We start from the raw sequence: 72,089 nt of genomic DNA on the forward strand, positions 1-72,089 counted from the left end.
TATTATTGAATGATATAAGAAACACTTAAAATATAATATGTTAAACATCAGTACATATAACCTGTAACAGAACACAGAAACAGCACATAACACATATTTACCTGCTATTCCAATGTTGTAGAAATATTGAATATGTATTTATATATGTGTGTTTAGTATATACATGTATATATTTTGGTACAGTGTTTTATTACTTTTGAATATGAAAGTAGTCCATGATCATGGTAAAATTTGAGAAGTGCAATAGAGGTATGTATTGAAAATTTGCCTGATATAAACATTCAGCAAGGTGTCCTTACCATGCAGCAAAATGATTATATCAATTGAAATGGTTTTGGAGACAAACCACAGAAACCCAACTCAAAGTAGACTATGTAATAAATACAATTATTTTCTCATGTAATGGAATGTCCCAAGTTTGGTCAGGACATGGTTTCATCAAAGCAATCGTGCTTTCTCTCTCTTTTTCTCTTAATTCTTTTCTATTCTATATGATCAGTCTGATTTCTCTTACAATTCACTTTGATAAAGAGGATGAGATTAACGTGAGAAACATTTTAATCAGAACACAGCCAAAGAATGTAGAATGTAGTTTCTCCATAAGGAAGAACAGAATAGGTGTTTTGGAGAACACCATAGTACCTACTGCAGGGTTCTATAGTCTTTTACTATTTTCTTTTACATTCCATTGATTGGTTTAGTAGGATTCCTTCCACTATGGGAAAGAGATAAGATTCATTTGGGAGCATATGAAAACAGGACAGAGATTCTGGAGATTTTAATGGCATTGTTGATATATTATTTAACAACTAGTAGAACAGAATTTCTAAGGAGCCCTCAATTCTTCATTTTTTCCAAGTAAAAGAACACTGGATAGAGGAAAACTTTCTAATATGCTGTCCAAAGAAAGTAAACTAAAAATGAGATACATTTATAAAGCTATTTCCAAACATTTTAGCATTCAAAGCCTTTTACAGTTAAGGCTTGACCTACTTTTCAAATTTCATCGCCAGTACCTCCTTTCAATTCATCTTATTCTTTAGCCATATTGTACTAGTCATCATACCTCTATTGCACTTAGAGCACATGATTCTAAGCATTAAAAGTTTTCCTGAAGCTAATATTTAAATAAAATAAAATAGGAAATCTAGTAGATTCACTGACTTTTCCATTTTCTTGCATGTGGGAGAAGAGGAATGTATCAATGATTTGTTCTGCTTTCATAGAACAATTTTACAAATACTTTCTTTAGGAACACAGAGATATCAATTAAAACATTGTTATAAGGGAAAGAAATTATCAAGTATGACAACCAATCAGAATTACATATTTCTATGTCAAGGAAACTGTTACCAGACAAAATTCAAATGTAGGCATTCTTTCACAATACTTTATTCAAATTATACTTCCAAAGCAGATTTCTATTAAATAAGAACATAAAAAATTGGTAACAGCTATAAATACTAACACAAGGTTGCCATGTTGTGCAGGAAAAATAAATTTGGTATATTTGTAAATTTTCTGAATTTAACATCTGATCAAATAAATGTATTTGAGCTGGTTATGTTGCTACAGAACAATCTCTTTCCCTTAATACTGTAGAAGGAGGAGAGACCCCTTTATTTAGTTTGAAAAGATTTTTTTCTATATATTTTTATTGATTTCAGAGAGGAAGGAAGAGAGAGATTGAAACATCAATGATGAGATAAATTTTCAATGTAAATTATAAAGACTTGTATTTTAAAAACCAGTCTTCAGAATTTAAGTGTTAGCAAACAAAAACAAAAAATAAGAGATCTTCTAAAGCTAAGTGTTACTGGTAGAAATGGAGTTAATAATGAATAGAATTTTACTTAAAAATAAAATTAGAAGCTATATGCTTTATATATTATCTCCAATATGTATACTTGGAATGCAATCCCTTCCACCCCTTTTCTCACCTTGGAAACTTCTACTTTTTGTTGTAATTCCAAGTTAAATATTGTACCCTCTTTGAAGATTTTCAAGAATCCACAATGAATAATTAATTGCTCCTTTCTCTAACCACCCATATATACCTATTTTAATCATACTACTATTTTTCTCTTTAATTTTTTTCTTAAACATTTTATGACCTACAGAAAAGTTACAAAACTGGTAGAACACATTCCCATGTGTTCTTCACCTAGTTTTTCCTAATGTTAATTAACATCTACATAACTATAGCACAATCATTTTAAAACAGTCATTCGACTGTTCAACCAGTCGTTATGATCTCACTGACCACCAGGGGGCAGACGCTCCAACTGATTGCTGCTGGGGTCTGGCCAATCGGGACTGGGCTAGATGGGCCGGACACGCCCTGGAGCCCTCCCACGGTAGCCTCCCCGGCCCTGATCGTGCACTGGTGGGGTTTCTCGGCCTGGCCTGTGCCCTCTCACAATCTGGGACCCCTTGGGGGATGTCAGAGAGCTGGTTTAGGCCTGATCTCCACAGGCCAGGCTGAGGGACCCCACCGGTGCATGGAAGGGCCTCTAGTTTGTAAATAAGGTCTTCGCAGATGCAGTCCAATTAAGATGAGGTCATACTGAATTAGAGTGAGGCCTAAATCAATGACTGGTACTCTTCTATAATAATAAAAGTGCAATATGCTAATTAGATTAGACAGCCAAACAACCTTCTGGATGTCATTCTGGATGTCCTTCCAGATGAAGCTGCCGCAGAGGGGGCTGAGCAGAGGCAGTTAGGGGCAAGCAGGCAGGCAGGCGAGCAATTAGGGGTGATCAGGCAGGCAGGCACAGGTGGTTAGGGGTGATAAGGCAGGAAGGTGAGTGGTTCGGGGCAATCAGGCAGGCAGGCAGGTGAGCAGTTAGGAGCCAGCAGTCCCGGATTGCAAGAGGGATGTCTGACTGACAGGTTTGGCCTGATCCTAGGAGGGTGTAGGCCGGGATGAGGTACACCCCCATGCACAAATTTCATGCACTGGGCCTGTAGTATAAAAATAAGAAGGAAATTTGGACAAAAATACAAGAGACACAGGGGAAAACGTCATGTGGAAACCAAGGCAGAGATTGGAGTGATGCATCTCCAAAGCAAGGAACTCCAAAGATTGCTGGTAACCACCAGATATTTCAAGTATCCACTTGGCACCAGACATAGTTATTACAATATTTTTTACTGTACTTCCTATGCTGTACTTTTAGGTTTTTTTGTTTTAAAGTCTATTTTGTCTGCTATAAGTATTGCTACCCCAGCTGCTTTTTCATTTCCATTTGTAGGAAATCTTTTTTTATCCCTTTACTTTTAGTCTGTGTGTCTTTCAGTCTAAAGTGGGTCCATTGTAGAGAGCATTTATATAGATCTTGTTTTCTTATCCATTCATCTACCCTATGACTTTTGATTGGAACATTTAAACCATTTACATTTACAGTGATTATTGATAGGTATATATTTATTAGCATTTTGTTCTCTATAACTATGTTCGGCTTTTAACTTTTTAAAAAACATTTCTTTTAATACTGGTTAGGTAGTGATGAATTCCTTTAGTTATTTTTTTTCTGGAAAGGTCTTTATTCCTTTTTTAATTTAATTTATTTAAAATTTTTTAAATGATAGCCTTGCTGGGTAGAGTAGTCTTGGTTGTAGGTCCTTGTTTTTCATCACTTTGAATATTTGTGCCAGTCCATGTGGTCTGAAAGGATTCTATTGAAGAAACAGCATACAGTCTCTTTTCTAGGTAACTTTCTTTCTTTTGCTACTTTTACCGTTCTCTATCCTTAACTTTTGCCATTTGAATGATGTTGTGTCTTGGTGTGAGCCTCTTTGGGTTCACCTTTTTGGGAATTCTATGCGATTTCTGGACTTATCTTTGTCCTTCCCCAGTTTAGAGGAGTTTTCATTCATTATGTCTTCAAATTGGTTCTCAATTCCTGGCTCTTTCTCTCTCTCTCTTCTCCTTCTGGTACTTTGATGATGCAGATGTTGTTACACTTGATATTGTCCTTTAATTATCCTCATTTAAAAAAAATTTGTGCTGTTCTGATTGAGTGTTTACTGCCTTGTTTTTCAAATCACTGATTTGATCTTTTATTTTATTCAAGCTGCTATTGATTCCTTCTAGTGTATTCTTCAATTCATTTATTTTAATTTTATTTATTAATTAATAGATATACTTTATTTCTGACTGGTTCTCTTTTATGGTTTCTATGTTCCTTTTTATGATTACTATCTTTTTGTTGTTCTCACTGAGTTCATCCATTCTTCCTATAAGTTTCTTGAGCATCCTTAAGCCATTGTTTTTAACTCTATATTTGGTAGATTTCATTCCTCCATTTCATTTTGTTCTTTTTCTGGAGATTTCTCCTGTTCTTTCATTTGGGGCATGTTTCTTTGTTTCCCAAGTTTCACTCTGTCTCTGTATTTGTTTCTGTATATTAGGTAGATCCGCTATGTTTTCCAGTCTTGGTATGGTGGCCTTTTGTAGCAGGTGTCCTGTGGGACTCGGTGGTGCAGTCTCCATGATCATTTGAGCTAGGTGCTCCAGGAATGTTCCTTGTTTGGGCTATATGGGCTCTCTTTTTTTTAATATATTTTATTGATTTTTTATACAGAGGAAGGGAGAGGGACAGAGAGTTAGAAACGTCGATGAGAGAGAAACATTGATCAGCCACCTCCTGCACACTCCCCACCGGGGATGTGCCCACAACCAAGGTACATGCCCTTGACCGGAATCGAACCTGGGACCCTTGAGTCCACAGGCCGACACTCCATCCACTGAGCCAAACCAGTTAGGGCTATATGGGCTCTCTTGTTGTAGTTGCATCTTGCTTACCATTGGTTCATCGTTGAGTGGGGTTTACCGTCAGGTTGCCCCAACTTTGAATATTGACTCTTAACTTTGTGTACAAGCTGCTGTGTGAGGGGTTAGACCAGTGGTTGGCAAACTCATTAGTCAACAGAGCCAAATATCAACAGTACAATGATTGAAATTTAGAGAGCCAAATTTTTTAAACTTAAACTATATAGGTAAGTACATTGTTATTTAACTTAATTAGGGTCCTCCTAAGGCTTAGGAAGAGCCACACTCAAGGGGCCAAAGAGCCGCATGTGGCTCTCGAGCTGCAGTTTGCTGACCACTGGTAGACCCATGAAGCATAATTTGCCTCAGCAGTTTTTGGTGCCTGCTGAGAGTTTTGCATGTGCCACTTGTGGAGAAAATTGGGTCAATCTCTGATGTGGTCTGAATCCCACTACCATGAGTTTTGTTTGTTTGTTTTTGTTCTGGGGCCTCCTGGGACGGACTCCAGTGCTGGTCAATGTCAGGGGCTGCCTATGACTGGCCCTGAGCTATTTGTTCAAAGCTAAAAAGGCCATCCACAGTTTTCAGCTGCCTCTGCTGAGCCTGAGTTTGTGTGGGAGGAGCCATACTGTGTACCAAGGCTGGCTTTCACTACTATCAAGCCTGTGACGAGTCAACAAAATGCCCAAGTCTCCCTGAGATTTGCCTACTCTTGCCAGCTGCCTGTGAAGCTCAACCACTGAAAAAGCCTCTAGCATTAGGTGAGTTGCATGAGGCAGATTCTCATTGAGTCACCAGGTTGATACAGATTTAAGATCGGTGTCTGTTTGGGTCTGTGGCCACTCAGACAATTTCTCAGTGTACACCAAGGCCATCCAACACCTACCTAGGACCTTTGGATCTTTGTGGTGTGGTGAGGTCTCAGAGAGTTGTCATTCATAGGCCAGTAGAGTTGATCAAGTTAAAACTAATATTTGGCCATGCAGAGTGAGGTCTCGGCACAGGAATGGTGGTACCATTTGGGGCACACGGGGGAAATATGGCCCTTGCCCTAGAGCCACACAACACAGTCTCTCCCTGTGTGTCTCTGACCGGCCCCCCCCCCCGCCCCCGCCAGTTTTCCCAGACCTCCTCAAGAGCCTTCCAAGAAAGACTGCAACCCAGACCCAAGCTGGCCACAGCCAAAAGACTCCTCCACAGGGTGCAAGCTTGGCATGGTGAAGCCACAATGAGTCAGGAGCATTGGGCTAGTGCATCTTCCCAGGCCAATGCTATAGGGTGACAGTGCTGGTCAGGTACATGAGGGAAAAATGGCCCTGGCCCTATAGCCATTCCACTCCGCCCCTTTCTGTGCATCTCTGACACTCCTTGAGTCTGCCTGGAACTTCTCAAGAACCTTCCAAGAAAAGGCTGCAATGCGGGTCCAGGCTGGTCGCAGCTAGCTCATTCCTCCACGGGGCACAAACTCAGCTGGGCAAGGCCACAAGGAGTCGGGAGAGTGGGGCTAGTGCTGATGCTGTAGGAAGAATAGTGCCCAACCCAGGAAAGTTAGCATCTATGTATGGTGCAGGAGAGGCACTTAGCACAGGGGCACTGGCAGCTGTCCCTCTAGGCCTTTCTCTGAAATCATACAACCCAATCTCTCTCTGTATGACTCCAGTTTGCTCTGTGCCATTGTCGTTCTGCCAGAGCCCAGGATCAGTGCACACTAAGATTTTTTACATTGGCCCTTTAAGGGTGCCTGGAAATGATAAAAATTATTTTTTTGTGGAGATGTTTTGAAGACTGAATGATTTAATAATTGTAAAGAATCTAGAATAGTTCTAGCACATAGCAAACACTCTATATGTGCTTATTAGATATTACATAAGTAAAATGGCTTCAATAAAGTAGCAGTCTCCCATCTCACTCTGATGAATAACATCCCTGGCGCTGGTATTCTGGGCTGGGGAACCCAGCATAGGGCTGAGACTCCTTGCTCCTAAAATGGGACCTCTACTGCTGAGATATCTCTCCAGAATCTCAGCTGCTGCACGGGGATGTGGGGCCAGCCGTGTTCATATCTCCACCCTTCTCACCAGTCTTGAAATGGCTGCTTCTTAGTTATAAGACTTCTTCAACCAGTCTTTAGTTGGTTATTCAGGTTGATCGCTCTATAACTTACGTGTAATGCCCATTTGGTCTTAGGAGGTGAGTTTGGCTTCCACATACTCTGCCTAGTGTGTCTGGATTATTTCACTTAGCACAATTTTTTTTTAATATATTTTATTGATTTTTTACAGAGAGGGAGAGAGATAGTTAGAAACATCGATCAGCTGCCTCCTGCACATCTCCCACTGGGGATATGCCCGCAACCCAGGCACATGCCCTTGACCGGAACCGAACCCGGGACCCCTCAGTCCGCAGGCCGACGCTCCATCCACTGAGCCAAACCGGCTTCGGCCACTTAGCACAATTTTTAATGGCTCATGTTGCAACATGTTTCAGAACTTCATTCCATTTTCTGACTAATATTCCATTGTGTGTATATATTATATGTCTTAGTCCATTCAGCTGGTATAAATACCAACCTTATGTGCAGGAGCACCATTTCTCTCCACTAATACTAGCGATGAATATTTTAGCAGCTGATGGCCACGTCATTAGTCTTGTACTGACTTGTTTGGTGTGTGCAACAAGAAATATTTCACTTTTGGAGAATAAGAAAAATAGGTTTATCTGTATTATGCTTATTAATTTGTGCAGTTATTCAATGTCTAGTAAGTTAATGTTCAAGGAAAATATTAATTTTTATTAAAATGTTCTATTATTTTATGTTAACAATGACTCATTTACTTCAGCCCTTTGTATTCAGCATGTCTCTATTGAAATAAACTTATGTTTCTGTGAAAATTGAAGCTTTTTTTTCTTGCGGCCCACATAAACTTAAACCTCATTTATTTGGCCCATGTTAGCCTTTGAGTTTGACATGATTGCTATACACTGTAGGTGATACTTTAAGTCAGAGAAAAACTTGACATTATCTTATGTTTGAAGAAGACATATTACCAGCAATTTCACTCATATTGTTGGAAGGCAATTCTACATATGTCTGATATGTTTCTGTACTCTTGAATGAAAGACACTGATTCTTTCTTTGAAGCTATCTTTCTAAACGTGTTTGAATAGCAAGCAGCTTTGGCAGACAGAGATAGTATCTCTCTCTGATGTAAAGAGCAGGTTTGCTTAGAATCTGTGGAAGATAGAATGATTCACTCTGCAGCAAAGGGAAGGAATGCTTATTCCAATATAATAAAGACTAGAGGCCTGAAATTCGTACATGAAATTCGTGCACAAGGAGAGTCCCCTCAGCCCAGCCTGCACCCTCTCCAATCCGGGACCCCTCAGGATCAGGCCTAAACCAGCAGTTGGACATCCCTCTCACAATCCAGGACCGCTGGCTCCTAACTGCTCACCTGCCTGCCGACCTGATCGCCCCTAACTGCCCCCCCTGCCAGCCTGGTCACCCCCAACTGCCCCCCCCACCAACCTGGTTGCCCCCAACTGCCCCCCCACCGGCCTGTTGCCCCTAACTGCCCCTCCTGCCAGCATTGTTGCCCCTTACTGCCCCCCTGCCGGCCTGGTCACCTCTCACTGCCCCCCTCTGTCAGCCTGGTCGCCCCTAACTGCCCCCTCTGCTGACCTGGTCGCTCCCAACTCCCCTCTCTCCTGCTGGCCTGGTCACCCCTGCTGGCCTGGTCACCCCCAACTGCCCCCCTGCTGGCTTGATCGCCCCTCACGGCCCCCCCTGCTGATCTGGTCGCCCTCAACTGCCTCATGTGCTGGCCTGGTCGCCCCTCACTGCCCCCCGTCGGCCTGGTCACCCCACACAGCCTGCTGCTCAGTCACTGAGTCTCGCTCATTAACCCCCTGCCGGCCTGGTCGCCCCATGCAGCCTGCTGTTCAGTCACTGGGTCATCCCTCACTAACCCCCCTGCTGGCTTGGGCGCCCTATGCAGCCTGCCTTTCAGTCATTGGGTCGTCCCTCACTAAACCCCTGCTGGCCTGGTCACCCCACACAGCCTGGTGTTCAGTCATTTGGTCATCCCTCACTAACCCCCCTGCCGGCCTTGTCGCCCCACTCAGCCTGTTTGGTAGTCTGTTTGGTTGTTTTGGATGTGACGGCTCCTGGCTCTTTATATATAGAGGTATAGATAATGTCTCCTTCAAGAGCAAAGGGAAGGGGCACTTACTACCCATCATAAAAGTTTGAGCTTCCCAAACTGAGATTCCCTTTCTCGTAATGCAACCTACATTATATGTAGTTGTCATATGATCATTTTACATTAGGGGACTTAGGCTTCCTGGGCATAAAAACCGATATTCGGGCTATTGCTTTATTGTGAATAATAAACTATCCTTTGTCTCTGTCCTGTCTTCAGCTGGCATCCAATAAACTGTACAAGGCTACCTTGTTAACTCACAAGTAGGGTAAAATTTCATAATCCTCACAGTTCTTGATACTTGTAACAATGAGATAAAATGCTGATAGAAATGTGGTTTTCTGTAAGAAGAATAAGGACCTCACCAGCCGATTAATGGAATTTGATGGTACTTTACAAGAATTGGTGGTAAATGCACAGACCAACTATGTGATAAATTGTCCTACATCTTTTAATGAGGAGGAATTGGGGAAGTGGTTACAGGATGAGAGCAGTGGGCTCCCTGTCTTTAATGGCAATCAAAAGTCATATGCACCTGTCCGAATATGCTGGGGAATTTTGGTGAAGGCAGAGAATCAAATTTCTATGGCCCTATTAGATATGGATGCGCAAGTCAGTGTTCTACCCAGACCTGCTGAGGGAAATGGCATAAAAAATGAGCTAATGGTCTGGCTTGTGTGGTTCAGTGGTTGAGCATCAACCTGTGAACCAAGAGATCACTGTTTGACTCCCTGTCGGGGCACATGCCCGGGTTGTGGGCTAGATCCCCAGGAGGGGGCGTGCAGGAGGCAGTAGATGGACATTTCTCTCTCATCATTGATGTTTCTATCATCCACTCTCCCTTCCTCTCTTTGAAATCAATAAAAAACCATTTTAAAAATGAGCTAATGGTTTTGGGCTTGGTTTACAGTACAGAAAGGAAGTCAATATGACCTTGTAAAACCTTTTGGGTCAATTCTGTGCACTCTAAGTGTTACCTCTAAACCTTAATGTATATTAGGAACAGATGTTTGTATTTTCCTGCCAATAGGTGCCAGATAAGATTCAGCCACATGTAGAGAAGTATTGGTGGGACACATAAATCACTCTAACACTAGCCTCCCTGACCCTTCCTGAGTGTATAGAAACCCAGGACGAAAAAAATTACAGCTCAGATTAAATTCTTCTTTTTTTTTTCAGATTAAATTCTTAAAGGAAGCACAGGTAGTAAGAGGTTCAAGGACAGCCATGTGCAAAAGTCTAAAGGGAACTGAAGGCTCATAGTGGACTAGAGGTCCGTTGCACGAAATTCATGCACGGGTAGGGTCCCTAGGCGTGGCTGGCAATCAGGGCTGGCCAGGGCCTTCCTTCCCCAGCTGTCTGCTGCTGGCCAGTGCCTTCCTTTGTTCTGCGCCGCCCCCTGGTGGTCAGCGCATGTCATAGCAAGCGATCAAATTCCCAGTCTCCCAGTTGAACTCCCAAGGGCACACTTTGCATACTAGTCTTTTATATAAACATTCTTGTCAAATAAATCCAGTTGTTTCTCCTATAGTATCAGCTGTTGGAGACAATGTGACTAACTGGACTATTGGCAGGTGGTAAAATGTTTTACACATTGACAAAACCTTCTTTCCAATACTACTGGTACCTAAAGATCAGATTGCTTTGCATTCATATGAACAGGTCTCCAATATATGCTTCTTGTACTTTCAGGTTACCTAAACTCCACTTGCCACAATGTGATAGATCAAAGTTTAGCACAAGTGCTTCTACCCTCTGGTTTTCAAAATTTTCACTAAATCAGAAGTCTCAGTCTAAACAGGCCATGTTGTGGTATCACACATCCAGAAAGAATGGCAAAAATCTCCAAGAAAATTCAGGAGCCTGCTTGCCAAGCAATGACGCTCAGTACTATGTTGGCAGGTTTACAATACTCAGTCCTTCAGGCAGTCAAAGAAAAATGGACTCTATCCCCTCTGCCACCAAAAAGGAGGCCCAGCATCTAACTGGATCCTTTGGATACTGAAAACCCTTTGTGTTTACTTGGGCCTTCTATTTGGCTGTTAGATCAGATAGCCACAAAACAGCATCTTTTGAGAGGGGTTCCAAACAAAATTAGGATATGAAAATTGTCCAGCTGCCCTGACCGGTTTGGCTCAGTGGCTAGGACGTCAGCCTGCGGACTGAAGGGTCCTGGGTTCGATTCTGGTCAGGGGCATGTGCTTTGGTTGCGGGCACATCCCCAGTGGGGGGTGTGCAGGAGGCAGCTGATCGATGTTTCTCTCTCATCGATGTTTCTAACTCTCTGTCCCTCTCCCTTCCTCTCTGTAAAAAATCAATAAAACATATATTTAAAAAAAAAAAAAAAAAAAAAAAGAGCCCTGACCGGTTTGGCTCAGTGGATGGAGCATTGGCCTACGGACTGAGGAGTCCTGGGTTCGATTCCGGTCAAGGGCATGTACCTTGGTTGCAGGCACATCCCCAGTGGGGGGTGTGCAAGAGGCAGCTGATCGATGTTTCTAACTCTCTATCCCTCTCCCTTCCTCTCTGTAAAAAAATCAATAAAATATATTTTAAGAAAAAAAAGAAAGAAAATTGTCCAGCAAGTTATGTTATGCTCTTTACCTTTGGGGTGCCACAATTTTCATGACCTCTTTTAGCTATAAGTCTCTGGGACCATCCAATTGGAATCTCTGGCAAAGTGAAGCAGTCTCTGCCTGGATACAAAGAGTTAACATTAATATTTTTTTAAATATTCAATACAGTGCTACACTTTATGTGGATGTACACATATACTGTAAGCATAAAGCATACTAGTAAAGGGGTGTCAACCAGGATCCAACCATGCTGGCACCCTGATCTCAGACTTATAGCCTCCAGAATTGTGAGAAATAAATTTATTTTATACATACTTTATGGCAAGCATGTCAAATTCACAGCCCAACGAATATTTGTGCGGCCCAGCCAATATAATGGTATGTAGAAACCAATGTCATAACTTACATTTTTACAATATCCTGTTATACATAATTATTAATAATGAACTACAATGTTTGCTAATGACTGATTACTATAATCGTGTTGCATTCATTTCCCTTATACCCCTTACGCACAGATGTACCATTTCCACTAATACTAGCAGCAAATATTTTAGTAGCTGATGGCCACATCATTAGTCTTGTACTGACTTGTTTGGTGTGCGCAACAGGAAATATTTCACTTTCGGAGAACAAGAAAAATAGGTTTATTTGCATTACGCTTATTAATTTGTGCAGTTATTCAGTATCTGGTATGTTAATGTTCAAGGAAAAATATTAATTTTTATTAAACTTCTATTATTTTATGCTAACAATGACTCATTTATTCCAGCCCTTTGTATTCAGCATGTCTCTATCAAAATAAACCTACGTTTCTATGAAAATTGAAGCTTTTAGGGTTTTTTGTGGCCCACATAAACTTAAACTTTGTTTATTTGGCCTGTGTTAGCCTTTGAGTTTGACATGCTTGGTGTATAGAGTCTCCCCCTTGTTTAACTTGGCAATACATATTTTCTTTTTTCTTTTTTAATCCTCGCCCGAGGATATTTTTTCTATTGGTTTTCAGACAGTGAAAGGGAGGAAGGAGGGGGAAAGAGAGAGAGAGAGAGAAAAGAAAACACTGACATGAGAGAGACACATAAATTGGCTGCCTCCTACACATGCCTTGGTCAGGGCTGGGGGTTGAACCTGCAACCAAGGTTTATGCCCTTGACCAAGAATCAAACCCATGAATCTTTGGTCGTGGGCCAGTGCTCTATCCAACTGAGCCAAACTGGCCAGGGCATCAATACATATTTTCAAACCTCACATGTGTTCCTGCTCTGATATGTGTGACATTATTTTATTTACTTCCATTTCTGTCGTCTTACTTACCAATGAGATTCATATCGTCAACAAATACTTATAAGCCAGATATTCTTCTAAGGACTTGAGATACATTGGTGTGAAAGAAGAAAAAATATGCACCTTTGAGGATTACATTCTCAGAGGAAAACAATAAACATATAACTAAGTAAATTATATGGTATGTTAGCTTCTATATGTTATGAAGACATACTAAGGTCTTAGGGAGTATATTAAGGCCATGAATGTTTACTAACCATGGATCTATTGTGAGTTGCCTATTCATGTTTTTACCCAAGTTTTCTATGGACTGTTTCTTTTTTCTAATAGAATACATACACTTTTTTATTTCATAATTCTAAATACTGAAGTTTGAATCCTAATATCACTATGTCTATGATGATTTTGAAATTAGAGGTTTTCATATTTTAATACATTCAAATATATCTAACTTTCCCCTTAATACTTGTGGATTTTTTGCCTTTAAACAAAATCTTCCCTATTTTCACAGTCAAAATATAAACATTCTGTTCCTTTTGATTCTAAACATTCTATAAATGTTACTTTCTAAATTTAGGTATTAACCATTTTTTCCACTTGCGATTTATTTTGTGTGTAAAGTGTGATGAAGGGGCTTAAGTTTATTTTTGCCCTAAGAAAATCAAACAGATTAATCCAGCACTACATATTGAATAAAATGTCTTTTCTCATTCATCTAAAATTTCGCTTCAATTATGATCCAGTTTTCTACTAGTATTTGCAAATCTGTTTCTAGGTCTCTCCTCTGATTCACTGACATACTTGACCTTGCTTGTTCATCCTTGCACTCCATACAAACCACTTTGCAGAGTTGCCAGTGATACTGTTAAAATATAAGACAAATCATGTCCTGCTTCTGCTGAAAATACCTGACTGGCTCCCCATCGCACTCAGGGTAAAAGCCCAATTCCATTCTAGCACTTCCAAGGCTCTAAGCTTTCTGCTTCCCCCAGAGCCCCAGCACCTCTCTGAACTCACTTCCAGATATTCTTTTTTTAAAAATATATATATTATTGATTTTTTACAGAGAGGAAGGGAGAGGGATAGAGTCAGAAACATCCATGAGAGAGAAACATCGATCAGCTGACTCCTGCACACCCCCTACTGGGGATGTGCCCGCAACCCAGGTACAGGCCCTTGACCGGAATTGAACATTGGACCCTTCAGTCCGCAGGCCGAGGCTCTATCCACTGAGCCAAACCGGTTAGGGGTACTTGTTTCTTTTGATCATTACCACATCATAAGTGCCTGTGCCTAGAAGACTGCTGGCAGAGAGCTATTTGTGGTTACTATTGGTGAGATGAAGATAAAACAAATAAATAAAAGGGGGTCAAACTAAGGCAAAAGGGGAGCTAGTCAGTTTTCCCTGGGTCTTGCCTCAAAGCTACACACACTAATGCCTCCAGGGACAACTGGGCATTTTATTCATTAGAGTGAAGCAGGCCAGCTGGGGGCTTGGCCACCTTGAGGGAGCATCTGAGTCTATAATGGGCTGCTGTATCCTTGTAGGAACCTTGTTGGGCCCTACTTGTGAGTTACTGTTTATGATGTTTTTCAGGTGGGCCAGAAGTAAGAATTTATGGAATATGAATCCTCGCAAATGCCAAAGTAGTTCATTTAAACACAGAAAGCAATAAAAACATGAAGATCAGACAAAACAAGGCAGCTGCCTGAAGTTGGCCCATGGGTGACCTGCAGGTGAATGCCAGAATAAACTGTATGACCTATGAGAAAAACTAACCCCTGCTATGGTGAGGTGGGCTTACTTATGCCATTCTTGAGATAAACAGCTTCAGGTCATGTTGGGTGGAGAATGAAGATGAATTAACACTTTCTTTCAATTCCAGGAAGGTCCCTGCCTCCCTCTCCTCCTGCTATGCATGGAGTTTGGGGAACACTGGCAGTGAGGAATCATCAGAACTCTTCCATTATGAGCAGGTATATTTTCGTGAAGTGGGAAGTGGGTAAACCAGAGTTTTAAGGGGAATGTCACTAATAGGTCTAGGAAAGGAGAAGAAGAGAGGAAGAGAAAGACGTAGACAGACCCATGCATCAAGACACCATATCTCTGAGGGACTTTATTGGGGTTACTGCAGCCTCACACCAACAAGCACTACACCTCTCTGTGGCAACACAGAGCCGAAGGAGTGACACCCAACCACGGATCCCAGCCTGACTGCCCATGCCATCTAGCTCACCTGGAAACACAGCCCCACTAACTCCCAGCACTGGTCCCCCTGTGCCTGGGCGGGCAAAACTGGCCAGCAGTTCCGGGAGAAGTCAGTAGCCAGCCCACCTGTTGGGATACAGCCAACAGATGGGGCTTCTGGGGACAGCAGACCTCAGCTTGGTGGGCACTGGCTGGAGCCACCTGTGAGAGGCATGGACTGAAGCCAACTATGAGAAGTCTGGACTGGCATGCCCATGCCCTGGAGAGAAACAGGAGGCACAATCCTCTGATGTCCCTCCTCTGAAGGAAGCAAGGTTCAGTCCAGCCAGAGAAAGAACAATGAAGGGACTGATGCTGCTGGGTTCTGCAAGGTCCCAGTTTTGTGGATAAAATACTTTCCAAATGCCACATGGCACAGCTCTTCAGATCTGAGAGCCCCGCCGACCTATTCCCACAGGAATTGCTTAGACAGTGTAGGGTAAGGAACCAAGACCTTCAGGTCCAGGATTTGTTGCACCTGGATCCTCTGAGCAATGAGGCCACCCACAGCCACATGCTTAATGCACAATGCCAGTGTGTTTAGGCTGAGGGTCAGGGGTTCTGCTTTGCAGTTGTGGCATGAAGTCCCTGAAATAAGACTTTTAGGTATAAACCTGGCTCCTGCTTGACCCTTGAGTCATCCCTGTCAAAATACCCGTCCAGGGAACCTGCAAGCCACCTGGTTTCTTTCGGTTGCCTCATGCTTTGTGCCCAGAGCCAGGGACAGCAACGTGGACATGTCAGAAGTGCAAGTTTTTCCTGGGCCTTCCCATCTCTCCTGGGCCCCACTCCCCACACCTCTTTTTCTGCAGCTCACTCCCTTGGTCAGTCTTTCTTCTTGGAATTCCTCCTTCTTCAGTATCCCTGGCCCTTTGGTCCTCACATGCACAGGTCCTACCTCAGAGTAAGTATCCTTTAGCGTCTCCCCAAATCCCTGCCAACTTTGTCTTTCTCCCCTAGCCCTGGACCTCTTCTGAGATTCTTTGTGCCTCTCTCTACTCAAGCTATTCAGTCTGTTTTCCTCTAAGCCCCAAGAGCTCCCTCTCCCTCTGTTATTCTCATCTCCTCCCAGTTGGGTGCCGCCCCCTGCTAAGACATCCCTCCCCCCAGGAAGCCCCTCCATTTCTGGCCCTCCCCACTTCTTCCTAAGCAGTAACCTCCCCTTTGCCCTCCCCCCACAGCCCATCTCTAGTTCCTTCTCCTCCCTCCTTCCTAGGCCAGGCCAGCTAAGTCCTCTTCCATTTTTAGATGACTGATTATGATGCTAGCTGCACTTTATTCACAGCCTGAATCTACAGCTGTCCCTTCCTTTCATGCCCATCCACCCAACACACCCAGTCTCTTCAACATGATAAAGTCCTTCCACACGGCATGTCATGTCCACACACATTTGTATTTTTCAGAACAAATCAACATTATGCTGGCGACGGTGCTGGCAAAGGGAGTCTAAAGCTTTCTATACATTAAAAGCTACATTTTTTCTGCCTCCAAATCAAACATTTGCCTCCACAAATATGGCAAATTGTACCCTAAGAGCACCTTTTCACCAAATCATAGACATAGATATGGAAATCATCATCAAACTTAATAAAATACACAGAAGGTTTGGCTTTGACTTGGTGAATAACCTTGCCTGTCCGTTTGGAGCCATCTTCTTTGGTATATTCCACATGTTTGCCTATCAGGCCATCTACAACTCCTTCTGGCTCCTTCTCCGCTGAAGGAGGCTCACTGGGCTCTGGCATGATACGCAAATCTCCTTCCTTATAGTCATCCAGAAGCTGGTACATGTACAACACAGGATCTTTCTCATAGGTGATATAAAACCACGATTTCATGATTGGTGCTTGGGCTAACACCATCCCTCTCCATTCATCCTTAGCACCATGCTCGCCCTCAAACATATGCTCCACCGCTTTGCCAATGATGGTGTTGGCAAGGCGCGCATCTCTGACTCGAGACAATGGCACCTTATCAGGAAGGATTTTAAGTTTTAAAATCCTTTCATCTGTGTGAAGCTCCAGTCCATAGACACAGTCAATCCCATCATATTTCACCAGATAAAGAGAGGGGTTTATAGGCACCTGATCCAGAACGGTCCCTTTCCATTGGGTGACGGGCTCGTCGCCTTCCTTCCATCCGTGGGAAACCCTGCAGCCCACGATGTTCCTGGGGGGCTGGGACGAAGGTCTGCTCCTCTGCTTCTTCTGAGATGTTTTTTTCTTCTTCACATTTGCAGATCCAGTGTGGTGACTGACTGCGTCCCCGGTTTCTTGCTCTGCAGGTACCTTTTTGTGAGAGGTCTTCATACCTGCAGGGGGAGGAAAGAGGCTAGAAAGAAACATTTAGTATATTGTAGCATGAATTAATTTCTCTATCACAAAGTCGCTGGGCACCAGGTACATTGCTGCCCAAATTATTCAGATACGTCCAGCAAGAATACTGGTTATCGCCCTGGCTGGTTTGGCTTAGTTGTATTGAGGACTGAAGGGTCCTGGGTTGGATTCAGGTCAAGGGCACATGCCTGGGTTGTGGGCTGGATGGGGGTGAGGGGCGTGCAGGAGGCAGCCGATCAATGATTCTCTCTCATTGATATTTCTATCTCTCTCTCCCTCTCCCTTCCTTTCCAAATTAATAAAGAAATATTTTTTGAAAAAAGAATGCTGGTTATTAAGATAGTTTTGGATGCTTGGATGCATGCCCGCCCTCCAGGCTCCTAGTTTTAGAGAGGTGGTGGTTGTTTTGATTGAAGACCCAACAACAAGGATCAGGTTCCTCTGCATAATGCCTGTCCCTCTGTTGTTATCCTAGAGTCCTTACAGCACACACAAATATTCACAATTTCTTAGGCCCCCCCACCCCATCCCCCACCTCATCTCTTCATTTCCACTATTGTAGTGCACATGTCCTTTGCCCATCGCAGTCTGCACTTCATTCCTCTTTTTTTAAATATACTTCTTTATTGATTTTATTGGTTTCAGAGAAGAAGGGAGAATGAGAGAGAGATAGAAATTTCAATGATGAGAATAACTACCCGCTGCCTCCTGCACACCCCCTACTGGGGATTGAGCCCGCAATCCAGGCATGTGCCCTTGGCTGGAATTGAACCTGGGACTCTTCAGTCCGCAGGCTAACGCTGTATCCACTGAGCCAAGCCAGCTAGGACACACTTCATCCCTCTTCATTCCCATAATGATGCCTTCTGCCTGCTGTTCATGTCTCTCCTTCACCTCCTTCCTATTCATGGCCACTTTCCCGCTGGGTGCTCACAACAAACTCATTTCCTTTGCTAGCCACCTTTGTACACTAACCAGGTGTTTGTCCACTCCCTCCTCCCACCTCCAGTCTCCAAGTCACTCTTCTCCGTCTCCTGTCCCATCCTGGCACCGGCCCCAATGGTCTTGCCTGAAGCACACCAACCCCCATCCTCCAGCTCTCCAGTCCAGCGCCCACCTCCCCGCGCCCGGGGATCGCGGGCTTCACGTGGCCAAAGAGAGGACACCTGGCTGCTGCCTTCACTGTGAACCTGTGAGGAAAGTGGATCAGCAGGCGCCGAGCCGCGAGCTTGGAAGAGCTGGTGGGGGAGGATCCGCGGACGAGGAGCGCGTCTAAGAGGGCGGCGGGGCGGGCGAAGAGGATGGCGGCTGTGTCTCCAGCACTGCGCTCGCGGACCCTCCGACTCCCAGGCGGCAGCAGAAGCCCCTCGGCCACTCCGGGATCCCGCCAGCCGCTAGGGCTGCAGCAGTCTCCTCCCTCCGGCCGCAGCTCCGCTTCCTGCCAGGCCTCCCCTTCCTGCCAAACAACGTGCGCTCCCCTCCCCCAGCTCTCACACGCCCACCTCGGCCCCGGGCTTGGGAAACGCGTCTGGGCTCCCGGGCCCGCCCCTTTCCAAATCCCAGCCCACAGCCCCCCTACCCTACCACCTAGCGTCTCTTTCTCCAGTTCAGAGCCCTCCGGTTCCCCACCCCCACCTCACCCCACCCCCACCTCGGTGCCCCTGCCCCATCTGCTTTTCATCTTCTAGGAATTCGCCCTTTCTTTTCCCCGTGCCTTTCTGGAGTTACCGAAACCTTCCTTTCCTGTCATTAAAGGGGATTTGTGGTAGGATAAGAGAAGTGCACTAGTGCTCAGTCTGCCATCTTGACCCAATCAATCTCTAAGGTAAATTTTACTGTCTGGTCATTCCCAGACTTTACTTCTTGAGGATAGTTTTTTTCTACCCCCCCCCCACCCCCACCCTCCCCTTTTTTTTTTTGTTTCCACCGATCGAAAACAGAATTGCATGCACAATGTAAATACTGTAAAATTCAGAAAATTCACTTTAAGAAGATAATCCACCCTAAATCCACTTCTCATGCACCAGGGCTCAGAGCGAAACATTAGCACTCATTATCTCCTTTGCCTTTTTTTTTTCTAATCTCTTAGAAATCTGGGATCATTTTGCAAAAATCAGTTGTTAAAAATTATTTGTAAAATAATTTATGATATTTTGATATACTGTATGTAGCAATATTAGAAGTACTGCTCTCCATTAAAAATTAATTTTACGTATTTTATTGAAGCATTTAAAATTAGAAATAAAATATTACCAATAAAATTTAATTCTCTATTCTCCTCAAGCCCTGATCCTATTCCCTTCTCCTTCTCTAATGTTAATATTTATTATTCAATTTCTGTGTATTCGACCATCATACACACACAAATACTATGCATTTTCTGTCTCATATTTGTTTTCTAAATGTACATTATGAAGGATAATTACTCCATAATCTCAGGGAAAAATCATTGTTTAAAAATTTGTTTTATTTACTTTTTTGTTGTTGTTTTTTTAATTAAATTTAATTTTTTCCCATCACCATTTATACATCCCCCCCCCCCCCCATTTAACCTTTTCTACCTCCATCCACACCCCTCCGGGCAAGGCAATCACCACACTTTTGTCCCTGTCCATGAATTCTTTCTCTTTTTTTGTTCTTTTTTGCTCAATCCCTCCACCTCCCTAACACCCCCCCAACCACCAGAGCTGTCTGCCTCCTCTCTATGAGTCTGTCTCTATTCTGCTTGTTAGTTCAGTTTATTAAATTCCACATATGAGTGAAATCATATGGTAACTTGTCTTTCTCTGACTACCTTATTTCACTTAGCATAATGTTCTCTAGGTCTATCCATGCTGTCACAAAGGGTACAATTTTCTTCCTTTTTACCATTGTGTAAATTTACCATGGCTGTTTTATCCACTCATCTGCTGATGGGCACTTGGGCTGCTTCCAAATCTTGGCTATTGTAAATAATGCTGCAATGAACAGGGGTGCATATATTCTTTTGAATTACTGTTCAGGTTTATTCCAATCAATTTTCCAAAGTAGAATTTCTGGGTCATAAGGCAGTTCTATTTTTAATTTTTGGAGTTAACTCCATACTGCTTTCCACAGTGGCTGCACCAGTCTGCATTCCCAGCAACAGTGCACTAGGGTTCCCTTTTTTGCACATCTTCACCAAGACTTGTTGATTTATTGATGGTACCCATTCTGCCAGGTGTGAGGTGATATCTCATGGCAGTTTTAATTTGCATTTCTCTGATGATTGAGTATCTTTTCATATGTTTATTGGCCATCTGTGTGTCCTCTTTGGAGAAGTGTCTATTTAGGTTCTTTGCCCATTTTTTAATTGTATTTTTTTGGGTTTATTTTTTGCTGTTGAGTTGTATGACTTCTTTATAAATTTTGAATAATAACACCTTATCAGAATCTTCGACGAATATGTTCTCCCATCCAGTGGATTGTCTTTGCATTTTGTTGATGGTTTCCTTTGCTGTGCAAAACTTTTTAGTTTGATGTAGTCCCATTTGTTTAGTATTTCTTTTGTTTTCCTTGCCCAAGGAGATATATCAGAAAAAATTATTGCTATGAGAAATGTCTGAGATTTTACTGACTATGTTTTCTTCCAGGATTTTTATGGTTTCGAGTCTAACATTGGTTACTTTACAACAAGTCTTTAATCTGTTTTGTGTTTTTACTTGTATGTATCTGTCCAGTTTTCCCAACACCATTTATTGAATAGACTATCTTTAGCCCATTGTATGTTTTTGCCTCCTCTGTCAAATATTAATTGACTATGAGGGCATGGGTTTATTTCTGGGTTCTCTATTCTGTTCCATTGATCTATATGTCTTTTTATGCCAGTATCATACCATTTTGATGACTATGGCCTTGTAGTATAGTTTGATTTCAGGTAGCATGATTCCTCCAACTTTGTTCTTCTTTCTCCAGATTGCTGTTGCTATTCAGGGTCTTTTGTGGTTCCGGATAAATTTTCGGAATATATGTTCTAGTTCTGTGAAATACACCATTGGTATCTTGATAAGAATTGCATTGAATCTGTAGATTGCTTTGGGTAGGATGGACATTTTATTTTATTTTTTTAAATTTTGTTTTATTGCTCAAAGTATTACAAAGAGTATTACATATGTCTCCACCCCCCTTGACCTTCCCCAACCTCCCCTACTCCCCAGTGTCTTGTGTCCATTGGTTATGCTTATAAGGATGGACATTTTAATTCTGCCTATCCATGAACACAGTTATGCTTCCACTTACTTATATCTTCTTTAATTTCTTTCTTCAGTGTCTTATAATTTTTGAAGTAAAGCTCTTTTACATTCTTGGTTAAATCAATAATGAACTATCAGAAATGGAAACTGAGAAAAAAACAATGCCATTAACAATTGCTTCAAAAATAATAAAATAGCTAGGAAAAATTCATTATTTTTTATTGACCAACACCTGACATTTCTGGGATATGGCATTTGGTCATTATGACTTGGCTGTATATACTGTGCAGCTGATGGGACTATGACACTTCTACATGTTGTAAAGTAACCAATAATATATTTAGTTTTAAAAATGTTTTCAAGAACTTCCTTTTTTTACTATATAAATCTACTCTTATGATATTCAAAAAAAAGTCTTGTTTTTTTATTTTTTACTAGAGACCCACGAATTCATGCACCTTGAAAGGAACTGTGGGCCAGAGGCTGCAGTGGGCACAGGGGTGGTCTCGGCCCTTCCTCCGCACCCTTGCCCGGCCCCTTCCGCCTCAACCTCCCCCCCACCCCCGCCCTGTCCTCTATCTGCCAGCAGCCCCACTCCTGCAGCTGCCACTAGCCCCGCTCGGAGTGATTGGGGCTGGCACCAGCAGCCGGTGCAAGCAGGGTCAGCACCATCAGTGGGTGTGAGCAATGGCTGCTGACTCCGATCACCCCTGATGGCTTCTCCACCTCCCCCTGCCCCTGAGGGGTGATCAGGGCAGCAGCTGCTGCTCGTACCCGCTGATTGCACCAAGCAATCAGGACCAGCACTGGGCACTGGCAGTGGGTGCGAGTGGTAGCTCCAGCACCAGCAGTGGGTGCGAGCAGCAGCTGCTGCCCTGATCGCCCCTCAGGAGCAGGGGGAGGTGGAGAAACCCTGAGGGGCAATCAGGACTGGCAGCTGCCTCTCGCACCCTCTGATGGTGCCGAGTGATCAGGGCTGACGCCAGGCGCCAGCAGTGGGTGCAAGCGGGGCCAGCACTGGCAGCAGTTGTGAGCACTGGGTGGGACTGTGGCATGGCAGCAAAGAATTTTCAGTAACCACCAAAGGCTCGCCCCAGTGACAACGACTGGTGTCCCCCGCCTTGGTCTGGCGTCCCTGCTCACCTGCTCCACCATCCTGCCATGGCTGATGCCCGCCATGTTCTGCACACATCCCCTGGTGGTCAGCGCACATCATAGCAATCGGTTGTTCCACTGTTTGGTCTATTTGCATATTAGTGTTTTATATATATAGATAATTACATTGTCAACAAGCCTAAAAAAGAACTCTGATATTTCTCTTAATATAACTTGACTGACCTTTATTTTTTAAACATAAGTTTTATCACAGGTATGTTATTTTTCTAAATCTTGCTTTTATTACTCAATATTTTGTTTTTAAAATTTATGTGTTATATTTCTAACATTTCTTGTTACCTTCAAACTCTTGCAAAGTAGACATATATGACAATTTGTCATCCATTGAACAATATATTCAAGTATCCATTCCACTTTTTTAAAAAATATATATATATGTTTTATTTATATACACGTATATATTTTTTTATTGATTTCAGAGAGGGAAAGAGACAGAAACATCAATGATGAGAGAATCATTAATTGGTTGCCTCCTGCATGCCCTCTACTGGATATTGAGGCCACAACCAAGGCATGTGCCCTTGACTGGAATCGAACCCAGGACCCTTCAGTCTGCAGGCTCTAACCACTGATCCAAACCGGCTAGGGCCCGTTCCACTTTTGATGATCATTTTGGTTCATTTCAAATTTCAGTTTTAAAAATAATGCTGCAACAAATATCTTTCTGTACTTGTTCCAGAGTATCTGTGTGTATGTACTAAAAGAAGAAATATTGAGTTGTATGTATAAGCACTTCAAAATTCATAAATGGTGCCAAATTGCTACATTAATTGGCTATACCAAATTATGGTATACTCATCATTGTAGGTATTCCATCTTCTCTATATCCTAGACAACTCTTGATATATCATCCTTCTGGTGTGTGCCAAACTAGTGAGTGAGGAATAGCAACTCATTGTTTTAGTTTACATTTTCCTGATTATTAGTGAATTTCATCTTATTTTCTTGTGTGTGCTTTTGGGGGGGGGGGGCTGGCATTCAGTATTTCTGTTGTGTGAGTTTATCTTCACATATTGCTTTTGAATTGTTAATCTTCTTTTCATTCACTTACATATCATTGACTCTAAAGTTAGCCAGTTTTACATATTCTATGTAAAAAAAATTTTACACATAAAATCTTGGAACCCATTCCCCTTTCAAATTATTAGAATATTACACATAAAAATTTACAAGCTTTCACAACCACAGTTGTTCTCCCTATTATGAATTTTCTTTTTTGCCTTATGTATGTACCCGTACAAAATATATTTTCAATATCGTTGAGTGTAGCATACTATTAATTTTGAGACACTTTTATTTTGTGTACCAATAAAAAAGAAAATGATTGTCAATTCAACTCTGATAAGTCATGACTTTGTAAAACATAGATCACATTAGAGATGTTAAAATATGAAAAACTAAAAAGAAAAGGGAAAAATAGAAAAAATAAGGTAAGCAAATGAAAATAGTAGAATACTACTTTTTTTATCTTCAAAATATGTGAAAAACTTTGTCTTAAATTAGAAGTATGATAATATTGGTGATATTTTTAAAGCATAAATCGTGCCATGTTGTTTCTATTTTCTACAACTTGCTTATTTTTGCATCAAGCATTATGTTATTGGGTTACATCAGCATAAGAACATGTTGTTACTTTTTCCTTCTCAAAAGTACCCTCTTCTGATTCCACTTACCCTTCTAGCTACCACCTTATTTTTCTACTCCTCTTTGCAACAAAATTTGAAAGAGTTGCCTATCCATTGTCTTCAATTTTTTTCCTCCCATTGTCTTTCTAAAACCCATTCTGATTCTAAGCTGGCTCTCCTCCCCATTCCCCCAACATGCCATAAAAAAAATGCTCTTAAGCCTGGCTTAAAATGCTCTTAAGCGTGGCTCAGTGGCTGAGCCTATGAACCAGGAGGTCACGGTTCCATGCCAGATCAATTGTGGGCTCTATCCCCAGTGCAGAAGGCAGCTGATCAATGATTCTTATCGATAAATATCTATATTAATGTATTTTTATTGATTTCAGAGAGGAAGGGAGAGGGAAAGAGAGATAGAAACATCAATGATGAGAGAGAATCATTGATTGGCTGCCTCCTGCACACACCCCACTGGGGATTGAGCCAGCAATCCAGGCATGTGTCCTTGACCGGAATTGAACCCAGTACCCTTCAGTCTGCAGGCTGACACTCTACCCACTGAGCCAAACCAGCTAGGGCTAAAAATACATTTCTAAAAATTATCTTAAGGTCATCAATGACCTCTAATTTTCATTTACTATTCTCCTTCTTACTTTATCAATCAGCAGCTTTTGATCATCCATTTTCCTTGAAAAACTTATCTTTTTGACTCTCAGGATCCCACACTCTCCAGGTTTTTCTAGTAACTCACTATTTCTTTGTCTTTTTTATTCATTCCTCCTTATCACTCCCATCTCTTAATGTTGTTGTGGCCCAGTCTCAAACTTGTATCTCTTGGCTGAACTCTCTCTCTCTGTGTTCCAGACTTGTAAATCCAGTTACCTACTTGACATCTCCATGGGGCTGCCTAACGAAGTCAAAATATCAATCTGAGAGTGTTATATTTCCCCTAAAACCTGCTTCACCTACCTTCCCATCGCAGTAAATGGAAACTCCATCTTTCCACTTCTCAAGGTATAAATTGTAACTTTTTCTCATAGCCCCAATCTAATTTGTCATAATTATATGGGCCCTACTTTCAATGTGTTCCAAATATGACCATTTTAAACATTTCACTACCAACACCCTAATTTGAGCCATCCTCATTCTATAACCAGTATACTGCCAAGGCCTCTTTACTAGATTGATTGCTTGTACTGATGTTCCTTTATAGTCTGATCTCACACATCAGTAGAAACTTACAATGGATCCCCATTGCACTTAGAGGAAAGGCCAAAGTATCTAGAATTTCTTCTCAAGTGCACATGGGTCATTCACAAAGATAGACCACATGTTAGGACACAAAACAAGTCTCTACAAATTTAAGAAGACTGAAATCATATCAAGCATCTTCTCAGATCACAGTGGAATGAAATTAGAAATCAACTACAGTAAAAATACCCAAAAACATTCAAACACATGGAGGCTAAATAGCATGGTATTAAACAATGAATGGGTTACCAACAAAATGAACAAAGAAATAAACGACTTCATGGAAACAAATGAAAAGGAACCCACAACACCACCAAATGTCTGGGACACAGCAAAAGCAGTCCTGAGAGGGAAGTTCACAGCACTACAGGTATACCTCAAAAAAACAAGAAAAGCCCTGACCAGTTTGGCTCAGTGGATAGAGCGTCAGCCTGCGGACTGAAGGGTCCCAGGTTTGATTCCAGTCAAGGGCACGTACCTTGGCTGTGGGCACATCCCCAGTAGGGAGTGTGTAGGAGGCAGCTGATCGATGTTTCTCTCTCATCGATATTTCTAACTATCCCTCTCCCTTCCTCTCTGTAAAAAATCAATAAAATATATTTAAAAAAAACAACAAGAAAAATCAGCAATAAACTAACCCTACAACTTAAAGAACTAGAAAGACAACAACAAGAAAAGCCCAGAGTAAGGATAAGGAAGGAAATAATAAAGATTAGAGCAGAAATATATAACATAGAGACAAAAAAAAAAACAAGAAAAAAAAATCAATGACCCTGTTTGCGGGCAGCATCCAGGAGGCAGTGTGGAGACGGGGCTGAGAGACCTGAGGGCCACCTAAGTGGGCCCTGGGTGGGGTGCAGTCCAACCATAGCCACTAGGTCATCCTCGCGGGGTCCCTTGGGCAGCCCTTCCGTGGGAATGGCTTGCTGTGTAGCGTCACCTTCCAGGTCCTGCGTTCAGAGCCCTGGGCATAGCACAGCAGGATTCAGTGATTGTGGGAAAAGTGCAATAAAATGTGAAATGTGGGCCCTGCAAAAAAAAAAATCAATGAAATCAAGAGCTGGTTCTTTGAAAGGATAAACAAAATTGATGAACCGTTAGCCAGACTCATCAAGAAACAAAGAGAGAGGACCCAAATAAATAAAATCAGAAATGAAAGTGGTGGAGTCACCACTGACACCACAGAAATACAAAGGATTGTAAGAAAATACTATGAACGACTATATGCCAACAAGCTGGACGATGTGGATAAAATGGACAAATTCCTAGAAAAATACAATCCCCCAAAACTGAATCAGGAAGAATCAGAAAACCTGAATAGGCCAATAACAACTGATGAAATAGAAGCAGTAATCAAAAAATTCCCAGCAAACAAAAGCCCAGGTCTGGACAGCTTCACAGGAGAATTTTACCAAACATTCAAAGGAGGACTAAAACCTATACTTCAAACTATGTCAAAAATTCCAAGAGGAAGGAACACTTCCAAACTCCTTTTATGAGGCCAGCATTATCCTAATACCAAAACCAGATAAAAACACTACAAAGAAAGAGAATTAGAGGCCAATATCCCTGATAAACATAGATGCTAAAATCCTTAACAAAATATTAGCAATCGGATCCAGCAATATATTAAAAAGATCAGATACCATGACCAAGCGGGATTTATTCCAGGGATGCAAGGCTGGTACAATATTCACAAATCAGTAAACGTGATACATCACATAAACAAATTCAATGACAAAAATCACAGGATCATATTAATAGATACAGAAAATGCATTCGACAAAATCCAACACCCCTCCTATATAATAAAAGGCTAATATGCAAATTGTCCCCTTGGGAGTTTGACCGCTCGTTATGATGTGCGCTGACCACCAGGGGATGGCGCAGAATGAAGGAAGGTCCCAGCCGGTGACTGGCAGCCAGGGGAAGGAAGGCCCTGATCGTCCCTGATCGCCAGCCAGGCCTAGGGACCCTACCCATGCACAAATTTCATGCACTGGCCTCTAGTTTTTGATAAAAACTCTCAGCAAAGTGGGAATAGAGGGAGCATACCTCAACATGATAAAGGCCATATATGACAAACCTACAGCCAACATCATACCCAATGGGCAAAAAATAAAAGCATTTCCCCTAAAAATAGGAACAAGACCGGGATGTCTGTTTTCACCACTCTTATTCAACATAGTACTGAAAGTCCTAGCCCAGTGATCAGACAAGAAGAAGAAATAAAAGGCATCCAAATTGGAAAGGAGGAGGTAAAACTCTCATTATTCACAATGACATGATATTATACATAGAAAACCCTAAAAACTCCACCAAAAAACTACTAGATTTAATAAATGAATTTGGCAATGTAGCAGAATACAAAATCAACACCCCAAAATCAATGGCTTTTTTATACACCAATAATGAACTCACAGAAAGAGAAACTAAAGAAACAATCCCGTTTACCATTATAACAAAAATAAGATACCTAGGAATAAACTTAACCAAGGCAGCAAAAGACCTGTACTCGGAAAACTACAGAACATTGAAAAAAAGAGATAGAAGAAGATATAAACAAGTGGAAGAATATACCATGTTCATAGATTGGTAGAATCAACATCATTAAAATGTTCATATTACCCAAGGCAATCTACAGATTCAATGTAATCCCTATTAAAATACCAACGGCATATTTCATAGAGCTAGAACAAATACTCCAAAAATTTATATGGAATCAAAAAAGACCCTAAATAGCTGCAGCAATTTTGAGAAAGAAAAACAAAGTTTCAGGAATCACAATACCAGATTTCAAGTTATACTACAAAGCCAACATAATCAAAACAGCCTGATACTGGCACAAGAACAGGCATATAGATCAATGTAACAGACAAGAGAACCAGAAATCAACCCAAGCCATTATGCTCAATTAATATTTGACAAAGGAGGAAAGACCATACAATGGAGTCAAGACAATCTCTTCAATAAATGGTGCTGGGAAATTTGGTCAGATACATGCAAAAAAAAAAAAAAGAAGAAACTAGATCACCAACTTATACCATACACAAAAACAAACTCAAAATGGTCAAAGGACTTAAGTGTAAGAAGGGAAACCATAAAAATCTTAGAAGACTCCATAGGCAGCAAAATATCAGACATACGTCGTAGCAATATCTTTACCGATACAGCTCCTAGGGCAATGGAAACTAAGGAGAAAATAAACAAATGGGACTACATCAAAATAAAAAGCTTTTGCACAGCAAAAGAAACCATCAACAAAACAAGAAAGCCCACTGCATAGGAAAACATATTTGCCAATGCTATTTCAGATAAGGTTTTAATCTCCAAAATTTACAGGGAACTCATCCAACTTAACAAAAGGAAAATAAAAAATACAATCAAAAAATGGGCATAGGACCTAAATAGACACTTTTTGAAAGAGGACATGCCAAAGGCCCAGAGACATATGAAAACATGCTCAAAGTCACTAATCATCCAAGAGATGCAAATCAAAACAACAATGCGGTACCATCTCACACCTGTCAGACTGGCTATCATCAACAAATCAACAAACGACAAGTGCTGGTGAGGATGTGGAGAAAAAGGAACCCTCGTGCACTGCTGGTGGGAATGCAGACTGGTGCAGCCACTGTGGAAAACAGTATTGCGTTTCCTCTATAAATAAAAAAATGGAACTCCCATTTGACCCAGTAATCCCACTTCTAGGAATATATCCCAAGAAACCAGAAACACCAATCAGAAAGGATATATGCACCCCTATGTTCATAGCAGCACAATTCACCATAGCTAAGATCTGGAAACAGCCTAAGTGCCCATCAGCAGATGAGTGGATTAAAAAATAGTGGCACCGCTACACAATGGAATGCTACGCTGCTGTAAAAAAGAAGGGATTCTTACCATTTACAACAGCATGGATGGAACTGGAGAGCATTATGCTTAGAGAAATAAGCAAGTCAGAGAAAGATAAATATTACATGATCTCACTCATTTGTGGAATATAATGAACAACATGAACTAATGAACAAAAATAGGGCCAGAGGAAAAAACCATTTTAGAATACAATAGAAGTAATCCTGTTATTTGCAGATTTTTAATATTTCCTACAACTTTTGTGATAGTATACTATGTTAGCCAGTTTTGGTAATATTATTCTATGTAAAATCTTTTCTTCTTGAAATATGAATGTTTATTGCATGTAATATATTTAAAATAATTTCTCTTGAAATATTAATGTTTATTGTATGTAACATTATATTTAAAACTAGAGGCCAATTGCACAAAATTTGTGCACAGGTAGGGTCCCTAGGCCTGGCTGGCTATCAGGGTCGATCAGGGCCTTCTAGCTGCCAGCAGGGGCCTTCCTTCCAGCTACCAGCTACCAGCAGGGGCCTCCCTTCCCTGGCTGCTGGCCGGGCCTTCCTTCGTTCTGCACTTCGTCCTGGTGGCCAGTGCACGTCATAGCCAGTGATCAGTCTCCTGGTCGAACTCCCACAGGGACAATTTGCTTATTAGGTTTTTATAATTGTTTTTCCCCAGTCGGTGCATGTACAGGAGGCAACCAATCAATGTGTCTGGTGGGGTTTTTTTTTCTCTCTCTCTCCCTTCCTCTCTCTAAAATTAGTAAACCTATCCTTGGGTGAAAATTTTTAAAAAGATTATATACCGCTGGAGTAAGGACAGGTAAGTTTTAATATATATTATTTACCTTTGGCAAGCAAGGCTTGTTGATCTTTTCTCACCATAATAGGTGTTATTTTGGAATTGATCATTATAAAAAGGGAACTTCAGTCTAGAAAGCTACAAGGCCTCTATGGTTAAGGTGTTCAGTTATGAAAAGAACCCAGTAGCACATTAATAGCTGCTTTTCAAAAGGGATATAGCTAACACTTATGTCAAAGAAAACCTAAACCCAAACCCCGCGGCACACCTCCAGGCAGAGACTGCTTCCTTTGGCCCAAGACTCGAATTGGAAAATCATCAGTTGCAGAGACATAAAGCTCAAAGTGGTCATTATAAATGCAGGGCACTACAGATAGCATGACACAGCTTGCTGGACAATTTCCATAATAGTACGTGGTTTTGGGCTCCCCTCAAAAGATGCTATGTGAGTTCGCTGATCTAAAGGACCAAGCAGACTGCCCAATCACAAACTGTTTCCAATATCCAAAGGATCCAGCTTGGTGCCAGTCCTCCTTTTTACTGGTGAGGGCTGAGGAGACGTTTTCCTTTGACTGCCTGATGATTCAGTTTTGTTAATTTGCCTACACAGACCCAAGAAACATTACTTGGCAAGCAGGGTCTCAAATTACTTGGGAGGTTTTCAGCCACCCTTCCTAAGGAATGTGTGATAATACCACAACCAACACATTTAAGACTGAAGTTTATGACTATTGACCATCAGGACGTCATGTATATAGTGAAATTTTTGGAAATCAGAGTGTAGAAGCACTTGCACTAATTTCTGACCTATCCAATTTTCACCAATGACAATGGAGTTTAGGTAACTCTGAAGAAGTACTACAAAACATATATCAGAGGCCTGTCACGTAAATGTGAACAGACGTTGATCCTCGGGTGCCAGTAGTATAGGGGGGAAAGGTACTATAAATGTTCAAAAGAGTGTACCATGTGCCATTAGTGTGTGTAATGGATTAATTAGAGTCATGCTGTTTGCAACAGCTGAGACTACAGGAGAAATAATTGAATTTATTTGACAATGATCATTATAAGTCTTCAGCTCTTCTTACACTTTTATGGTGAGCGTACATGGCTGCTTTATAGAGATCTTGCATCTCCTGCTTTCTTTAAGTATTTAACCATAGCTATACTTTTCTTGTTTTCCTCCAGAGATTCTATATTTTTTTGTGTTAAACCACCCAGGGTTAGGTAGAGAGGCTTGTGGGGAGTAATTTATGTTTCTCCCTAACATTTCTCTACATGAGGATAAATTTCATCTGTCACTTACTGGACAGGGAAATACAAACACCCATTCCTACCGTATATTCAGATGTTGAGGTAACACCAAGGCTGCGCATAATTGGTCCAAAAGTTTTTACTCACAATGTCATATTTGAGTTTTCCTGCTCTAAACCCAGACAAACCCATTACTAAAGAAAACACATTGTTTATCCAAAGAAAACAAAAACACTAATTAAAAATGATGTATGGCCCGGCCGGCATGGCTCAGTGGTTGTGGGTTGACCTATGAACCAGGAGGTCACAGTTTGATTCCCGGTCAGGGCACATGCCCGGGTTGTGGGCTCAATCCCCAGTAGGGGGTGTGCAGGAGGCAGCTGATCAATGATTCTCTTTCATCATTGATGTTTCTATCTCTCTCCCCCTCTCCCTTCCTCTCTGAAATCAATAAAATATATATTTTTAAAAATAATGCATGGCCCGGCCTGCGGGCCGTAGTTTGCCCACGGGCGGTAGTTTGCCCACGGCTGATCTAGATGCTGAAGCTTTCCGCAGGTCCTGTAGAGTAGTGACACTGGGGTGTCCATATCTAACAGAGCCATAAAAGTTTGATTCTCTCGCCTCACCATAACTCCTCAGCCTACTTAGATGGATGCATGTAGCATTTGATCTCCATTGGGGACAGAGAAGACTCAGCCTCATCTCTACTAGTAAGCATTTTTCTCCTCATAGTGGTAGCTGTGGTTGGGTTAAAGGAGAGGGAGGACTCAGGGAGGATTCATGGAAGTAGAGAGCAGCCCTGTACTATTAGAAAGGCTTTGCATTATAATAAGACCTGAAACCATAAAACTCCTAGAAAAAATCATGGGAGTAAACTCTTTGACATTGCTTTCAGCAATATCTTTTTTGTTATGTCTCCTCAAGCAAGGGCAGCAAAAGCAAAAATAAAGAAATGGTACTACATGAAACTAAAAAGCTTTTGCACAGTGAAGAAAAACATCAAGAAAACAAAAAGACAACCTACTGAATGAGAAAAGATATTAATACATGATACATCTGATAAGGGGTTAATATACAAAATATATAAGGGACTCATAACACTAAAAAAAATAGGCAGAGGATCTGAACAGACACTTCTCCAAAGAGGACAGATAGATGGCCAACAGACATATGAAAAAATGCTCAACATCACTAATTATCAGATAAATACAAATTAAAACCACAATGAGGTATGACCTCATAGCTACTAGAGTGGCTACCATCAATAAATCAACAAACAAGTGCGGAGGAAGATGTGGAGAAAAGAGACCCCTTGTGCACTGTTGGTGGAATTGTAAATTGCTATAGCCACTATGGAAAACAGTACATAGGGTCTTTTAAAAATCAAAAATAGAGCTGCCATTTGACCTAGCAATTCCACTTCTGGGTATTTATCCAAAGAAAACAAACACACTAATTAAAAACGATACACTGCAGCATTATTCACTGCAGCATTATTTACTATAACAAAGATACATCAGACAAATACTGTATGATTTCACTTATAGGTGGTATCTAAAAAAACACAAAACATATGAATAAATAAAACAGAAACAGACCCATAAATATAGAGAACACGTTGACTGACAGTTGCTAAAGGAGAGGGTGTAGGTGGATGGGTGAAATAAAAAATAATAAATAAGAAGGAAAAAGAAAGGAAGAGAGGAAGAGAGAGAGAGAGAGAGAGAGAGAGAGAGAGAGAGAGAGAGAGGAGAGAGAGTTTTCAGGGTCATAGAAGGAGAGAGAAGCTCTGTACCTTTAGGAAGGCTTTGCATTTACTTTCAATTCTGTGTGAAATAGTGGCTGCTTGTGTCATGCAATCTCACTTTCCATGTTTTTGGATGACTCAGTGCTCTATATCAGGTGGCAAAACCCTCATGGCTAACATCATCTATTTTTGCCTTAGACAATGTTTTGACTCAGCAGGCACAATCACATTATTTTTTAGTAAAACTGGGTTTCAAAGACACTGGCTGACTTGGCTCACACAGCAATAAACTTATGTGAGAAATTCAAAATAACCCAGGGTGTCTGCTACCTCATTTGTAAAATAATATCTTATTTTCTCCCATGTTTTCAAGATAAGAGCTAGGGAAGTTTTCCAAGGGTGAGAGATGGATCATCAAGAATTTATCTACATTTCTTTTTTTTAAAAATATGTTTTATTGATTTCTTACAGAGAGGAAGGGAGAGGGACAGAGAGTTAGAAACATCGATCAGCTGCCTCCCGCACACTCCCTACTGGGGATGTGCCCGCAACCAAGGTACATGCCCCTGACCGGAATCGAACCTGGAACCCTTGAGTCCGCAGGCCAACGCTCTATCCACTGAGCCAAACCGGTCAGGGCCTAGAATTTATCTACATTTCTTTAATTCTGTTTCTCATTCTTTGGTGGTTAACTTCATTAGTAAAATCTCCCCAGGAGGACCAATATTACCTTAAGCAGAGAGTGAGCACTACTAAAACCAACCAACCAAACAAAAAGTAACTGAGTTATTTTCTATCATCTCTGAAAGTATTAAAGCTTGTATGATCACGTGATGGATGGGCCGAGTCATAAGACAGCCAAGCTGTTTACATTCTTCCCTTTACAAGCATTTTTTGTGCCCAGTTATCACATATCCAACTTCAACTAGCGAAAGTTCTGCCTGTAGCTCTTGTGACTTGCTTTAGCTTGCGGTGTCATTGTCTGTCTCTCACTGTTACTGGAGAGAGAGAGACAAAACATTCTACTTATCCAGGACCAATCTTAGCATTATTTGTTACAACGGAGTGAGCCCGAGGTTGATAAACATATTGAGGCCCCACCAAGAGTTGAATTTGCAACAAACAATGCGTGGTTCCAGCATCTGTTTTTGAGTCGACTCCCTGGTACTCATCCTGCAACCTCTTCCTCAAATCCTCCTCATTAATATTTTAGTATTCACAGCAACAGTGAAAGCCAGGGTAGCAGCCATTTCACCCTAAATCCCTGAGGCCCACTTACCATAGGGTGATGCAAAATGGGCATCTGACACATACATACAATAGAGAAAAGGAAACTTCAGTTTAATTAACCTCATCGTTTATAATGGGCAGTAAACATGCCTTCAGACATTATATTTATTATACGGTAACAAACATTTCCTGCCCATTGCAACAAAGGGAGCCACCATCTCATCTTACAAAGATGTTTGTTATCCAAACATTCTTCAACAGAAGGTAGCAAACAAAAGACATTCAGTGGTTGCTTGCAAAATGTATAGAAACATGAAAGATCCATACAGAATTGTCTTCCAATAATGTAAAAAGTGAAATTGCTGGAATATAACATCTTCCAACTCACTGTGTAATGGCAAATTTATCTCCATTTGAACTCCTACCGACAATGTATAGATTCTCCCACTTGTTTATCTAGTTGACAACACATTTTCAGACTTCATGCGTGTTGCTAATCTGATGCATATGAAATTGTATGTCATTTTAATTGCCATTTTCCTGATTATTGGTGAGACACAAACTCAAGAAATAGTACGGAGCACCAAATCTGCGCCAGATCTTTTTTTAAGTATCTGGGATTACATAAGTGAAAAAAAGAAGGGAAATCACATACTTATGTACTTTATATTCTGACAAATATAAAAACAATACACGTAATTAACTAAGTAAATTATACAGTATTATGTCCCTTTAAAAAATGTTCCCCATTCCCATTAGAAAAACTATAAACATTCTCTTCCATGTGAATTCAAAAATTTTATAAATTTACTTTCTAAATTTAAATGTTAACCTTTATCCACTTGGAAATTATTTTTTGTACAAGGTGTGAGGAAGAGCTATGTTTCCTATTTGGCTTATGAAAAACAGATTAATCTAGCACCCTTTATTGAATAAAAAGACACTTCTCATTTATATGAAATGTCACTTATGATTCCCTTTTCATGCATGCAAATCAGTTTCTAGATCTCTCCTCTATCTCACTGATATATCAGACTCTCTGTTTTAATCCTTGCAATCTATACAAAGTACTCTCCCGAGGTTCCAGAGTGATCGGTTAAAATATAAGACAAATCACATCACAATTCTGTTAAAAACAATCAAATGGTTCCTCGGTGTTAAACCAATTCCATTCTAGCACTTCCAAGGCTCTAAGCTTTCTGCTTCCCCCAGAGCCCCAGCACCTCTCTGAACTCACTTGATATTCTCTACCTCACTCCCCCAGCTCCAGCCATGCTGGTATCCTCAGTGTCTCTAGAACATGGCAGACACACGTGCCTTGGGGGCTCAGACTTGCTGTCCCTGTACCTAGAATTCTTCTTCCCCAGGCATGCCCAGGGCCAGTCCTCTCATTGCCTTTAGGTCTTTACTCAAAAGCCATGTTCTCAGTGCGGTTCTCCCTGGCCTTCCTATCTAATCAATTTCAGACTCCTATCTGGAATTTCCATTCCTCATTCCTTGCTTTCCTTATTTTCCCTCTTAACACTTATCACTTTGAAAAGAATTTCTATTTAATATATCTTGGCTATGGTCTGGCACACTGAAATAAAAGTTCCCCGAGGGTAGGATTATTTTATTTGTTTCTTTTGATCATTACCACATTGTAAGTACCTGTGCCTAGAAGTCAGCCTGGCGGAGAGCTACCTGTAGTTAGGATTTGTGCGATGAAGCTAAAACAAACACAAAATGGGGTCAAACTAAGGCAAAAGGGGAGCTAGTCAGTTTTCCCTGGGTCTTGCCTCAAAGCTACACACACTAATGCCTCCAGGGGACAACTAGCATTGTATTCATTAGAGTGAAGCAGGCCAGCTGGGGGCTTGGCCACCTTGAAGGAGCATCTGATCTATAATGGGCTGAGCCCTTCCTCAGACCCAGCTGCTGTATCCTTGTTGGAATGTGGACCATAATCCTCAGTTTACTGGGGTTTTTCTACAGGTGGGCCAGAAATAAGAAATCTCCCAAATGTTCAAGTAGTTATATAAGCATAGAAAACTATGTTAATTAGAAAACAAAAAACAGGAAGATCAAATGAAACATGACAGCTGGCTGAAATTAGCTCATGGGTATCCTGCAGGTGTTTGTCAGACTAAATGGTGTGATATATGAAAGAAAATTAACCCCTGCTATGATGAGGTGGGATTGTTTGTGTCATTCTTGAAACGAACATCTTCATGTCATGTTGGGTGGAGAATGAAGAATTAAAAATTCTTTAATTCTTGGAAGTTTCCTCCTTCACCCTCCCACTGCTACCCCTAGAGTTAGATGAAGCTGGGTATTAGGGGGCAGGAGTATATTTCGGTGAACTGTGGGATGAGTAAACCAGAGAGAAGGTTTTAAGGGGACCTTCCATGGCAGCACTGGGGAAAGGCAAAGAAGAGAGGAAGAGAAGGTCCGATGTGTCAGGACACCATATCTCTGAGGGACTTTATTGGGGTTACTGCAGCCTCACACCAACAAGCACTACACCTCTCTGTGGCAACACAGAGCCGAAGGAGTGAGTGACACCCAGCCACGGATCCCAGCCTGACTGCCCATGCCATCTAGCTCACCTGGAAACACAGCCCCACTAACTCCCAGCACTGGTCCCCCTGTGCCTGGGCGGGCAAAACTGGCCAGCAGTTCCGGGAGAAGTCAGTAGCCAGCCCACCTGTTGGGATACAGCCAACAGATGGGGCTTCTGGGGACAGCAGACCTCAGCTTGGTGGGCACTGGCTGGAGCCACCTGTGAGAGGCATGGACTGAAGCCAACTATGAGAAGTCTGGACTGGCATGCCCGTGCCCTGGAGAGAAACAGGAGGCACAATCCTCTGATGTCCCTCCTCTGAAGGAAGCAAGGTTCAGTCCAGCCAGAGAAAGAACAATGAAGGGACAGATGCTGCTGGGTTCTGCAAGGTCCCAGTTTTGTGGATAAAATACTTTCCAAATGCAACAGGGCACAGCTCTTCAGATCTGAGAGCCCCGCCGACCCATTCCCACAGGAATTGCTTAGACAGTGTAGGGTAAGGGACCAAGACCTTCAGATCCAGGATTTGTTGCACCTGGGTCCTCTGAGCAATGAGGCCACCCACAGCCACATGCTTAATGCACAATGCCAGTGTGTTTAGGCTGAGGGTCAGGGGTTCTGCTTTGCAGTTGTGGGATGAAGTCCCTGAAATAAGACTTTTAGGTATAAACCTGGCTCCTGCTTGACCCTTGAGTCATCCCTGTCAAAATACCCGTCCAGGGAACCTGCAAGCCACCTGGTTTCTTTCGGTTGCCTCATGCTTTGTGCCCAGAGCCAGGGACAGCAACGTGGACATGTCAGAAGTGCAAGTTTTTCCTGGGCCTTCCCATCTCTCCTGGGCCCCACTCCCCACACCTCATTTTCTGCAGCTCACTCCCTTGGTCAGTCTTTCTTCTTGGAATTCCTCCTTCTTCAGTATCCCTGGCCCTTTGGTCCTCACATGCACAGGTCCTACCTCAGAGTAAGTATCCTTTAGCGTCTCCCCAAATCCCTGCCAACTTTGTCTTTCTCCCCTAGCCCTGGACCTCTTCTGAGATTCTTTGTGCCCCTCTCTACTCAAGCTATTCAGTCTGTTTTCCTCTAAGCCCCAAGAGCTCCCTCTCCCTCTGTTATTCTCATCTCCTCCCAGTTGGGTGCCGCCCCCTGCTAAGACATCCCTCCCCCCAGGAAGCCCCTCCATTTCTGGCCCTCCCCACTTCTTCCTAAGCAGTAACCTCCCCTTTGCCCTCCCCCCACAGCCCATCTCTAGTTCCTTCTCCTCCCTCCTTCCTAGGCCAGGCCAGCTAAGTCCTCTTCCATTTTTAGATGACTGATTATGATGCTAGCTGCACTTTATTCACAGCCTGAATCTACAGCTGTCCCTTCCTTTCATGCCCATCCACCCAACACACCCAGTCTCTTCAACATGATAAAGTCCTTCCACACGGCATGTCATGTCCACACACATTTGTATTTTTCAGAACAAACAACAGTTATGCTGGCAACAATGCTAAATCAACAGGACCCTTAAGCTCCAACACACTGAAAAACAACATCGTTTTGCAAATCCACAAACTATACATTCGCTTTCACAAATGTGGCAAATTCTATACTAACACTTAGAACTTTTTCACCAAGTCATAGACATAGATATGGAAATCATCATCAAACTTGATGAAGTACACAGAGGGTTTGGCTTCCACTTGGTGAATGACCATGCCGATCCGTTTGGAGCCATCTTCTTTGGTATATTCCACATGTTTGCCTATCAGGCCATCTACAACTCCCGGCTCCCTCTCGGCTGGAGGAGGCTCACTGGGCTCTGGCATGATGCGCAGGTCTCCTTCCTTGTAGTCATCCAGAAGCTGGTACATGTACAACACAGGATCTTTCTCATAGGTGATATAGAACCACGATCTCATGACTGGCGCTTGGGCTAACACCATCCCTCTCCATTCATCCTTAGCACCCCGCTCGCCCTCAAACATATGCTCCACCGCTTTGCCAATGATGGTGTTGGCAAGGTTTGCATCAGCGACCTGAGATGATGCCACCCTGTCCGAGAGAATCTTAAGAGACAAAACTCTCTCATCTCGGTGAAGTTCGAGTCCATAGACACAGTCAATCCCGTCATATTTCACCAGATAAAGAGAGGGGTTTATAGGCACCTGATCCAGAACGGTCCCTTTCCACTGGGTGACGGGCTCGTCGCCTTCCTTCCATCCGTGGGCAATCCTGCAGCCCACGATGTTCCTGGGGGGCTGGGACGAAGGTCTGCCCCGCTGCTTCTTTGGGCAGCTTCTCTTCTTCACGGTGTTGGTGTTCGCAGAGCCAGTGGCCTGTCCCGCCGGTGCGCTGGCTTGCGCGCTGGCTTGTTGCCCTGCGGCTTCCTGTGCGCTGGGGGTCTCCATGCCTGCAGCCAGCGGGAGCGGGGAAGACAAGAGGAGAGAATGTAGGGGGACGCGGAATATGCCCTAAGGTGCCGTTCTCCAGGCAGCGACATCTCTTTGTACCCTGCGCTGCAACTACATTTCCCCTGTGCGCCTGTAGCCAGCGCTGGCAGTCCTGGCTGCGTGCCTGCAGGCGCTCTCTGTCCTGGGCTCCTTTCGGCGGCGCGAAGGGCAGCGGCGGCCGCGGGGCTGGCGGGGCTGGCGGGGCTAGGACTCCGCAGCGGGGGACAGGCTGCGTCCCGGTTCCCAGCCCCTGCCTGCACCGCCCGCCCCTGCTGTCCGCTCTCACCCCCCTGCAAAGCGCCCGTCCCTCCCCGCCTTTGACCCGCGGGCGCTCACTGTCCTGCAGCCCGAGCACCCCAGCCTCCCTGGGACTCAGCCTCCGCCCCCCGCCACCCAGTACCCGCTCCCGTCTCCTGCGCGAGTGCACCCCACTCTCTTTCCCACCTGGTACCCACCAAGAGCCTCGCCTGCCTGGCGTCCACCTCCGGGGAGCGGGCCTCACGTGCCCAAATCGGACACCTCGCTCCTGCCTTCGCGGTGAGCCCGCGTGGAAGGAGAATGAGCGGGCGGCGAGCCGCGAGCTTGCAAGAGCTGCTTGGAGAGGGTCGGTGCACCGGGGGCGCGTCCAGGAGGGCGGCGGGGCGGGCGGCGAAGAGGATGGCGGCGGCGTCTCCAGCAAGCGCGCTGTGCTTGCGGACCCTCAGCCTCAGGTCGGCGGCAGAGGCCCCTCTGCCACATTGGGATCCCACCAGCCGCTACTGCTGCAGCAGTCTCCTCCCCCTTTCTGTAGCGCAGCTTCCTGCCAGGAGAGTGGCCTCCCCTTCCTGCCAAACACTGGGTGCCCCCGCCCCCCATTCTTAAACCCACCACTGCCTTAGGCATGGGAGGTATTCCTTGGCTCCTGTCCCGCCCCTTTCTAAATTCAGGAGCTCCTGGGCCCCCCAACTCTGGCCGCGTCTTTTCATTTCAGGGGTCTTTGGCACTTGTGCTGACCTCTATCTCCAACCTCTCAATGTCCATACCTATCTGCTTTTTATCTTCCAGGAATTTGTGTTTTCTGTTTTTATTGCCCTTATGGAGTTGTTTATGCATAAATCTGCCTTTCTTGTCATTTGTAAGGATTTGGGCTAGGAAGAGAGAAGTGTGTTAATTTTGAGTCTGCCATCTTGATCGGATCTCTACATAATGTTTCCTGAGTGGTCATTCTTGGGTTTTACTTTTAAGGATTACTTCTGCCTTTCTTTTTTTCCCCCCTCTTTTTTATTGCAAATTAATTGCTTGCGCAATGTGAACACTGTGAACATTTCAAAAATTGATAGGAAGAAAATAACCAACTGAAATTCCATTTTCCATTCCCCGGAGCTCGCAGCAAAACATTAATACTCATTATTCCTTTTGCCATTTTTTTTCTAGGCTCTCACAAAACCTGGATATTTTGCATATGCAAGTGCATGCTCTGTTCTTTTCCATATAGAATAAGCACTCTCTCAGGACATTAGATATTTTAAAAAACATTATTTATCTTACTGAGTCGACAAATATTTTTGAGCACCTGTTACATATCTGACCATTTGTCTATAAAACTCAATTTTATAGTGACCACAATTTAACTTTTCCCTCATTACTGAACATTTGGAAAATGTATCCACAATAAATGGTAATGTGATCTACTTATCACAAAGGACATCTTAGGAAAAAAATAACTTTATAAGAAAAAGAAAATGACCGTTTTACAATTCAGTAGAAAAAGATTGGTTATTTAAGCAATGCTAAGATTCTTTAAATATTTGGGAATACAGAAATAAAACCACATGGATATGGGCAAATAATTTTTGACAAAGGAGCCAAAAACACACAATAGAGAAAAAAAAAGCCTTTCAATAAATGATGCTGGGAAAATTGGAAAGCCACATGCAAATGAATGAAACTAGATTACAGTTTGTCCCATGTACAAAAATTAATTCAAAATGAATAAAAGACCTAAATATAAGATCAGAAACAATAAATTACATAGGAGAAAACATAGGTACTAATCTTATGCACCTTGGTTGTAGAGAACATTTTATAATTTTGATCCCAAAGGCAAGGGAAGTAAAGGCAAAATAAATGAATGGGACCATATCAAATTAAAAAGCTACTGCAAGGCAAAAGAAATTGAAAGCAAGACTAAAAGCCCACCAACCAAATGGGAGAAGATATTTGAAAACAACAGCTCCAACAAGATGTTAATATCTAAACTATGTAAAAAAATACTCATACAACTCAACACCAATCAAACAAAAAATACAATTAAGAAATGGGCAGAAGACCTGAATAGATACCTCTCCCAAAAATACATAATAAAATATATGTGTTCAACTATTTGTAATAGCTCTAAGCTGGAAACCACCTAAATTTTTCATCAACTGTAGGAGGGGTATTTTGTAGTATATTCATACAATGACATACCATACAGAAGCAAGAATGAGAAAATTACAACTACATGCAACAATATGAGTGACTCTCACAAACATATTTTTTAAAAAGAAGACAACAAATAGGCACACATTTTTGTCTCTCCAATGTATTTAAAGTTCAAAAATAAACTAATCTATTGGCTGAAAATTTAAAATAGCAGTTATTTTTGCAAGAGCATTTTCCAAATAGATAGTAATAATTCACATTCTGTCAGCAATTGATGAAAGCACACTTGTTTTGGTAGAGACATTTTTAAGTGGCATATATGGCAAGAGGGCTTCATTAGAGCAGCAAAATGTTTTGAATTGTGACGTTATTTGGCATTGCAGCCTAGCATCTAATTACACTTCTGGCAATTGCATCCCCCATTTCCCTTTTGTGAACAACCTAAGTCTAACCTTGCAGAGCACTGAAATGCTATTAGAATGATTGCTTTAGGACTAGGCACCCAAACTAAGCAGAGCCAAATAGGTACAATGATATTTTGCACAAGCTCCTGGATATAAGATAGATGATCTTTTGCATTGGACATGAGTGAACCTGAGAAGATTTGAGAATCACACTGCTCTGTTCACCTTACCATCATGTGGAGACTGAGGAAGAAAGCAGCATTGAGAAGACATCAGAGTCACGCTAAGAAAAAGAGGGAGACTGTTATACTAGTGACATGTTTTCTACCTGTAGGTGGTCATGGCCATTGACTTCCCAATATACATCCCCTCTAAAAGGTTACTCTAAGTTAATTATGGCAATGCCATGCCCCCTGTAAGTGATTGGTTTAGTATTTGTCATAGAATATGATCTGAACAATGAAACGTAACAATCTATTGGCTGGGGGACTTCTGACCAACAACAACAAAAAATCTTTACTCTTCAGAGAGACAGGAAATTATCTTTTCTTTTCTTTTTTAGGATAATGCTAAGCATGCATATGACCCTTGGCATCTCTATAACCAGCCTGTGGGCAAAACTAGCACAAGGAAGATAGCAGAAGAGGCAATAGGAATAGTATGAGTCTTTTGATTATTTCATTTAGCTGCTGATTATATCATCCCTGGAGTCTTACTTTTGATTCCAATTTACGAGATAAGAAATTTCGTTACAGTTAAGGCAACTTGAGTCTGGGTTTTCTATTACTTGCAATGCAATCTAAAATGGCAAAGTGTCTGTTTAGTAAATGTGTGTGTATCTGTGCTTAATACATAAGATTACATATATAAAAATAGGAAATTTTATGTAGGGTTTGGAGTAAGTAAATTTGAAAATAGAGATGAAATCAAAAATTGGGAAAATATTAACATCTAACAACTATCTGTTGAGTGACTTAATGGAATTTAATTACATAAATTCTAATGCATACAATGTATATATGCAAATTAGCAACTTATATACATATCAGATAATCAAATTTTAAAAAATAATCCAAAATTTGTATTTCCAGAAAAGCAAAACATTTGAAAAACAATTGATTTTTTTAAAAAGTTATTTTTAGTGAACTTGACTTTTAACTTTTGCTTGTTAGGAGAAAAGTTTTAACTAGCTGCTGGATATTCATTCATAAATTATTGACATTTGGTCTTTTCACTACTTGACATAATAACTGATGGGTTAAATAATTAAGTATATATCATTTTCATTTTCATTCTCAAAGCCCAACTCACACACAAGGGCCTGGGAGACAAACTATAAATGCGATCAATGCCAGCCAATAGGTACACACAGGCCACTTCTCCTGATATGACTTCAGGAATGAGCAATGGCTTGAACATCCTCCAATCACAGCCATCTATTTGCCATGGTTTTGTAGCACTGATCTTTCATGCATTTTGTTTATCTTCCATGAACTCAGTGTCACTGTTATTCTTGTGATTATCCATGAAAACCTAAAGAGAGCAATTAAAATCTGAGGAATAAGATTTTATCAGATATAGTTGAGCGTTGGAGGGCCACAAACCATTGTAATAGCTAAGATTTTTTTTTTTTTACCTCCCACACAAGGATCAATTTTCTCCCCCTTGTGGGCAATATCATGCTAGTTGAGAGTACATGATCTAGGGCATGCAGAGTAAAGCAAGAAGATTGGATGTTTTATCAACTGTAATAGAATAGCTTTGTGGAGTTTTAAGTAGGAGGGTAATATAATCTTATTTATATTTTTAAAAGAGTGCTACTACTATTATGTGGAAAATTGAAAGGGCAAAGAGAGCTTAATTCCCAATACCCAATGTAATCATACTTAAGGCCTTATTTTATTTTCTAAATCTTTTAGCTTTTGAGACAACACCCTTCTCTCTCCATGCTATGAAAGCATCAGGTCATGTGCTCACTGCTTTTATTTTCAGTTCTCTAGGGATTTTACTCACAATCTTTAAAGCTCAGCCATACATTAAAAAGGAGTTCTGTGATATTTTATCTGAGATTTTAACGTGATTTTAGTAAAAGAGTGTTCCTCTAGCCACATTTTAGTCTTTTCTGAGCCAGTGGGTTAATTAGCCACTTCTGTGGTCAACCAGTGGTATAGTTCTCTCCTTACATGATGCAGACAAGATTATAGGGCAGTCAGAGGGGTCTTGCTCACACTTTGTGAGGGCCCTCCTTCAATATCTACTGTTGCTTCTTCAATGAGTGAGCAAGGAAGTTCATGGTTTATCTCAGCAGCCTCTTGAATTGATTTTCAAAAACCACTCTGAAAATATTAATCCCTTAAACTATAACCCATTGCAAATTATGCTCAGGTATGTTGTACAGATATTAACTGCACAAAGTTAAAAAGTGATGGGTGAAATGGGTGAAGGGAGTCAAAATGTACAAACTTCCAGTTATAAGTCATGGGGATGTATTGTACAGCATGGTGAGTATAGTTAGTAATACTGCAATGCATATTTGAAAGTTTCTAAAAGAGTAGATCTTTAAAGTTCTCATCACAAGGAAAAAAATTTGGACCAATGTATGGTAATGGATTTTAACTAGACTTATTATGGGAATTATTTCACAGCTAGAGGCCCAGTGCACAAATTTGTGCACAGGTAGGGTCCCTAGGCCTGGGCAATCAGGACGATCTGCAGGATGAGCGGTAGGGCGATCCCCCCCCCCCCCCCCCGCCCGCTAGCACCCTCCTTGGCTGGCCTGGGGTCTGCAGGCTGGGGGCAGCTCCTGCATTGAGCATCTGCCCCCTGGTGGTCAGTGTGTGTCATAGTGACCGGTGGTTCTGCTGGTCCTTCCGTCGTTCAATTGATTTGCATATTAGGCTTTTATTATATAGGATATATACAAGTCATTATGTTGTACACATGAAACGAATATAATGTTGTATGTCAATTATGTACTTCAATAAAAATTATTTTAAAAAGAGATTTCAGCCGAAACCGGTTTGGCTCATTGGATAGAGGGTCGGCCTGCGGACTGAAAGGTCCCAGGTTCGATTCCGGTCAAGGGCATGTACCTGGGTTGCGGGCACATCCCCAGGAGGAGATGTGCAGGAGGCAGCTGATCGATGTTTCTCTCTCATCGATGTTTCTAACTCTCTATCTCTCTCCCTTCCTCTCTGTAAAAAATCAATAAAATATATTTAAAAAAAATAAAAAGAGATTTCATTTTGTTTTTCTTACCAAGTACTATGTGTAGTGGTTGTCAAGTAGGACCCTCATTCCTTTGCCTTCATTCCTACCAATTATTTCTTTAATTGGTTTGAGAGGAGTTAAATATGTGCGACACCTTCTGAGTTATCTCTTGAATTTATCTCTCTTAAGCAGAAGATTCAATCTAATTTATTCTCAAATAGAGTAGGATTTGGGGGCCAGGGACATCTGTCCCTGTCTTGGAGACCTGCAGTTATCTAGCTCTGCCTGTGACTGTGTGACGTATGAGGAAGTCCTTGGGGTCTCATAGCAAAGGATGTCCTCCCAATCCGGCTTTTCTGAATACAAAGGAGTTATTTGGAACTCCATTTTTGTGATGATTGTGCCTTTCTCTCAGATGGTTACAAAACTTGCAAAGAGAAAAGGGGTTTTTATTTATTAGTCCTCTGAAACCGCAATTGAACTTTATGTTGAGCTGTGGCACAATTTCAATCTGGAAGAGAAGGTATATCCATTGCAAGTATGGCAAGACCTAGTGCCACTTCCTTAAGGAAAAACAAAAAAACAACGTTTCTCCTTATTTTCCTCCTTAACACTTACCACTTTTTCCTTCCCTAAGGAAAAACAAAAAAAATCAACAACAACAAAAAACCAAAAACAAACAGGACAATGGTTACTATTTCTAAGAAAGGAAAGGAAAATTTTGGCATTCCAAAATTGCACTTTGCAATTGTCTCCAATAATGACCTGGAGGAAATGGCTGGGAGACTGACCATATTCCTTTAACAGTAATGCATGGGCAAACCAAGGCTGATTGTGTAATCCCATCACTAATAACTAATCATTAATCTCATACTCACTCCATTTTAACTCAGTTATACTTAGAAAGGACAATATGACTTGTCCCTGGGAATGGAAAATGGGTTGTGATCTGGAAAATGCATTTTTAAAAATTCCACATGCATATAGGCATCTGTCCTTTATCCAGACACAGTGTTAGTTCACGGCCTGTCTGAATTCTGCCTCCTTTGAACACCCAATAATTTTAAATTCTGTACTAACTGTTTTAATCCATGACAGGTACTGTTTGGGGTACCTGCTCCCTATTACAATGATAGCACCCTTTAATTCTGACCTGGTTTGAATAGAAAGGTAGGGAACATTCCAAGGGGGTGAACATTACAGTAACAATTTACACAGTTGGGTTTGGGGGTTTTTTTGTCAGTTTTTCACGCTCTGGTAGGCCACTTCATCAGCATTATACACCCAAACAAAAGCAATAAGAATCCAAATCGTTCAGCTTTTATCTGGAGGAGGTTGTGTGGTTCAAGGATATCAGAAAATGTACAGTTGGGTCCCTGCCCACCCCTCGATCCCTCCCTCCCCACTTCCCTCGCTCCTTCCCCCCCAGCCCAGCAGAGCCTGGGGCACTTGGCCTGGGGTTCCTTTGGCGCCACTTGGGCTCACCTGGGAGCCTGATCCCAGCCCTGCGCCCCGCATCCCCCAATAAAAATTAAAAAAAAGAAAAAGAAAATGTACAGTTGTCATTGACACCCGCTGTATTTCTCTTCCACCAGATATCTTGTCTAAGGTCAAATTATGGAGCTATGCTTCAAAATATAGCCAGAATCCAGAATTCTTATCACACCCACTGTCACCAGACTGAAATTTAAACCACCATTGTCAATTACCTAGAATACTGGATAATCCCAAATTGACCTCCCTTTTTCCATCCTTTCACCTCACACAGGCTACTTTTCAGAGTTTCCAGAGTGAACCTGTTAAAATATGAGACAAATCGCATCATACCTCTGCTAAAAAGAACCAAATAGTTCCCCATCACACTCAGGGGAAAAGCCAAATTCATTCTAGCACTCCCAAGGCTCTACGCTATCTGCTTCTCCCAGATCCCCATCACTTGTTTTCACCTTTGGTTCTATTTAGTTGGCATTTATCTGAACTCACTTCTTGATATTCACTACTTCAGTCACTCCAGCTCCAGCCCTGCTGGTATCCTCAGTGTCTCTAGAACATGGCAGACACAAGTGCCTTGGGGGCTCACACTTGCTGTCTCTGTACCTGGAATTCTCCTTCTGCACAGGGCCAGTCCTCTCATTGCCTTCAGGTCTTTACTCAAAAGCCATGTTCTCAGTGCGGCTCTCCCGGGCCTTCGTATCTAATCAATTTCAGACTCCTGTCTGGAATTTTCACTACCCATTCCTCCTTATTTTCCTCCTTAACATTTACCACTTTGAAAATACTTTTGATTTATTTATTGTATCTTGGCTAATGTCTGGCACATTAAAATGAAAGTTCCACGAGGGTAGGATTATTTTATTTGTTTCTTTTGATCATTATCACATCATAAGTGCCTGTGCCTAGAAGTCAGCCTGGCGGAGAACTACCTGTCCTTACTATTGGTGCAATGAAGCTAAAACAAACACAAAATGGGGTCAAACTAAGCCAAAAGGGGAGTTAGTCAGTTTTCCCTGGGTCTTGCCTCAAAGCTACACACACTAATGCCTCCAGGGGACAACTAGGCAATTGTATTCATTAGAGTGAAGCAGGCCAGCTGGGGGCTTGGCCACCTTGAGGGAGCATCTGAGTCTATAATGGGCTGAGCCCTTCCTCAGACCCAGCTGCTGTATCCTTGTTGGAATGTGGACCATAATCCTCAGTTTACTGGGGTTTTTTTAGGTGGGCCAGAAATAATAATTTTTTTAAAATATGAAACCTTCCAAATGTCCAGGTAGTGAGTTAAACATAGAAAAAAACAGGAAGATCAAAATGAAAAATGACTGCCCACTGAAATTGGCTCATGTGTGTCCTACAGGTGATTGTAGGACTAAATTGTGTGCTATATGAAAGAAAATTAAGCCCTGCTTTGGCTAGGTGGGCTTGACTTTTGTCATTCTTGAAGGAAACGGTTCAGGTCATGTTGGGTGTAGAATGAATAGGTATTACTACTTTTTCAACTCTTGTCACTCCCTACCTCCCCCTCTCCCTACTTTTTAGGAAAACTGGGCAAAGGGTAGTCACAAAATCTCTTCCTTTCAGGACAAGGACATATTTTGGTGAAGGGTGGAAGGAGTGAAACAGAGAGAAGGTTTTAAGGGGACCTTCCATGGCAGCACTAGGGAAAGGCAAGGAAGAGAGGAAGAGAAGGTCCCATGTGTCAGGACACCATATCCCTGAGGGACTTTATTGGGGTTACTGCAGCCTCACACCAACAAGCACTACACCTCTCTGTGGCAACACAGAGCCGAAGGAGTGAGTGACACCCAGCCACGGATCCCAGCCTGACTGCCCATGCCATATAGCTCACCTGGAAACACAGCCCCACTAACTCCCAGCACTGGTCCCCCTGTGCCTGGGCGGGCAAAACTGGCCAGCAGTTCCGGGAGAAGTCAGTAGCCAGCCCACCTGTTGGGATACAGCCAACAGATGGGGCTTCTGGGGACAGCAGACCTCAGCTTGGTGGGCACTGGCTGGAGCCACCTGTGTGAGGCATGGACTGAAGCCAACTATGAGAAGTCTGGACTGGCATGCCCGTGCCCTGGAGAGAAACAAGAGGCACAATCCTCTGATGTCCCTCCTCTGAAGGAAGCAAGGTTCAGTCCAGCCAGAGAAAGAACAATGAAGGGACAGATGCTGCTGGGTTCTGCAAGGTTCCAGTTTTGTGGATAAAATACTTTCCAAATGCAACAGGGCACAGCTCTTCAGAACTGAGAGCCCCACCAACCCTTTCCCAAAGCAATTGTTTGGACAGTGTAGGGCAGTGGTCGGCAAACTGCGGCTCACGAGCCACATGCGGCTCTTTGGCCCCTTGAGTGTGGCTCTTACTAAGCCTTAGGAGTACCCTAATTAATAACAATGTACCTACCTATATAGTTTAAGTTTAAAAAATTTGGCTCTCAAAAGAAATTTCAGCCAAAACCGGTTTGGCTCAGTGGATAGAGCGTCGGCCTGCGGACTGAAGGGTCCCAGGTTCGATTCCGGTCAAGGGCATGTGCCTGGGTTGCGGGCATATCCCCGGTGGGAGATGTGCAGGAGGCAGCTGATCGATGTTTCTGACTCTCTATCTCTCTACTTTCTTCTCTGTAAAAAATCAATAAAATATATTTAAAAAAAAAAGAAAGAAAAAAAAGAAATTTCAATCGTTGTACTGTTGATATTTGGCTCTGTTCACTAATGAGTTTGCCGACCACTGGTGTAGGGTAAGGAACCAAGACCTTCAGGTCCAGGATTTGTTGCACCTGGGTCCTCTGAGCAATGAGGCCACCCACAGCCACATGCTTAATGCACAATGCCAGTGTGTTTAGGCTGAGGGTCAGGGGTTCTGCTCTGCAGTTGTGGCATGAAGTCCCTGAAATAAGACTTTCAGGTATAAACCTGGCTCCTGCTTGACCCTTGAGTCATCCCTGTCAAAATACCCGTCCAGGGAACCTGCAAGCCACCTGGTTTCTTTCAGTTGCTTCATCCTTTGTGCCCAGAGCCAGGGACAGCAACGTGGACATGTCAGAAGTGCAAGTTTTTCCTGGGCCTTCCCATCTCTCCTGGGCCCCACTCCCCACACCTCTTTTTCTGCAGCTCACTCCCTTGGTCAGTCTTTCTTCTTGGAATTCCTCCTTCTTCAGTATCCCTGGCCCTTTGGTCCTCACATGCACAGGTCCTACCTCAGAGTAAGTATCCTTTAGCCTCTCCCCAAATCCCTGCCAACTTTGTCTTTCTCCCCTAGCCCTGGACCTCTTCTGAGATTCTTTGTGCCCCTCTCTACTCAAGCTATTCAGTCTGTTTTCCTCTAAGCCCCAAGAGCTCCCTCTCCCTCTGTTATTCTCATCTCCTCCCAGTTGGGTGCCGCCCCCTGCTAAGACATCCCTCCCCCCAGGAAGCCCCTCCATTTCTGGCCCTCCCCACTTCTTCCTAAGCAGTAACCTCCCCTTTGCCCTCCCCCCACAGCCCATCTCTAGTTCCTTCTCCTCCCTCCTTCCTAGGCCAGGCCAGCTAAGTCCTCTTCCATTTTTAGATGACTGATTATGATGCTAGCTGCACTTTATTCACAGCCTGAATCTACAGCTGTCCCTTCCTTTCATGCCCATCCACCCAACACACCCAGTCTCTTCAACATGATAAAGTCCTTCCACACGGCATGTCATGTCCACACACATTTGTATTTTTCAGAACAAACAACAGTTATGCTGGCAACAATGCTAAATCAACAGGACCCTTAAGCTCCAACACACTGAAAACAACATCGTTTTGCAAATCCACAAACTATACATTCGCTTTCACAAATGTGGCAAATTCTACACTAACACTTAGAACTTTTTCACCAAGTCATAGACATAGATATGGAAATCATCATCAAACTTGATGAAGTACACAGAGGGTTTGGCTTCCACTTGGTGAATGACCATGCCGATCCGTTTGGAGCCATCTTCTTTGGTATATTCCACATGTTTGCCTATCAGGCCATCTACAACTCCCGGCTCCCTCTCGGCTGGAGGAGGCTCACTGGGCTCTGGCATGATGCGCAGGTCTCCTTCCTTGTAGTCATCCAGAAGCTGGTACATGTACAACACAGGATCTTTCTCATAGGTGATATAGAACCACGATCTCATGACTGGCGCTTGGGCTAACACCATCCCTCTCCATTCATCCTTAGCACCATGCTCGCCCTCAAACATATGCTCCACCGCTTTGCCAATGATGGTGTTGGCAAGGTTTGCATCAGCGACCTGAGATGATGCCACCCTGTCCGAGAGAATCTTAAGAGACAAAACTCTCTCATCTCGGTGAAGTTCGAGTCCATAGACACAGTCAATCCCGTCATATTTCACCAGATAAAGAGAGGGGTTTATAGGCACCTGATCCAGAACGGTCCCTTTCCACTGGGTGACGGGCTCGTCGCCTTCCTTCCATCCGTGGGCAATCCTGCAGCCCACGATGTTCCTGGGGGGCTGGGACGAAGGTCTGCCCCGCTGCTTCTTTGGGCAGCTTCTCTTCTTCACGGTGTTGGTGTTCGCAGAGCCAGTGGCCTGTCCCGCCGGTGCGCTGGCTTGCGCGCTGGCTTGTTGCCCTGCGGCTTCCTGTGCGCTGGGGGTCTCCATGCCTGCAGCCAGCGGGAGCGGGGAAGACAAGAGGAGAGAATGTAGGGGGACGCGGAATATGCCCTAAGGTGCCGTTCTCCAGGCAGCGACATCTCTTTGTACCCTGCGCTGCAACTACATTTCCCCTGTGCGCCTGTAGCCAGCGCTGGCAGTCCTGGCTGCGTGCCTGCAGGCGCTCTCTGTCCTGGGCTCCTTTCGGCGGCGCGAAGGGCAGCGGCGGCCGCGGGGCTGGCGGGGCTAGGACTCCGCAGCGGGGGACAGGCTGCGTCCCGGTTCCCAGCCCCTGCCTGCACCGCCCGCCCCTGCTGTCCGCTCTCACCCCCCTGCAAAGCGCCCGTCCCTCCCCGCCTTTGACCCGCGGGCGCTCACTGTCCTGCAGCCCGAGCACCCCAGCCTCCCTGGGACTCAGCCTCCGCCCCCCGCCCCCCAGTACCCGCTCCCGTCTCCTGCGCGAGTGCACCCCACTCTCTTTCCCACCTGGTACCCACCAAGAGCCTCGCCTGCCTGGCGTCCACCTCCGGGGAGCGGGCCTCACGTGCCCAAATCGGACACCTCGCTCCTGCCTTCGCGGTGAGCCCGCGTGGAAGGAGAATGAGCGGGCGGCGAGCCGCGAGCTTGCAAGAGCTGCTTGGAGAGGGTCGGTGCACCGGGGGCGCGTCCAGGAGGGCGGCGGGGCGGGCGGCGAAGAGGATGGCGGCGGCGTCTCCAGCAAGCGCGCTGTGCTTGCGGACCCTCAGCCTCAGGTCGGCGGCAGAGGCCCCTCTGCCACATTGGGATCCCACCAGTCGCTACAGTTGCAGCAGTCTCCTCCCCCTTTCCGCATGAGAATATCCTCTTAGTTTTCGCTCAGTAAAGAGGCCTCCCCGTCTTGCTATTCACTGCACCGGCATCCTTTCTTGCCTAGGAAAAGAGCCTCGACTTCTCCCCAGTTCCCAAATTCGTACCTGTGTGACCTGTTGGCACTCCTTTCTTCTTCCCCTCCCCACCTCCACCCTCCCTGGTTCTGTAGCTCCACCCCTCAATTCCCTGCCGGAGTGGTTTTCCATTCTTAACACATTCCTCACATTTTTGCATGCACACATATTCACACAGAAATACCTTACCTTTCTCGAAACTTATATGGCTACAGAAACCCTTTATATGCATGCACAAATACATGTACGTGCATTCATATGCACATTTCCTCTAGATATTTGCAGATAGGCATATTAGCAAACACACAATCCCAATTATATACCTCTACCCAATCACAACACACAGACATAATTCTTTGTATACACATACACAGAAATCCCCATAATAAGAGTTTCCTGAAAGCAGGGATAGGCTTCTTTTAGATTTGCAGACCTAATCTGGGAAAAATAAGGCTTAACTTAGAGAGTTATTCTTGAATGTAATTGCAACGTATAACAAACCATATCTAGTTTTGCAAAAAATGGCATCCATTTTGAATCTTTTTTATATCCTTTTTTGTTATTTATAATTTTTCGTCCATAGTACACCATAATCCTGTAAAACAAGCCTGTCAAACTCAAAGGCTAACAGGGGCCAAATAAACAAGGTTTAAGTTTATGTGGGCCACAGAAAAACAAAAGCTTCAATTTTCATAGGAATGTAGGTTTATTTCCATAGAGACATGCTGGAAAAAAAGGGCTGGAATAAATAAGTCATCGTTCACCTAAAATAATAGAACATTTTAATAAAATTAATATTTTTTCTTGAACATTAACTTACCAGACACTGAGTAACTGCACAAATTAATAAGCATAACACAAACCTATTTTTCTTGTTCTCTGAAAGCAAAATATTTCCTGTTGTGCACACCAAAAAAGTCAGTCCAAGACTAATGATATGGCAATTGGGTGCTAAAATATTCGCTGCTAGTATTAGTGGAGAGAAATGGTGTGCCTGTGCATAAGGGAAATGAATGCAACACGATTACAGTAGTCAGTCACTAGTGAACGTTGTAGTTCGTTATTAATAATTATGTGTAACAGGATATTGTAAAAATTAAGTTATTAAATTATTATTAAAACATTTCTTACATACTGTTATATGGGCTGGGCCGCACAAATATTCGCTGTGGCCCACATGCAGTGCCCAGGCCGGGAGTTTGACATGCTTACTGTAAAATGCCAATATTATTATGGTGCTATATCAGGAAGGACATTATGAGTTACATGCAAGTTGAAAACCATCTCAAACTGATTTAAAATAAAAGGAATTTATTGGCTATTTATTTGAAAAATCTGATAGTTAGATTAGACTTAGTCCAAGTGCTCAGGGTGTGGGCTGACTCTGTGCCCTCCAAATTCATATGTTGAAGTTCTAGCTCCCAGCACCTCAGAATGTGAAACCGTTTGGACATAGTGCTTTTAAAGAGGTAATTAAGGTAAAATGGGGTCACATATGTTGGTCTTAATATAATATTAGTGGTGTCCTTCTGAGAAGAGATTAGAGCTCAGATACACATAGAATGAGCATGTGAGTACTGAGGGAGAAGAAAGCTATATACAAGTCAAGGGGAGAGGCCTCAGAAAAAAGTCAACCCTGGAGACACCTTGACCTTAGACACCTAGCTTCCAGAACTGTGACAAGATAAATTTGTGTGGTTTAAGCCACTGAGTCTTTCATGCTTTTTTTATGGCAGCCCTAATGAATGAATATACTCAGTGATGCCACTCAAACCCAAGTTGGGTTCTGTCTTCTATTTTCTCTCATGTCAGTTTTATCCTGAAGTTTATAATATGGTTGTTGACAACTTTGGGAGTATATGCTTCCTTATTCGTGTACAGTAACAGAGAGCAGCTCTTTACAGCAACTTTTAAAAATTCCATTTGAGCTTCTATATTATATTAATTACAACAACTTTTGATCAAAATTGTGTTCTGCTTTGATTGGGACCAACATAGCTCATTTGCCTGCCTTTGTAATATGGACAAAGATAACACTATGCCCACTTGTCTTAAATCCAGATTATATACTTATTTCATAAACAATCACATTAGTAAAATGGAACCATTTGACTAATTGGCTTATGCTAATCAAGCACCATCACTGAAGTAGGAGGTGGAGTCAATCTCACCAAAATGACATAGGTACTAAACAATCAAGGAAGACCAAAGTGGATATTAGTGAGGTAATCAATAATGTCTGCAGCAATTCCAGGCTTTTATTTTGAAAGGCAATCTTTTTTTTTGGCGGGTTTTTTTTTAATTTTATCTTTTTATATATTTTTATTGATTTCAAAGAGGAAGGAAGAGGGAGAGAGAGATAGAAACATCAATAATGAGAGAGAATAATCGATCGGGTGCCTCCTGCACAGCCTCCACTGGGGATCGAACCCACAACCCGGGCATATGATCTCCTGGTTCATAGGTCGATGTTCAACCACTGAGCCATGCTGGTCGGACTGTTGACACTTTTTAAATTAATGCTTCAATTTCATTAGTTATTATCAGGCTATTCAGGTTTTTTGGTTCTTCCTGATTCAGTTTTGTAAGATTGTATGTTTCCAGGAATTTGTCCACTTCAGCCAGGTTGTCCAATTTGTTGGCATATAGTTGTTCATAGTATTTTCTTACAATCCTTTGTATTTCTGTGCAGTAAGTTGTTACCACTCCTCTTTCATTTCTGATTTTATTGATTTGTGTCTTCTCTCTTTTTTTCTGGTTTAGTCTGGTTAAAGGTTCATCAATCTTGTTTATCTTTTCAAAGAACCAGCTGTTGGTTTCATTGGTCTTTTGTATTGTGTTGTTTTTTTAGTCTCTATGTCATAGATTTCCCCTATGATTTTTATTATTTCCTTCCTTCTATTTACTCCGGGCTTTGTTAGTTGTTCTTTTTCTGGTTCTTTGACGTGTAGGGTTAGATTACTTATTTGAGATTTTTCTTGCTTCTTGAGGTAGGCCTGTAATGCTATGAACTTCCCTCTCAGGACTGCTTTTGGTCTGTACCATACATTTTCAATTGTTTGTGTTTTGTTTTCATTTGTTTCCAGGTAATTTTTTAATTTCTTCCTTGATCTTTTTTTAAAAATATATTTTATTGATTTTTTACATAGAGGAAGGGAGAATAGAGAGTTAGAAACATCGATCGGCTGCCTCCTGCACACCTCCCACTGGGAATGTGCCCGCAACCAACGCACATGCCCTTGACCGAAATTGAGCCTGGGACCTCTCAGTCTGCAGGCTGATGCTCTATCCACTGAGCCAAACCCGTTAGGGCTCTTCCTTGATCTTATTTGGTTACCCATTCGTTGTTTAATAACCTGCTATTTAGTTTCCATGTGTTTGAATGTTTTTGAGGGTGTTTTTTTCTTTGGTAGTTTATTTCTAGTTTCATGCCATTGTGATCCAAGAAGTGACTGATAGAATGTAAATCTTCTTGAATTTGTTGACTTATTTTGTGTCATAACATGTGGTCTCTTTTTGAGAATGTTTCATGTGCACTTGAGAAGAACGTATATTGTGCTGCTTTTGGAATGTTCTGTAAATATGAATTAAGTCCATTTGATCTAGTGTCATTTAAGGTCACTGTTGCCTTGTTGATTTTTTCGTTTGGAAGATCTAAAAAGTGATAACAGTAGAGTATTAAAGACACCTACTATGACTATATTGCTGCCAATCTCTTCCTTGAAGTCCATGAAGAGTTTTCTTTATATATGTAAATGCTCCTATATTTGGTGCATATATGTTTACAGGGGTTATTTCCTCTTGTTGGACTGATTCATTTAATATTATGTAGTGACCTTCTTTGTCTCTTGTTATGGCCTTTATTTTGAAGTCTATTTTTTTCAGATGCAAGTATTGCTACCCCAGCTTTTTATTCATTTCCATTTGCATGGAATATTTTTTTTCCATCCTTTCAATTTAAGCCTATGTGAATCTTTTGTTATGAGGTGGGTATCATGTAGACAGCATATATATGAGTCATGTTTTCTTATCCATTCAGCTACCCTATGTCTTTTGATGGGAGCATTTAATCCATTTCCATTGAAGGTTATTATTGACAGGTGCTTATTTATTGCCATTTTTATACCCATTTCTTTTCTCCCCCTCCCCTTCCCCTCCCCCTCCTATTCCTCCTCCACCACCTCCTCCTCCTCCCCCTCCTCCTCTTCCTCTTCCTCTTCCTCCTCCCCCTCCTCCTCTTCTTCCTCCTCCTTCTCCTGAGCTGGATTCCAGGATCTGTATTTTAAACAACTTTCTTAAGGGATTCTGATGTTCATCAAAATTTGAGAACAACAAATCTAGTAGGCACATCCAAAATGAAAAGGAAATTCTCTAGCCAGCCACACACTGATAAGAATTTCGAACACCTAGCACCAATATTAGTTAATTAGACATCTGGATTCCTCAGTAGACAAGGAGCTGTGGGGAGTGGTATTTTTCAAGTCCACTTACTACTCAGTCAGGCCTCCTAGGAGATGGAAACACACCCTCCTTTGTGTCTCACAGGTGTCATGGAGACAGGCATAATAAAAGGCAAAAGGCAGGTCTCCTAAGGATGGAGGACTCAAACAAGACCAGAAAGACCACAAGGAGCCTGCCATTATATGGGTATCTATACTAATAAAAGGGTAATATGCTAATTAGACTGGGAGACCTACCGGGAGATCTTCTGGATGTCCTTCTGGACAAAGCCATGGTGACAGGGCCGAGGCAGAGGCGGTTAGGTGTGATCAGGCCGTCAGGGGGAGGAGGGGGCAGTTGGGTGAGCAGGCTGGCAGGGGGGGAAGTTGGGAGCAAAGCAGGCCAGCGGGGGGGGGGGGGGGCGGCAGTTGAGGCGAACAGGATGGTGGGGGAGGTTGACAGCTGGGGGCAAGCAGGTCAGTGGGTGGGGACAGTTGGGCGCAAGCTGGCCAGCAAGGGGGGGGGCAGTTGGGGGCAAGCAGGCTGGCAGGGGGGGCAGTTGGGGACAAGCAGGCTGGCAGGAGTGGGCAGTTTGGGATGAGCTGGCCGACAGGGATGGGGCAGTTGGGGGCAAACAGGCTGGCAGGAGGCCGTTGGGGGCAAGTAGGCCAGTGGGGGGGGGAAGTTGGGGGCAGGCAGGCTGGCAGGGGGGCAGTTGGGGGCGAGCAAGCCAGAGGGGGGGCAGTTGGGGGCAAGCAGGCTAGCAGGGGGGGTCGTTGGGGGTGAGCAGGCCAGTGTGGGGGGCAGTTTGGGATGAGCAGGCTGGCAGGGGAGGCAGTTGGGGGCAAGCAGGCAGGTCAGGAAGGGTCAGTTGGGAGCAAGCAGGCCGGTGAGGGGGGTAGTTTGGGGCAAGCAGGCCGGCGGTGGGGGGGGGGCAGTTGGGGGTGAGCAGGCCAGCAGGGAGGGGCAGTTTAGGATGAGCAGGCCAGCAGGCAGGGGGCAGTTGGGGGCAAGCTGGCCAGTGGGGGGAGGGCAGTTGGGAGTGAGCAGGTCGGCGGGGGGGGGGGGCAGTTGGGGGCAATCAGCCTGGCAGGGGAGGTGCAGTTAGGGATGATCAGGCTGGAAGGGGGGCAGTTGGTGTTGATCAGGACAGTAGGCAGAGTGGTTAGGGGAAATCAGGTCTAAATCAGCAGTCGGACATCCCCCAATGGTTCCCAGATTGGAGAGGGTAAAGGCCAGGCTGAGGGACAGCCCCCCACCCCTGTGCACAAATTTCATGCACTGGGCCACTGGTCTATATATATAAAGAGCCAGGGGCCATCACACCCGAAACAACCAAATGGAGGACTGAACAGGCTGAGTGGGGCAACAAGGCCGGCAGGGGGGTTAGTGAGGGATGACCAAACGAATGAGCAGCAGGCTGCATGAGGCAACCAGGCCGGCAGGGGGGTTATTGAGGGATGACCAAACAACTGAACAGCAGGCTGTGTGGGGCGACTGGGCCTACGGGGGGGGGGGGGGGAGGGAGGGGGAGGGGCGGCAGTTGGGGGCAACCAGGCCAGCAGAGGGGGCAGTAAGGGGTGACCAAGTCAGCAGGCAGAGGTGGTTAGGGGTGATCAGGCTAGCAGGGGGGCCAGTTAAGGGCGATTAGGCAGGAAGGCAGGTGAGCAGTTAGGAGCTAGCGGTCCTGGATTGTGAGAGGGATGTCTGACTGCCGGTTTAGGCCCGATCCCGCAGGACATCCCCCGAGGGGTCCCAGATTGGAGACGGTGCAGGCTGGGCTGAGGGACACCCCCCCCCAGGGCATGAATTTCATGCACCAGGCCTTTAGTATACATATAAGTTCTTTGGTTCATCTCTTCCTGCCCTCTTCCCCCCTTCCCTCTGAGATCTGTCAGTCTGTTCCATGCATTCATGCCTCTGGATCTATTTTGTTCGTCAGTTTATTTTGTTCATTAGATTCCACATATAAGTGATATTTGTCTTTGACTGGCTTCTTTCACTTAGCATAATTTTCTCCAGGTCCATATATACTGTTGCAAAGGGTAAGAGATACTTCTTTTTTACAGCTGCATAGTATTCCATTATGTAAATGAACCACAGCTTTATTATCCACTTATCTGCTGATGGGCACTTGGATGTTGCCGGATCTTAGCTATTATAAGTAACACTGCTATGAACATAAGGATGTATATATTCTTTCTGATTGATGCTTCAGGATTCTTAGGCTATAGTCTCAGGAGTGGGATGGCTGGGTCAAACAGCAGTTCCATTTTTAATTTTTTGAGGAGATCCTATACTATATTCACCAGTGGCTGCATCAGTCTGTATTCCCACCAGCAGTGTACTAGGTTCCCTTTTCTCCACATTCTCACTAGCACTTGTTTGTTGATTTATTGATGATAGCCATTCTGGCAGGTATGAGGTAATAACTCATTGTCATCTTAAATTGCATCTTTCGGATGCTTAGTGATGTTGAGCATTTTTTCATATGTCTACTGGCCATCTGTATGTCCTCTTTGGAGAAGTGTTCTTCCAGGTCCTTTGCTCATTTTCTCGTTGAATTATTTGTCTTCCTTTTGTTAAGGTGTATGAGTTCTTTATATTTTTTAAAAATTAATCCCTTATCTGATGTCTCACTGGCGCATATGTTCTCCCATACTGTGGGTTCCCTTTTCATTTTGGTGATGGTTTCTTTTGCTGTGCAGAAGCTTTTTAGTTTGATGTAGTCCCATTTGTTTGTTTGTTTTCTGTTTCTCTTGTCTCAGTGGTCGGCAAACTGCGGCTCACGAGCCACATACGGCTCTTTGGCCCCTTCAGTGTGGCTCTTCCACAAAATACCACGTGCGGGCACGATTGAAACTTCGTGGCCCATGCGCAGAAGTTGGTATTCTGTGGAAGAGCCACACTCAAGGGGCCAAAGAGCCGCATGTGGCTCGCGAGCTGCAGTTTGCCAACCACTGCCCTAGGAGATATATTAGCAAAAATTCTGCTATGTGAGATGTCTGAGATTTTGCTGCCTATGGTTTCTTCTAAGAGTTTTATGGTTCTGTGACTTACACTTAATCTTTTATCCATTTTGAGTTTATTCTTGTTTATAGTGTAAGTTGGTGGTCAAGTTTCATCCTTTTGCATGTGCCTGTCCAATTTCCCTGACACCATTTGTTGAAGAGACTTTCTTTACTCCACGGTATGCCTCCTTTGTCAAATATTAATTGACCTCCCCACTTGGCTCTCTAATCTTTCAGCATCACAGGCTCTTGCTGGGTGGGGCTTATGCCCAGGCTCCCTCCAGTCCAATCTTCCCTCTCCCCGCCCCCGTGCAGCCAGCCAGAACCAGCTATACTGGTGCAGATTTCTAGTCCAGAACCATTCTACTGGGGTGGGGTGGGGAGGTGAAGGGGTGCCTCCTCTTCAGAAGTTGGGAGGATCCCTCTTCTTTCTCAAGGCACTCTGCCCCCCATCCTGCTCTTTGCCAAAAGTTATTTCAGAGATTAATCAGACTCTCAGATTCACTGCTGTGTGAACCCTTCAGAAACCTCCACTGGTCTGGAGTTTGTGTGTGGCCCCTCCCACAGACACTGTTGGGGTGCAACTTCCCAGGCTGGTGTTGTATACAAGCACTCACTCTGTTGCCTGAGACAGTGCGGTGTAAGTCTCTCAGGTGGACCAAATCACTACCGGTACCCACTTCCCAAGACTACATGGGCTCCCCTTCCCTTCTCTGTTGCTCTGTTTTGGGGATTCCTGGTTGGACACAAAAGCCCCATGCTTCCACGGGGCAGCAACTGGGCTCCCTCACCTTTCCTCCTCCTTCCCAGCCATGCTGTGCTGTGCTGTGCGAGTTGGCTCACCCACTCTGTGTCTTCTGTCTCCTCTCTGTTCTCCCTGTTCACATTATTTCAGATCAGCTATTTTTCAGCTGGTTGTTCAAGTCAAATGTTCAGTAATTTAGCCAAAAGCCTGATCTGGTGCTGGGAGCAAGGGGACTGAACTTCCCTAGACTGCAGCAATCTTTTTACTTGTTTTTAACAGAGAAACAGAGTTGTGACAACTGTCTTTCTTAGGTTACCACCAGGGCTAATATATTAGTTTATACTTTAGTAGATTCCTGATGCACGAAATTCGTGCAGGGGGGAGAGGTGTCCCTCAGCCTGGCCTGAACCCTCTCCAATCTGGGACCCTGCAGAGGACGTCCGACTGCCTCTCCCAATCTGGGAGCACTAGATCCTAACCACTCGCCTGCCTGCCTGCCTGATCGCCCCTAACTGCTCCCCTTCTGACCTGATTGCCTCTAACCGCTCTGCCTCACCCACACACTGATAAGAATTTTGAACACCTAGCACCAATATTAGTTAATTAGACATCTGGATTCCTCAGTAGACAAGGAGCTGTGGGGAGTGGTATTTTTCAAGTCCACTTACTACTCAGTCAGGTCTCCTAGGAGATGGAAACACACCCTCCTTTGTGTCTCACAGGTGTCATGGAGACAGGCCACACACTGGGTCCCAGGACCCAGGATTCCCTCCTCTGGCTGGTCGCAGGCACTCAGGAACCGGGCTGGCTTCGCCCGGGCCAGCCGCAGCTGCAGGGGACCATGGGCAGGCAGCTTCACCAGGGCACAGCCACAGGGACCTGGGACCGCAGGGCAGGCGGCTTGTCCCTCTCCTGGGCTGCAGCCTGGCTGGTCCCCATTCCTTTCTCGCGAGCTCATTTGTGCCTGGCTGGTCCCCATTCCTCTCTCCCCAGTGTTGAGTGTCTGAGCTGTGAGGGCGTAATGACCATTTGCATATTAGCTCTTTATTATATATGGATTAAGTCTTGCTGTTATGACTACCAACCTCCAAAGTGGACTGCTGATCTCTAAACTAAACTCATTTTTCTGCCTTCACATTGCTATTATAGTGAAAATTTTCAAAAACAGACCTAAAAAATTACACTCCTTGCTGGTAAAATTCCAATGATTCTATGAGGCCTCTAGCATAAAATGCAAATTCCTTTCATAATCTGTCACCTGAATTATTTTCCATTTTTATCTTTAACACTCATCAGCATGTATAGTAGACTACCGCCACATTCAAGTAGAGTGTGATTTATGCAGAAGGAAATGTATGTGTGTGTGTGTGTGTGTGTGTGTGTGTGTGTGTGTGTGTGTGGTATGTTACTGTTCAAAGAAAACTATAAATGAAGGTCCACTGATTGGTTTTCCTAAGAGATTCTTCATAAAGTCACATATTTTATTATTTTTTTAAATTTAAATTTTTTTCATAAAGTCGCCTATTTAAAATGCCTTTGGCTTTTTAACCTGACTGGATATTGAACCAGACTGACCCCAGCTTTTTTTGTGCCATCTCTTCATTTTCCCTGGTAAATAAATTTTGTTCTGTGATTCTACAATCTGATTTTGATCACACACAACTCAGAATTGTGGAATCTAAGGCAAAAAACAAACAAACAAACAGACAGACATAGCATCCTAAATTTTGACTGCCTCTGATTTGGATTCAGATCCGTATTTTCCCCAGACTTTTTGGATGTTTCACCTCCCTTTCTTTCTTCCCCTTGCAGTTCTGCTATGAAAGAGTCAACACTTAAGGGAACAGATGTAGTTTCAGAGCCCACAGTCACAAAGGGAAATGAGGTAAAGGATAGCAAACTCCCAACTACTCAACAGAAGGCGAAGCCAGGCAAGAAGGAGGTGGTATGGTCAAGTGATACTTAGACAATGAGCGCTTGGGCTGTCGCTCATCTAGATACTGCATTTAAGAAAAGCCTCAAGCCTTTGGTGAAAGCTCTTCAAAGAGTGAAAAAGAGGATGAGGATAACCACGATGTCATCCTATGTCCCTGGAGTCATCACAAGGGGCATTGTGGTGCCCTGTCTCCGAGGGCTTCTATCACTTAATCTACAAAATTTTGAGACCAATCTCAACACCTTCTTTCCCCTATGAAAGGCTAAGCCTCACTTAGGCTCCCCTACCCATCAATCTGGACTGCAATATACCCTTGTTGATATTCCGGTATTAAAGAGTTTGATTCTTTTTGGATGTGTGCTTTCTCTCTCATTTGCCTGATGGAAAAGGTATCAGTGAAAGGAAGCAGGAAGAGAAAGAAAAGGGCCAATAGAATACCTGGAAGCTCTCGTACTGCATGGGTGCTATTTTATAATTCAGTGTCTCAGGCTTTCCAAGCGACATGTGCAAACTCTTCTTCTTTACAGACCTAGATTGTGTCCCCATCTCTTCCTGGCCAGCCCATTGTTATCACACTTCCCCCAGAGCTACCACTTTGTTTACACTTGTTACCCATCAGAGTAAATCATCTAGTGAATGTCAATTTATTCTTTTGTAACAAGAGCTTATTCATTTTCCTTATATTTATTCATTTCACCTTATTCTTGCTTTCATCTTGGGTGGTATCAATGTCCCTGTTGATGAGGATTTATATAACTTGAATATTTTACCTTCACTCTTATTCAGCAAACCACAACAATGATGGAACCAGTCACCATTAATACTTTTCAACCTCTAAGTTTTATGTTTAGAGATCTTACTTTATAATTCCAAACTCTTATCTTTTTACTCTTTCTTCACATACAAAGCTATTCTGTGACCTCATGGAGACTTCTAGTTCCCAAATCTGCGCTAATCTCCCAATCTATCAACCTCCTGGGTTTAACTCATTTTCCACCCAATCCTATGACCTTTCAATTCAACAGCATCCAATGTTTTCACTTCCTCCAACTTTTGCACAAACTCTCTTGCAAATTTCTAGGCATGATACATGGCTAAGAAATACTGAAACACAGTATTGATGAACTTGGGAAAATGTGATATCAAAGAAGCATCAGGGCCCTAACCGGTTTGGCTCAGTGGATAGAGCGTCGGTCTGCGGACTCAAGGGTCCCAGGTTCGATTCTGGTCAAGTGCATGTACCTTGGCTGCAGGCACATCCTCAGTGGGGAGTGTGCAGGAGGCAGCTGATAGATGTTTCTCTCTCATCGATGTTTCTAACTATCCTTCTCCCTTTCTCTCTGTAAAAAAATCAATAAAATATATTTTTTTAAAAAGAAGCATCAGGGAAGTATTATGAGGTAGAATAAATAATATATTGAATTTATTGAGTACTTTATATGTGTCTAGCATTGTCCTCAGGGCTTTATGTGTATTAACTCATTTTGGGAATGAATTATAGGCAAGTCTCAGCCCTTATCTTTTCAAATATTGCTTTTGCTACATTCTCTTTTTCTTGTCCCTCTGAGATTCCAATTTAAAATTATGTTAGATATTCTTCTATATTTTATTTATCGTCTTTATTTTCCATCTTTTTTCAAATTTATATGAATTGTTTCTTCTTACCAGTCCTTTAGGTCACAAATAGCTTTTCAGATATATCTAAAAAACAAACCCATATGCTCAATTTTGTATTTTGTACTTTCCCATTTCTATAAATTCAATTTAGTACTTTCCCCAATTGTTATGTTCCCGATTATAGCTTTGAACTCCTTGCTTTAAAATTTCTGGCTTGGCTTTTATTTCCTTGTACATTATAAGCATAGTTGTTTTACACCCTGTGTCTGATAATTCCAGCATTTACAGCCCCCGGGGATTTGCTTCTGTTGTCTGACTCTCTCTCCTGGTTTTTTATCATAGTTTCTTGTTTCCTTGTGTGTCTGGCTTTTCCCTTGATTTTACACTAGATTTTTGTTTTCTTGTGGATATTTATCTAATAACATTTTATTATTTGTATGTACTCACTCTCTAGTCTGTTTTTATGAAATCAGCTTTTATTCCTACTTAGTTTTATTGAGATATAAGATTGGTGATGTTGAGTATCTTTTTATATGCCTATTGGCCATTTGTGTGTCTTTTTAGGAAATACCTATTTTAAAATCTTCCCATTTTTTAAATCAAAGTGTTTTTCTTTTTTGTTCTTTTTTTGCTAATGAATCAATGTAGTTGCTTATATATTTAGATATTAACCTCTTGTCAAATTATGGTTTACAAACATTTCTCCCATTTCTTAGATTGCTTTTTCACTCTGTTCATTATTTTCTTTATTCTGCAGAAACTTTTTAGTTTGATGTAGCCCCACCTGCCCATTTTTGTTCTTGTAGCCTGTGCTTTTAGTGTCATATCTAAAAAGTCAAGACCAGTGTCATGAAGCTTTTTCTCTGTCTTCTTCTAAGAGTGTCTCAGTTTCAGATATTACATTTAAGTCTTTCATCCACTTTGAGTGGATGTTTGTGATAGTGTAACATGACAGTTGACTTTCGTGCTTTGTGTTTGGTTGTCTAATTTTCCCAATACCATTTGTTGAAGAGGCTATTATTTTCCTGTTGTGTATTTTTGGCACCTTTGCTGAAGATCAATTAACCATGTATGCATGGGTTTATTTTGGCTTTTCTATTCTGTTCCATTGCTCTAGATATCACTTTTTATGCCAATGTCATACTGTTTTGATTACTGTAATATGTTTTGATATCACAAAATGTGATGGATCCAGCTCTGTTCTTCCTTTTCAAAACTGTTTTGACTATTTAGGATCATTTGTGCTTCTAAATGAATTTTAGAATTGATTTTTTTTCTATTTCTGAATAATGCCAATGGGATTTTAATAGGGATTGCACTGAATCTGTAAGATTGCTTGGGTAGTATAGACATTTCAAGAATATTAAGTCTTCAGTCCATGAACATGGAGTGTATTTTCATTTATTTGTACCCTCTTTCATTTATTTTATCAATGACTTGTAGTTTGCAGTGTACAAGTCTTTCACCTCCTTAGTTATTTCTAAGAATTTCATTCTTTTTAAAGCTATGATAAATGGGATTATTTCTTTATTTTATTTTTATGTTATTTGTTGTTAGTGTATAGAAACACAATGGATTTTGTGTGTTGATTTTTATTTTTTCATTTATTCTATTATTTCTGACAGTTTTTGGTGAAGTCTTTTAGGTTTGTTGCATATAAGAGCTTATCATCTGCAATTAGGTAATATTTTATTTCTTTCATATTTGGGTATCTTTTCTTTTTTTTTGCCTTATTTCTCTAGCTAGGAATTTCAGTATTATATTGAACACAAGTGGAAAGAATAGGCATCCTTGTTTTGTTTCTAGATTTAGAGAGAAAGCTTTCAGTTTTTTATGATTGCGTATAAGTGGGCTTTTTATATATGGCCTTCCTTATGTTGATGTAACTAGTCTGATGACTGCTTTTATTCTGAAAGTATGTTCAATTTTTTTTAATGTTTTTTCTGCATTTGTTGAAATGATCTTGTGATTTTTATTTCTTTACTGTGGTATGACTGATTGATTTTAGTATGTTGCACCATCATTTTTGTCCCAGAGTCATAGTATATGATCATTTTAATGTGCTGCTCAATGAGATTTGTTAGTATTTGGCTGAGAATTTGCATGACTATTTATAAGGGATATTGGTCTGACGTCTTCTCTGACTTTGGTTTTATGGTATTACTGGCCTCAAAGAATGAGTCTAGCAGTATTCCTACTTCAATTTTTGGAAAATTTTTAGGATTGGCATTAATCCTTCTTTAAATATTTGGAAGAATTCACCAGTGAAAGCATCTGGAGAGGTTTTTAATTACTGATTTAATATCCTCACTAATTATAGCTCTGTTCACATTTTCTATCTTTTTACGATTCCATCTTGGTAATTTATTCATTTCTTCTATGTTAACCAATTTGTGCACTCTTATGATTACTTTTTTATTCTGTTATCAATTGTAATGTTTCCTCTTTCATTTCCGACTTATTTGAGTCTACTCTCTTTTTTCTTAGTCTAGTTTGTCATTTTCTTTATTATTTAAAAGACTATTAGTTTTGTTGCTTTCTATTGTTTTTATTGTCACTGTTTCAATTACTTCTGCTCTAATATTTATTTTTCTTTCTGCTAGCTTTTGGCTTTTTCTTATTTTTTGAAGTGTAATTATGGTTCTTTCTTATTTTTTAAAAATATAAATACCAGTATGTGTCACTATAATCTTGCCATTTAGTTTTGCTTTTGCTGCATCCCATAAGTTTGGTATGCTGTGTTTTCATTTTCATTTGTTTCATTTTCTAATTTCACTTTTTATCTCTTCTTTAACCTAGTATTTGTTCAAGAGTGCATGGTGTAATTTCTACATATTGTGGATTTTTCTTTTTTCTCTACAACTCTGATTTCCAGTTTTATTCGATTTTGATTGAAAAAATATACATGATCTTATCTTAATCTTCTTAAAATTGTACGGACTTGTTTTGTGACCTAATATATGGTTTATTCTGAGCAATGTTCTGTGTGTTATTAAAAATAATTTGTATTTGTTACTATTTGGTAGAATGTTCTACATATGTTTATTAGGTTGTTTGGTGTGCATGCTGCTTAACTCTTCAGTTATATTGTTGTTGATGATGATGTTTTGTCTGGATGTCCTATCCATTATTAAAATTGGTTTATTAAAGTCTCCCACTATTATGGTAAAGCTCTCCATTTCCCCCCTTAGTTTGTTCATTTTTGTTCATATATTTAGATGCTGGAATGTTGGTTGCATATATTTTTTAATTTTTATATATTTGTAGATCATTGACACTTATCACTATACTAGTGTCCTGGTGCACGGATTCATACACATTGAAAGGAAATTAATTAGAAGAAATATTTTAATTTCGCTATTCACATCTTGCTAATGAAAAGAAAATAGGATTCTACCAAGTCTCCTATCTACCTACTCCAGGATGTCTGTGAGGTTCAAATGCGATGAGGCATGGAAAAATGCTTCAGAAACATTTGGTTAAACCAGCCGTGGGCAAACTACGGCCCGCGGGCCGGATCCGGCCCGTTTGAAATGAATAAAACTATTGAAAAAAAAGACCGTACCCTTTTATGTAATGATGTTTACTTCGAATTTATATTAGTTCACACAAACACTCCATCCATGCTTTTGTTCCGGCCCTCCGGTCCAGCTTAAGAACCCATTGTGGCCCTCGAGTCAAAAAGTTTGCCCACCCCTGGGTTAAATTGTAAAATGTTTGCACCTGGCTATAAAGCAAGTTGGGTTCCTGGACTGAAGAAACTCCAAGGAGGCTAGTCGCTAGGGAGAGGAAGCCAGGCATTGCTACATGATGTCATTACCTGGTGCCCACAGCCACCACCTTTCTGGGCGGGGCTGGGCTGTGGGCTGCATTTTGCACCATGGGATCTTGGCAGTGTTGGCTGCGATTTGGTGGGGTGTTGCTCCAGGGTGGTGGCAGAGCTTGTATCCCACTTGGGGGAAGCCAAGTGTTGGTTTGTTGGCACCAGGTCTGTGGTGCCGTTTATTTTTAAATGGCCAGTGCACATCATGGCAGCTCCTGTGTTGAGCATCTTCCCCCTGGTGGTCAGTGCGCATTATAGCTACCATTCAGACGGATGGACACTTAGCCTTTTATATATATAGACTAGAGGCCCAGTGCACAAAAATTTGTGCACTTGGGGGGAAGGGGGGGGTCCCTCAGCCTGGCCTGTGCCCTTTCGCAGTCTGGGACCTCTCGGGAGATAACGACCTGCTGGCTTAGGCCTGCTCCCGGGTGGCAGAGGGCAGGCCCAATCCCTAGGTGCAGCCCCTGGTTGGGCTCAGAACAGGGCCGATTGGGAAGTTGGGGCGCCGCCTCTGTCATGCACAGAGCAGGGCGGATCAGGAGGTTGCGATGCCACCCTCAGTCACGCTCCGGGTAGGGCCGATTGGGGGGTTGGGGCACCGCCCCCTGTCACACTCAAGGCAGGGTCGACGGGCAGGTTGCGGCGCCACCCCCTGTCACGCACAGAGCAGGGCCCATCAGGGGGGTTGGGACTCTGTACCTTGTCACGCACAGAGCAGGGTCGATCAGGGGTTGGGGAGCTCCCCCTTGTCACTCAGAGTAGGGCCGATAGGGGAGTTGGGGCACCGCCCCCTGTCACACACAGAGCAGGGCAGATCAGGGAGTTGGGGCACCGCCCCCTGTCACACACAGAGCAGGGCAGATCAGGGGGTTGGGGCGCCGCACCCTGTCACACTCAGGGCAGGGCCGATGGGGAGGTTATGGCTCTACCCCATCACACACAGAGCAGGGCCCGTGTGTGTGTGTGTGGGGGGGGGGGTTGGGGCACCGCACCCTGTCACACACAGAGCTGCAGGGCAATCAGGGGGTTGGGGAGCTCCCCCCTATCAGGCACAGAGCAGGGCTGATCAGGGAGTTGGGGCGCCTTCCCCTGTCACAAACAGAGCAGGGCCGATAGGGAGGTTGTGGCCCCGCCCCCTGTCACACACAGAGCCGCAGGCCAATCAGGGGGTTTGGGCGCTGCCCCCTGTCATGCTGATCCCGGTGCCAGGAGGCCTCGCAGCTACGCTGATCCCGGTGCTGGGAGGCATATTACCCTTTTACTATATAGGATAGAGGCCTGGTGCACGGGTGGGGGCTGGCTGGTTTGCCCTGAAGGGTGTCCTGGATCAGGGTAGGGTTACCCACTGGGGTGCCTGGCCAGCCTGGATGAGGCAATGATGGCTGTTTGCAGCTGGTCACACACCCTTCAGGGTGGGGGGTCCCCGCTGGGGTGCCTGGCCAGCCTGGGTGAGGGGATGATGGCTGTTTGCAGCTGGTCACACACCCTTCAGGGTGGTGGTCCCCACTGGGGTGCCTGGCCAGTCTGGGTGAGGGGCTGAGAGCTGTTTTCAGGCTGGCGGGTAACTGAAGCTCCCAACTGCTCCTTTTTTTCTTTTTTTTTTAAATTCTGGGCCAGCTTTAGCTCTGAGGCTCCAGCTCTTAGGCCTCCGCTGCTGAAAGCAGGTTTCTGGCCTTTGTTTACCTTCTGTATTTGAAACAATGTTGCAATCCTGCTGGCTGAAGCCCGGCGACTAAAGCAGGTTTCTGGGTTTTTTTGTTTTGTTTTTTTTTTATTAAATCTTTATTGTTCAGATTATTACATTTGTTCCTCTTTTTCCCCCCCCATAACTCCCCTCCTCCCAGTTCCCGCCCCACCCTCCGCCCTCACTCCCCACCCACTGTCCTCATCCATAGGTGTACGGTTTTTGTCCAGTCTCTTCCCGCATCTCCCACACCCCTTTCCCCCCCAAGAATAGTCAGTCCATTCCCTTTCTATGTCCCTGATTCTATTATAATCACCAGTTCATTCTGTTCATCAGATTATTTATTCACTTGATTCTTAGGTTCACTTGTTGATAGATGCATATTTGTTGTTCATAATTTGTATCTTTACCTTTTTCTTCCTCTTCCTCTTCTTAGAGGATACCTTTCAGCATTTCATATAATCCTGGTTTGGTGGCGATGAACACCTTTAGCTTTTCCTTATCTGTGAAGCTCTTTATCTGACCTTCAATTCTGAATGATAGCTTTGCTGGATAAAGTAATCTTGGTTGTAGGTTCTTGCTATTCATCACTTTGAATATTTCTTGCCACTCCCTTCTGGCCTGCAAAGTTTCTGTTGAGAAATCAGCTGACAGTCGTATGGGTATTCCCTTGTAGGTAACTGAGTTTCTTTCTCTTGCTGCTTTTAAGATTCTCTCTTTATCTTTTGCTCTTGGCATTTTAATGATGATGTGTCTTGGTGTGGTCCTCTTTGGATTCCTTTTGTTTGGGGTTCTCCGCGCTTCTTGGACCTGTAAGTCCATTTCTTTCACCAGGTGGGGGAAGTTTTCTGTCATTATTTCTTCAAATAGGTTTTCAATATCTTGCTCTCTCTCATCTTCTGGCACCCCTATAATTCTGATGTTGGTGCGCTTGAAGCTGTCCCAGAGGTTCCTAACACTATCCTAGCATTTTTGGATTCTTTTTTCATTTTGCTTTTCTGGTTGGGTGTTTTTTTGCTTCCTCGCATTTCAAATCATTGACTTGATTCTTGCGCTCCTCTGGTCTGCTGTCGGGAGTCTGTATAATATTCGTTATTTCAGTCCGTGTATGCTTAATTTCTAGTTGGTTCCCCAATATAACATCGAGGGTCTCATTAGTTTTCTTGTAGATCTCATTAAGTTTATTGGCGGCTTCTAAACAGTTCTTGAGAGACCTTAAAAGTGTGGTTCTGAACTCTATATCTTCCATTGACAATTTTGTCCTGTTTCTTTGTCTCCCCATTTTGTTATGCTTCCTTGGTGCACCCCCTAGTGGTCTTTGTGCGCAGTCTTATAGTTAAACCTTGATTGTTGTAGCTAATACCAGGGAGGGTTTGACCTCCAGGCCAAGTGGCTATGAGAATCAGCTGTGTCTGCAGTGAGAAAACTTCTGTCCTCTAGGGAGGTGCTAATCTGGCGTTTGCCTGAGGCTATCCGGCAAATGCCTGTGTGCAGGGCTTGGGCGGGGCGGGTCGCACAGGATCAACAGGGTGGGCCGGAGAGAGCAGATATGGCGGCTCTCAGTCCTGTCCCCAGGGGCTCTGCCTCTCTGAGTCCCAGCACCCGCTGCAAACCTTGGAGAGAAAGCTGCACTTGCTCTGACCGAAGCCAGACAGTCCTGCTTCTCCCGTTTGAGTCTGGGTCCCTAAAGACACCCCTGTATCTGGAGCTCAGAGTCTGCGACTCCCTCCCGATTGAAAACGCCAACCACGCCCTCCGCCGCCAGCCCGCTCCGCGCACTCCGCACCTCAGAATTTGACTTCAGCACTGCGCCTCCTCTGAGTGTCCGTATGCGTTTCTCTTTCCTCCTAGTTGTAGGACTTCCACTCAGCCAGCGTTCCTGTGGTTCTGGGTGATGTCCGTTCCGTTTTTTAGTTTCAGTTTTGAAGTAGTTGTTCAAGGCAGCAAACTCCGGCGTTAACCTATGCCGCCATCTTGGTTCTCCTCAGGTTTCTGGGGTTTTGTTTAGCTTCTATATTTGTAACATAGTTGCTTAGAGTTGCAGCTCAGAAGCCGGCAGCGGCGGGGCGGGGGGGGACATTGGAGTCCTCCATCACTGAGTCACTGAAGCAAGCAAGCCTCATGTTTGCTTCCAGCTGCCTGGCTGCCGGCCGCCATCTTGGCTGGCAGTTACTTTGCATATCGCCCTGATTAGCCAATGGGAAGGGTAGCAGTC

At 43.0% G+C, this 72,089-nt stretch overlaps 3 protein-coding genes across 3 annotated transcripts; all 3 read right to left on the minus strand.

Annotated features, from left to right (window-relative positions):
* Window positions 1–16,452: 16,452 nt before the first annotated feature.
* LOC118654033 (spindlin-2) lies at window positions 16,453–18,862 on the minus strand. Its single transcript, XM_036305157.1, has 2 exons — window positions 18,590–18,862; window positions 16,453–17,418 (listed from the first exon to the last, which is right to left on the minus strand). Exon 2 carries the CDS (start codon window positions 17,394–17,396, stop codon window positions 16,617–16,619), a length of 780 nt encoding a protein of 259 aa, XP_036161050.1. The 5' UTR covers window positions 17,397–17,418; window positions 18,590–18,862; the 3' UTR covers window positions 16,453–16,616.
* Window positions 18,863–38,565: 19,703 nt separating this feature from the next.
* Window positions 38,566–40,313, minus strand: LOC118654144 (spindlin-2-like). The gene is made up of 2 exons (XM_036305422.1): window positions 40,012–40,313; window positions 38,566–39,516 (listed from the first exon to the last, which is right to left on the minus strand). The coding sequence occupies exon 2, from the start codon at window positions 39,512–39,514 to the stop codon at window positions 38,723–38,725; it is 792 nt and encodes a 263-aa protein (XP_036161315.1). The 5' UTR covers window positions 39,515–39,516; window positions 40,012–40,313; the 3' UTR covers window positions 38,566–38,722.
* A 10,520-nt stretch (window positions 40,314–50,833) lies between these two features.
* Window positions 50,834–52,636, minus strand: LOC118654173 (spindlin-2). Its single transcript, XM_036305473.1, has 2 exons — window positions 52,190–52,636; window positions 50,834–51,703 (listed from the first exon to the last, which is right to left on the minus strand). The coding sequence occupies exon 2, from the start codon at window positions 51,699–51,701 to the stop codon at window positions 50,910–50,912; it is 792 nt and encodes a 263-aa protein (XP_036161366.1). The 5' UTR covers window positions 51,702–51,703; window positions 52,190–52,636; the 3' UTR covers window positions 50,834–50,909.
* Window positions 52,637–72,089: the final 19,453 nt, after the last annotated feature.

Source organism: Myotis myotis, unplaced genomic scaffold (genome assembly GCF_014108235.1).
Source record: "Myotis myotis isolate mMyoMyo1 unplaced genomic scaffold, mMyoMyo1.p scaffold_m19_p_4, whole genome shotgun sequence".
Taxonomy (NCBI): domain Eukaryota; kingdom Metazoa; phylum Chordata; class Mammalia; order Chiroptera; family Vespertilionidae; genus Myotis; species Myotis myotis.

Bases quoted from the DNA above. Each gene is read 5' to 3' on its own strand.
- LOC118654173 (XM_036305473.1), bottom strand. From the start codon at position 51,701: ATGGAGACCCCCAGCGCACAGGAAGCCGCAGGGCAACAAGCCAGCGCG.
- LOC118654033 (XM_036305157.1), bottom strand. From the start codon at position 17,396: ATGAAGACCTCTCACAAAAAGGTACCTGCAGAGCAAGAAACCGGGGAC.
- LOC118654144 (XM_036305422.1), bottom strand. From the start codon at position 39,514: ATGGAGACCCCCAGCGCACAGGAAGCCGCAGGGCAACAAGCCAGCGCG.